Genomic DNA, 72,089 nt, shown 5'->3' on the forward strand with positions numbered 1-72,089 from the left:
CAATCATTTGCACTCGGCTCTTGGATCGTGTCATAGGTCCCAGCTGTGTGCGTTGTAATCCAAGTGTGTGTCCTGCATTAAGGTGTAGTTGTTTCTCACCCTTTCTACGTGTGCTGTTATGTGTGTCTTTCTCGCTAGTTCTAAAATTAGCTGGGGTGTTTCCCCTTTCCTTGCAGTTAGTGCATGTTTCACTAGTTTCCCGTTTGTGATTCTGTCTGTCACGGGCAGTAGTTGCTGTTTTCTGCTTCCTTCTAGTTCCTCCAACCATCCCCTCCGAGCCAAGATCCAATCCTCCTTTTCTCTCAGATCGTAGCCCCCATGTGCCATCCCGTCCTGCACCGCTCTCCCTCCTATTCCTTTCCATCACTCCCTTAGATCTATCATCACTCTCCTCCCTATATTCTTGGGAGGAGTCGTTCTGGAGTGTGTGCCTGTCAGTAAGGTATTGCCTAGTTCGTAACCGGTCAATCCATTGCTCACTCCATTTGGGGCTTCTGTCCTCATCCCTCATCGGAGAATCTCCCAGGCATGCTCCGTTCGTAGTCTTCTGTCCTCCCAAGGGATCAATCACCACAGAGCTATTCCTCTCCCTCTCACAAACCAGCCCAGCTAGCATAACGAGGGTGTCTGTTTCACTCCCCGGGGGGTAAATCATTCCCCCTGGCACGTGTGACTGTAGTCCGAGCGCTCTATCGTATGCTGTATTTCCTATTCCTCCCCCCACAGTTGTTATCTCCGTTCGTATTTCTCCTATTGGACTGATTGAGAGGGCCTCGCTCTCTCTTTCCTGCTGCAATTCAGTTGTCAAAGCACCTCCACTCGCTCCGTTCATCGGGAAGTTGTTCCATAATTGACAGTCAGGTTTGTCATTTGTGGGGGATTTTTCAAAGTTCTACCGTCTTGGTCTGAAGCCAAGGGAATGTCCATTTGGTTGTGTTGTGTGTGGGGGGATGTCCTATTCTTCTCCCACACATGTGGTCGATGCCTAGGTCTTCTCCAGCAGTTCAAGCGACAGTTCATGTGCCATGTTTGTAAGGTCCGTTGTGCCGGGCACATGTCTATATGGCGATTAATGGAATTTTCCCCCGAAAACCAGGCCTCCTTTAATAGGCGGCCCCCCTTTGTGGCATCACAGGCCAAGATTTGTGTGTGGTCAAAATCAAAGTTGTGGCCACTTTCGGCCATATGTGACCAGATCTGCGAGTATGGTGCCGGAACATGTGTGGGAGAAGAATAGGACATCCCCCCACACACAACACAACCAAATGGACATTCCCTTGGCTTCGGACCAAGACGGTAGAACTTTGCATAGCTGATATATATATATATATATATATATATATATATATATATATATATATATAAGAAACACAATAGAATTGTATTTAAATTTTTATTTCTATATGTAAGTTTTATAATTTTGAACACGTTCTATATTCTTTCATAGTCAGATTGGGTGTATTATAAAGGAAGATGAATGTAATTGCTTTAATTGCTCATTTTAATTATGGGGAACTACAAGTACAGTTCTTCAGACTTCACAGGAGAATCTATATTATCTCTATGATTTATTGCTCATCAGACCTTTCCTTGGATTTAAGTTGCAAGAAAATACTTATTCTTTTAATTCTGTATCTTTCTACAGAGACAGGCCAAATATATAGATTTTTTAAAGCAAACTCTGATTTCAGACTAAAAACATTGTTTTCATGTTTGTCTAAAGCAGGGGTGTCTAACCTTGGCAACTTTAAGACATGTAGACTTCAATTCTCAGAATTCCCCAGCCAGTCATAGTTGAAGAGAGTTGAAGTCCACAAGTCTTAAAGTCGCCAAGGTTGGACACTCCTGGTCTAAAACAACTTTTGGGTCAACTTGATTCAAACTGTGGCTGCAAGCAATCCTTTTTAGTTCAGAGCTATCCTGGTTCATTTGATTTAGAATAAATCCTCCAATAGGCCACTATTTCAGATTATATATTTAAAATATTTATATAGCTGTCTACCTTACAAAACATAACCCTGGATTGTGTTTGAAATCCTTAAATGTAAGGAAAAGTTCAGAATGCAGTGACTATTGTGAGATGGCTTTTTACGAGGCCTTAAAGGTTTGGTTTTATTGCTGAGATTGGGCCCTGATGGTGTGGGTTAGAATGTTTCTTGGTTGTGTAAACTGGGATGAGTGTTAGTGTTGCAAGTTGGTTGCTCAGATGCTATTTATATTACTTATAATTTTGTTTATAGTTTTTATTCTATATTTAATTGCTAGCTGCCCAGAGTCATGTACTGGAAATGAGTGCCTATATGAATGTAACAAATAAATAAGAACTTTAGTTTTGATTTTTTTTTCTCCACCTCACCCTCTCCCTTCCACACACACATATTAAAAAACATATTTTAACCTCTAAAACAGGTATAAACAACTTTTGAGAGGCTAGGGATGCTTTTGGCTTTTTGGTAGGGTGGGGAGTAGAACAAAACAATGGGGAAATTCATCTGTTATCCATCTCCTAAAGCAGTGATGGCGAACCTTTTAGACACCGAGTGGCCAAACTGCAACCCAAAACCCACTTATTTATTGCCAGGTGCCAGGTGGGTGTGGCCCACTGAGTGGGCATGGCCCACTGGGTGGCGTGACTGTGGTAGTCATGGCAGACTGGGTGGGTGTGGCCAAGGTGGGTGTGTTCACCTCAGGCATGTTGCTCATGGGGAGGGATGCCTGTGGGGCAGAGTTTGGTGAGATCCAGGGGGTCTCTGGCAGGTAGGGTGGTGGGTAGGAGACTTGTACTGCGAGGTGAGGTGAGGTAGGGTGGGAGTGCCATTATCTCAGGGCAAGGCAAGGCAGGGACTGAGGCAACTGCTGCCTGATACCATCGGCCCCCGCACACAGAGGCCAGCGAGCGCCTGGGGCCGATAGTGTCCTTCAGCAGACACAGCCTGCCGGCCCCTCGACCGGCGCACTCTGGGGCTCCGCAGCCCACCACCAGCAGTTCAGAGAAGTGCCCAGAGAGAGGGCTCTGGCACGCATGCCATAGATTCGCCACCACTGTCCTAAAGTCCACTGACTTCAGTTACAATTGTGTATAAGTTCTGGCTATTTAAAGAGCCACCTATCTCTGACTGTTTCTGTCCATCCAGAGATGATGCAGAATGGGAGCATCCAAGTCTCTTCTATAAAAGAATGTAATGAATGTATCAGGACTTTTTCTGCTAGGGTGGCTACCTTCTGGAACAGCCCCCCTCCCAGATCCATTGTGCTCCCACCATAAGGATGATCAAAAAGGCTTTGAAAATTTGGCTGTTTTCCTAGGCTTCAGGGCGAAGTGGCCATTGAGCCCCCATAAGTTATTTTATTCTTATACAGTATTTGACTTCTGGATGCTTATTATCCGTTTCCTTTTAAAATTATACTTATTTTTTTTTGTAAAATGCAAGCTGCCTAGAATCATCTGGATTTCTGTGGCCTCAAAATTGTATTAAATAAATATAAATAATGATGATGGTTAGAAAACAATGACAAATGTTAATATAAAACAAATAGGCACTGATTTACGTTTAATATATTATGCTAGTGAAAGATTGCAGAAGTGCAACAGTTGTTACAAATAAATTCTATCTTGAATGTTGATTAGATGCCATTATGTACTCATGTCCAAAAATTCATGAAAATTCCCTAGTCAATGTCTGTAAAACCGAGTTCCAGTTTTTTGAGAGAATAACAGTGTTCATGCAAACATATAACTTGTAAAAATATACCTTGTCTACCTGAAATGACAGGACATTGAGAGTTGGGCCAACCATTTCAATCAGCCAATTCCCAGAGTTTTCAACATCAGAATAATAAGTCAAGGCTAGTCAGCATATATACTATATAGTGTTACTTTCAGACATGGTCCATTTGTATTATATGTCTACTCTATAACTTAAACTTTTATAAATAAAATGCTTTTCTTTTTAAATGCATTAAAAACATTATATTCACATTATGGAAATAAGAAACACTGTTAATCCTCCATATATATATATATCTGTGTGTGTCTGTTTGTCTATGTGTCGTGTGTGGTGTGTGTGTGTATCTCTCTCTCTGTTATCTTTTATTATTTTCTCAGCAGTATATTGGCCCCTGTTTCAATGTTTAGTCTGCTGCAGGTTTGATGGGATTTTGATCAAACAGCAAACACATATTAAGTATAAAAACAATATTTCAGAACCCAGAATGGTTATTTTCTCTATATCTATTCAGGCTGAGAATAGAGAAGAATTTGAACAGAGAAAGGCCATTTACTAATAGCGTCTAAAGTCAGGCCAAATAAAACCAAGAAAATCTGTTCCTGGAACTTTTTTGATATTACTATATTCCACAATGTTTATAAAACCTTAGCATTAAATTAAAAAATGAATTTTTCTCCACAAATTCACCTGTGGAGAAACCTGGAATTATCAAATTAATTCTGTCTCAATTTTTATCTTGTATCTCATAATTTACTCCTTGGGCCAGTATTTACAAATTAAAAAGAATACTATCACTATCCTCAATTCATAACAGCTTTGTGTAACTTGGGTTAAACCTATTTATGTTCAGGTCTGCAAGGTATTTTTTCTGGTTGTTTATAACATTGCCACTGACTGCCTTCCTTATTGCATACATGAACTTTAAATAATTCATACTAAAGAAACCTCTGATTTCATCACTATTAAGTGATTAAAAACATGTTGGAACTGTAATATCTGGAGATCTATAAAATAAGGTATTCTAACCAAAAATCTGGATTTCTAATAACAGATTCTGTAGATAATCTCTAAAGTAAATCATACAGTCCAATGCAGTAATGCCAACAATAAAGTAGTCCTTGACTTACAATTATTCATTTAGCAACTGTTTGAAGTTATGGCACTGAAAAAAATGACTTATGACCAGTCTTCACTCTTATGATCATCATAGCATCATCCTGATGATGTAATCAGAATTTGGATGCTTAGCAACTGGCATGCATTTATGACTGTTGCAACCTCCCACAGTCATGTGATTACCATTTATGACCTTTCCAGCCAGTTTCTGACAAGCAAAGTCCATAGGAGAAGTGGAATTCATTTAACAACCATGTGATTCACTTAATAACTACAGTGATTTGCTTAATAGCCGTGACAAAAAAAACAGGAATGACTACTTAATAATTGTTTTGCCTAGCAATGGAAATTCTGGTACCAGTTATGATCATAAATTGAGGATTACCTATAGTTGATTAAAACTGGGTGGATCAAGATTTTATTCACTGCTCATAATTCAAAAATGAACTTAAGTAACTGTATGTTAATAATTAGAACAACAGAATTGTGCCAGTGTGCAGATGTTAGGAAATTTAAAGAAGCAAAACACATTGGGCTTTTATGTCCTTTTGATTGGAATGTCTCTATGAAAGCTGACCAGCAACAAGTCCGCCTAGAAAATGCCAAATTAGTGAATGGTCTGCTGGATGGAGGCCAGATCTGCTCAGTGGCCTATGTTGTGATTTTCATAGCTTTTTCATCTCCATTCTGTAATCTGCTTAGTCAGAAGTCTGGTAAAGTCTGGTTAAATGTCAAATTCGCCATAAGCAGCAGCAAGGTCTGTCTATCTAGCCATTTATACAATGTTTTTAATTTATGGCTTTTATTTGGTGTTTTTCAAAAATCAAACATTAACATGAATGATAGTTTGGCAAATATTTCCCAAGATGGTTGGAAAGCACAGAAGCAGTCAGTTTTTCAATTTCACAGTTCCTTGGCTTATTAAATTTTGAATAACTAATCAATTTGGAATACAATGTAAAGGGTTTATATTTCATAAACACAACATACTTATGCAAATTTTTAGGCTTGGAAGAGGCTGCCAGATGGTAAAAGCAAGAGTCGTGGATTTCTTCCTGGCACTTTTAATGGAATGTACAATGCTGAATAGTTTTATGCTAATGTTTTGCACTAGAATTCATAGTTTATTGCTACTTTGAAATGTAAATTGTGATAGTCAGAAAACTTTATTACTAGGAAATAAACTAGTATGTAAAGGGGTAGTTAACAATCTTACTTACAAAATTGTTGGCAGTTTAGGGTAATTAAGTCTATTATATCTCATGTCTTCAAATGCTACCTGAATGCAGAGATTAGCCTAGCATTGCAAACTGTGCTAGAGTTCAATTGTTCCTGTATAAAATTATTGGCAAAATTGTAGCCAACAAGTTTGAATATTCCTATGTAACAGGAGAATCTTACAATTTCTTTTACCAGTATAATAATTCTATACAAATGTAGGATCCTTGGCCATGCTTCTTCAGTGGAAAAGTTTCTCTTCTTTGAGGCAGTGTTTTACTTGAGTTGGATCTGACTCAGCTGATAGCATAATAATTAAGACATTCCAAGTTATAGACTAAGGAACAACTGGCAAAAGCCTTTCTAAATCTCTGGAAATGTGGGGAAGAGCCCCGAAAATGCTTTTAGATAGCATTACAAGGGTCATCATATTGCCCCCAACAATCTTGGTTTTCATTTTACCAACCTTGGAAGGATGGAAGGCTGAGTCAATCTTGAGCTGATCAGAATCAAATTCAAACTACTGACAGTGAAGAGTCAGTAGTTTCTAACCACTGGGCCACCATGGCTCAATAGATATATCACATGGACGGAGTATCCATCATAGATAGCAATTTATTGCCTATTCCTTCATTCTTTTTAATTTATGAAACTACTAAATGAGGTTATGCAGTGTTTGGGGACTAAGTATATCAATCTGCAGATGATACACAAGTTTACATCTATACCCCCACCCCACCCTCCAACTTACCCCACTATCACATGAATAATATAGAGCAGCAGTCCCCAACCTTTCCAGTTCCACAGACCCATGGTGGGTGGGGATGGTTTCTGCCACTTGCCTGGTTTGGTTCCCAATGGGCTGCAGCTCAGTTCCCAAGTGGGCCACAGACTGGATATTTGGGACCTCCAATATAGGGGACTAAATGGAATAGAAGATTCAGACGAAATTCCTTCAAGGCATCAAGGCCTCTTCCTTCCTGGAGCCATCTTGCAAATGAGCACCATAGCCAGGAAGGTTCAGAGCCAGTAGGAATCTAACTGCCTGAATGGAGCACCAATGTGTTTCCCCACTGAAGTGGCACCTATTTATCTATCCACATAGAACATGCTTTCAAACTGTTAGGTGAACAGAAGTTGAGGTGAGTGATAGGAGCTCACCCCAACATGTAGTGCTAGGACTCAAACCGCTGGAGCAAAGACCATCTCCAGCATCATTAAGCTACTGATCCACTGCACCTCTGGGTTTAAGGATCAAGACTTAGAAGGATGACCAGCACCATTTGCTTGCATTGCTGGAAGTTACTAGATGCTTTAAAGAAGCTAAATTAATTGAATCAGTCAAGAGAAGAATCCAAAGAAAAAAATTTGTCTTAGCAAAGATTAAGCCTGTTCCTAATGCTGCTGCTAATGTAATACAGTACTCACCATTAAGAGGAAAGAGTGGGAACAGTTGTACATAATTGCAGTGCAAAGAAGTTTCCACCCCAAGTTCTCAGATTTCTGATATCTGCTGTGGGAAGATGATGCATGCCTGATACACGTGATATGGGGGTCACTATAGAGAACCCCTTCTTCTTTCCTTGCTACCCAGATACTTCTTTCATTTAAAAGGAATAATTTGTCAAATCATTTTCTGTAACAAATGTAAAACAATGTATTTCTAATAAACCTAATATAATCAGAAAAGAATCATGTTGCATCTATCACACTGGAATAAATTAGAATTACCATCTGGCAGAAAGAGTTTTCCTGTTTTAATTGAAATATGTTTTAATTAAAAACAAGCATGTTAAGAAGCTCTGGGGTTTTTTGTTTTGTTTTGGTCTATTTTCCCCCTATTTTACTGGAGGGGAAATTATAATGGGTTTCTCTTGGGCAATACTACCAATTAATCATGAATAAAAAGGTGACACATATATACTCATTTTAAAGCCCACTTAAGTTATTTCAACCTTGACCAGCTTTCACAGAAACAACAAGCTTATGCTTGTTCATTCATGAATAATTTCCCCATGTACAATGGACCTGACTGCTTCCTAGATTGGAGCATCATGCTGTATTAATTCACTTTGACTCTTCCCTTGTTAGTACCAAACATGAACATAATGTCTAAACAGAACTTACCAAAAGTTTCTTTATTTCATCTTTCTACAAATTAGATACATGGACAATAGAATGACAAATGAATTCAGAGTATACGATTGTGTTGATCTGAATTAATATACTCTATATTCACAGGATCTGGGTTGGTGGCGACTATCAAAGAAATAGTTCTAGATGTTTTGGCAAATAATTTCATGAAGATTGAGATACTTTGTATTGGAAATTTGCTAATACATTTGGGAACAAAACTCACTACTACAGGAATTTGTCTATATGTATGAACATGTATGTGTGAGTGATGCAGTACATTTGACATACTTTTTCAACTTTTCAGCGCAACCCTTTCAATAATCTCATTAATCCTAAAGGCAATTTTTAAAAAAGCAAGTGGGTAATATTAAAATGCCAAGTATTATATAATGATATCTAAGTGATCCAGCCCAATTGTGGCAATCTTTTTTTAGAAGATTACTTAGATTTGCTAAGTCTGGGGACTGCCATTTTAGGCCAATCATCTCTGTAGCTAGGATATGCTAAAAATGTTGGATTCTTTTACATATATATTATATGGTTATTTATTTCACACATCAAATAATTTTTAAGGGAAAGTGGCATTCCTTTTTTCTCAGATTTGGAAAGAACCAATTCTTATTTTAATAATGCATCTGTAAAAACATATGACCAAATCTTTTAGAATAGATCAATATCACAGCAGCAAAGTAAATATTTGCAAAACATTTGTTAGTTCATTTGTTTCTTTGTTCATTTTACATAGCCTCCCAACTCAACCAAGTGATTCTGGCAAGTTTATAATTCTAAAAATATAAAACAGAACAATATAAAAAAACACTAAAACAATAACAACATTCATAAAATAAATATCAGCAGCAGCCATGATGATTAAACAGGTAATAGTAAAGCCAGGTAACATGTTCCTTAACACATTCCAAGACCTAGATGCCGTAGCCATGGTTGGGACCATTCTGATCTTCGAGGGGAGAATATTCCATAAGGCAGGGGCTATAGCAGTAAAAGCCATGTCCTACTTCCAGTAAGTTGACAATCTCTGTCTGATGGGATCTGCAGCATGCTCAGCCTGTTGGACAGGATTGATGGGTAGAAACACTTGAAAAAAGACAGTTCCTCAGCTAACTTGATCATACATCATGTAGTGCTTTGAAGGTGACAACTAGCGGGTCTATGACAACTTGCAGTAGCCAACTCAATACTGCCAACTCACCGCAGACAACTCACTGTGGGAGAACTTGTTATGGCCAACTTGCAGCAGGACAACTCACTGTGGAACAAGTTACACTAATATTGAAAAAATAGTGAAATAGAATCATTAAAGAAAGGCTGCCAAAGGACGGACAAAATGAAATGTGAATGACAAAAAAATTAAAAACAATGTTTTAATTATTTCAAGTAATTAAATTGAATTATTGAATTATCCCATGGCAAATTGGCTGGGGTGAGTTGTCTCATTCCGACAACTAGCATTTTAAATTGCATCTGGACACACACTGGCAGCCAGTGGAGCTCACAGAGTAATGGTATGACTTATGCCTATGGCTTAGTTACCTGTATTTAGAGTTGGTAAATATGTTTAAATATTGAATTTACTAAAGAAATCCAGACAAAAACAACGCAGTGAAAGTTGACTACATTTTTTTAAAAATGTGATGAAGAGATATTAAGCATTTTTCAATTATTTTTAGTGTATAGATGCACAGATGTAATTGAGCAACAGATTGTGATACTTCATATTTCCATTAAAAATTTTTTTAAAATCCACAGTATTCCATCTATTTGATGTGGGATAACATTTTCAGAACTGAGTTTTAAAATGAAGTTCTGCAGTTTGTTCTTTTCTAAAATAAGCATTTTAGGACATTTTAGCCTGTTTCAGGTAAAAACAATTGTAAAAATAGTTGTTTTGATTCTTTTGTACTTAGGTATTAACTTCTTCAATACTACATAAATTAGTTGTTCATTTGACTGAAATATGATTTGCTTAATATTTTATTTATTTCTTGTTTAGTAAACTCTTTAAAGGTAATATGTAGAAACACCCAATGAATAATATTTTATGGTGCTGTAAAAAGCTTCAATTTTGTGATTAGATTGAATTACCTCCTTAAAATAAATATTTTGAACTTCATTATCACATGTTTTGATAAGTTGAACTGAATCCAAATATCTTTAATCAAAAACTTATTGAAGAAGCATCTTGATCTCATTTCACTTGGATTATATATAAGTGTTATAACTGGAACAATAACCTATGATCATGCTCAGTATCATTTGTTTCATTTAAACATTTATCTACTACTTTGTATTAAAACTGAAGCATCTTGGGCAGCTATATAATGTTTTGACTAGATAGATAAATCTCACAATAGATTAGATCAATATAATTCAAATGTCTTCATCTCATTTTAACCTTAAATAGTACTTAAGTTCCTGGTTATTACAAAAGACTTTGATCATGGACAATATTGCTAAGTACAAAATTACTTTGAAATAAATAAATTGAATTTAAATCTTACTTTCTAATCAAAAATATTCTCTATATGTTTATTATTATGGATCATCGCACAGTCAGCCAGATGTTCAGACTGGATTTGGCATTTTGTCTACCTATCGAGTCCTTACCCAGGACCTGGGATAGGCAGATGTGGATGTTTGATGGTATTACAGATATCGTCGCAGGATGGAAGCAGTTCCTAGTAAGGCCGCCTTTTGCAATTGACTAATAGCGAATTTATCAATGCCAATGGTGTTCAAGTGGTGCTCCAGTTGTTTTGGGATTGCACCCAAGGAGCCTATTACTATTGGTACTACCCTTGCTTGCTTTTGCCACAGTCTTTCTATTTCTATTTGTAGGTCTTTGTATTTTGTTATCTTCTCCAGTTCTTTCTCTTCTATTCTGCTATCTCCAGGCACTGCCACGTCCACTATCCAGACTTTTTTGTCTTTCTTATCGACAATTGTTAAGTCTGGGGTGTTATGTTGCAAGTGCTTGTCTGTTTGAATTCTGAAGTCCCAGAGTATTATTATTATTATCGATCATCGCACAGTCAGCCAGATGTTCAGACTGGATTTGGCATTTTGTCTACCTATCGAGTCCTTACCCAGGACCTGGGATAGGCAGATGTGGATGTTTGATGGTATTACAGATATCGTCGCAGGATGGAAGCAGTTCCTAATAAGGCTGCCTTTTGCAATTGACTAATAGCGAATTTGTCATTATTATTATTATTATTATTATTATTATTATTATTATTATTATTATTATTATTATCTTTTATTCATTAAACATGAACCTCAATCAACTGAACATTCAAATTGGCTGGTGCTGATGGTTGACACGGGTTGCTACCAGCATCCTAGATGTCAACCAGATATCTCCTTAAAATATAAGATGTTCCAAGTAGCACAGTTTTTTTGTAACATTGCTGGAGTTATTGCAGGAAGCTGCAGTTTCTTGATGTGTTTTGCAAAGTTTTGGGACATAGTTCTCAGTGCCCCGATGACAATGGTACCACTGTTACACGTTTCATCCATAATCACGCAGTTTCGGTGGCCAGGTTGCAATATTTCGTAATTTTTTTCAGTTCTTTTTCTTCGACTCTGGCATCTCCTGGTATAGCGATATCAATCAGCTGTACACTTTGGTTCTCTACAACTGTGATATCCGGCATATTGTGTTCCGAATGGCGATCTGTCTTTATTCGAAAGTCCCACTAGATCTTCACCCTCTCATTCTCAACAACTTTTTCCACTCTATATTCCCAGACTTTTCGGACACAGGCAAGTCGTATTTTTTACACAATGCCCAGTGGATTAATTTAGCAACTCAGTCATGTCTAGATTTGTAATCAGAAATCTTCAGATTTGGGGGGGGGGCAGAAATTTACACCTTTCAAAAACAGTCACTAAGGGCACTGTCCTTATCAGCCTATCACAACTGCAGGAATAATTCTTTATTATAGAACTTTGATCAGGGTAAGGACTCAATTTCATTTTATTTCATTTCAGTCCTTTCAGGCTTCTTAGGACTGACCACATTGAAATATAATGTTGTCTCATATCCAGGATGCTGGATTTAAGTGCATTCGGTATTAATATTTGTTTTGTCCTGTTTCAGCATCCATTAAATGACATATATTGCAAATTTAATTTAAATTTGTCTAAAGAAACTTTCTACATCTGAAAATATAAATATGTTATTCCCACTGTTTAGTGGCAAATAGGCTAATCAAGTTTATGATTAATTACATGACCCCTGAACAGTCTATAATTATGCCAAATGTAAGTGAACTCAGTATAAATAATATGCTAAACACATTAAAAGACCACTGGGGGCTTTTCTTGTCTATGTAATTTAACTAATTATTCCTGACATATTTTCTATCTCCTATATAATCCTATAATGAATTATTGTCAGGGATCTCAGCCAGTTTAGCTGGGAAGCAATGATCATCAATATAGGGCATTTTAACAAAGAATATTTTTTTAGCATTTTGATTGCTATGGTTCATGTTTTAGTAGATCACTATATTTTCCAAGACAATTGGCATAACTATTTATTAACAGCGACAGAAGAAATGCAGACAATTTTCAGATACATGGACACTGTTTTTCTCATTTTGTTTATTCTCATTATAAACATATTAGTACAAAATTTTGGGGTTAATAAGATTATTCAAAATCTTAATATAAAAACAAAACATACCGTGATAAAATCATTTGTAAATTATGTGCTTCTTTTTTTTTAATATCCTGACAGATATATAGCAGTTACAATTTGAACTGTATACATTTCATAGAATAGAAGGACCAGGAATCTGATGAATTGTCTGCAGTGTTAATCATCATTAATAAAGAATAATGAAATGCCCTTAAGAATTTTCTGTATTTTATATTAACTCAGACATTTAGTAGTAATTATCATAAAGAATGACATTAATTAAAAAATACAATAACAATTCTTTCTTGTAAAAGTTTACAATACAACTTAATATTTGTCTTTGCTTGATCAGATACTCATAATTAAAACAACTCTTCTTCAAACAATGTTTTATTCTTGTTTCAAATCCTATTTGTTTTCCTTTATACATTATTAGAATCGGGCAGTATAAACAAGTTGTAAAGTTCATTTATACCAAACATTATTTTTATAATTTTCTATTCAAAAAGGTCTCACATTATTTGAAATTCAAAATATATTTAATGGGTATAAATCATCAGTGCTACTTCTTTCCTGATGTTCTGATATTTCCTGATATTACGACATGAATATATGGACTTATAAAGTTTGCCAACTAGAAAAAATCCACAAAACTATCAACAACAACTTCAAAGGAATAAAATTCATAAGGGTTGAGGAAAACAACCACACATTACCAGTCCTGGATATCCTCATCAGCAGATGGCAAATAACAAAACTGTAAAAAAATTAATTATGAAACTATTGTAAAAGTACCCACATCCACCAGGTGCTCCACTATCAAAGTAACAACTCAACCTCCAAAAAGAGAAGCTGCATATGAACATGATTTAGATTGGCACAAACACACTGTAGCACTTATGAATCTCAGAAAAAAGGAAACAGATCATCTTTACAACATCTTCCAACAAAATGGATAAACACACAACTTTATCAAAGAATGCCTGACCACTCAATTAACCATAGCACAACCCACACAAGCTGTGAAAAGGATAACTTTGTCATACATCAGAAACTTGTCAGAAACCACCCACAGACTATTACAACCACATGGCATCACCATAGCACAAAAACCAACTTAAGTCCTCCAAAACAACTTCAGTAAACCAAAGGACCCAGCAGCCCCAGAAGAAAAAGCAGGAGTCATCTACAAATGCAGTGAAAGGACTGTAGCAGCTACTATGTAGGACAAAGAGAAGACTAGCCTGGCATTCAGACAAATTGGCCATCAACAGGAACATAAAGATAAACATGTACAAGTTATTCAAAAGAGACAATTAAAAAGCCAAAAAAAAAAAAAAAGACAACTGGTCTTTTTTTTTTTTTGGCTTTTTAATTGTCTCTTTTGAATCAAGCAGCAATCAACACTCAGATGAGCAGAGATTAAGACCAAGATTAACACTGGACCAACAGTCAAGAAGTAAACAATACCCCAATCAAGGAATTATTAATTGAGATAAACGCACAATGTTCGTTGATGTTGTTCTAATCACATGGAGAACCTCTTTTATAATAAAAATAAAATATAATGCATGGCAGCAATTTCCTTTGCTTCTGCTATAGTTTGTTTATTTGTTTACTTACTTACTTACTGCCTCTTATGCCTACTTCTGCTAACTGTTCGTCTCCATCAGTTTTTATTCTCAATTCCAGCCAATTGAGCCAGCCATTAAAGTTGTGTAAGAAATTAAATATTTCCAGCAGTGAGCCATACTTGGTAAGGTTACACAAATCATAAGCAACAATTGTTGTAGATAAACATCAGATTAAAAAAGAACTGTTATTTGTTTTTGGTTTTTTGCTTGGAAGAGTCTGTGGACTCTTTTATATCAGTAATACCACATGATTGCTTTTTCTCTATAACGTACTGTATGCACAAATCTTTATTTTTGACAAAAGCAGCAATGTTGACTGTATCGAGACACACCAATCAAAAATATTGACATGCTCTATTACAGTGTTCATTTATCAATATTTCCTGTTTTCATAACAGCTTTAATTTGTCTTTGTAAAATAATAATTTCCTATCTAATTCACAAAAAAAATTCTAGAATAGGATACATTCACAAAAAGATAAGAATGTATATGGAATTACTGCAATAATTGGAGTACTACAGTATTTGAGACATGGAGCTAAAAGATTTATTTCCAGTATGTCAGACTGAAAAATGCAAAATGTCTTTGATTCCTTACATGGAGAAAATTAATTGGCAAACATGTTCTAATGTCAAGTTTCAAAGCTGGTTTTGCTGGTGCAACAAATATTGCTTCTCAGCTTGCTAACAAATTTGGGGGGAGGAGAGAGATTTGGAATACAGACTTCAAAGATTAAGAAGCCAGACCATGACATTACACTAGGTCAGACCTAGAGATGCTTTCTCATAATAATATTTTTCCACTTGATTGGGCAATGTGACCTGTACCAGAGGGAGGTGGGAGAATTCAATGTTTTTACTATATGGGGGGTTTGGGAGAGGTCTTGCCAGAGCTGGTTTTGTTTTCATCAGTGCTGAAATGATGTACTCAATAAAGTTTTACATTAAGAGATCGGAATGTATCGAAGGTGTTTGCTTGGTTGGATTGATCAGTCGTACCTTGACAGATGTTAAATTTCTATTTTGGTCATTGAAGATAATTGTATAGAAAATTATTTTTCTTTCTTGTCTGTTTTAAAATGTCCTTTCTGAGTTATTAGCTGTGGTTTTATTTGTATTATTTTATTGTTGAATTACAGTTTTGATAATCTTACAAGCCACCCAGAGAACACTGCTTATAAGACATTTATATGAATGATTTTTAAATTGTTCTTTATTCATCTTATTTTTTCTTACTAATATTGTTGGGTATCTCCTAAACCAATTAAATTAAATTAAATTTATAAATTGTATGTGTGTATTTATGTATCCATAAAGGAATAAATATGACTATTCACAAAATACATGAAATTCCATGAAATTCTTCTGTATTTGTTGTGGCTCAGGAACAAGTTGAATTCTAGCAGCTGGAGGACAAGGAAATGTCTCCTCTAGCTGGAAAATTCAAATAACCTGAACTGAAATTTGAGAATAATTGCTTAGGCTTGACCTAGAAACTGGCAAAGTAACGGGATGAAGTGTTGTAGAACCTGACCAACACGCCAAGCAAATTTTCCTTTCCTTTCCTTTCTTTTCCTTTCCTTTCCTTTCCTTTCCTTTCCTCTCCTTTCCTCTCCTCTCCTCTCCTACCCTACCCTACCCTACCCTTCCGAATTAGAACAATCAGAACTTGGTAATCTGATGGAACAAGAAGAAGAAAAAGCAACTACTTCATATGACAATAACAAACCAATGCAGAAGTGAACAGAAGACCAGAAGATCAAAGATTCACTCACCACAGGGAAGCTAGCAGATAGCAAGCTACCACTATTCCCTTCAAGCCCTTTCTTAACTCTAGAATTAAGAGCTAATAAGGCTAAGATTGAGTACTGCATAGCTATTCTGTTTGCATCATTCCATTTATATTATATGCATAGAGCTTATAAGGCTGAAAGTTGAAATTCAGACAACAAGGTTAAAATATTTCTGCAGCATCCAATCCATAAAACAGAAGGGAGGAAGAACAGTATAAACCACGGATGGTAAGGGAATTATCTGGCTGTAAACCACTACTTTTCTTATCTTGATCAGACATTTGAATTTTTCTTTTAATCAAACTGGGGTGCTATTTGTACTCTATCATTCAATCAAATACTCTGAAATTATATACATTCTCTGACAGTCAGCACATAGAACAACAATCAAACCTCCCAATACCACCAGCCCCCCAAAAATGCAAAAAAAAGCAAAGCTGGAAAATTTTTAGACAATTTAAATAAAAGTAGATTAGAATACCTAAGTTTTTCATTCCTATTTAAAGTCCCAAAGAAAGAACTTTGCATGGAAGGCATGGAAGATCCATGAAATGGCCCTATGTTAATCACTGGTAACTTTGCAGAGCCAAATCTGGCCAATCTCAGGGCTTAGTCAGTTTCATGGATATTGGCTAATCTTCAGCTAATTAGTCTTTTAAGGTTTTAAAAGATATTGATTCCCCACTCCTAAAACTGATAACCATTTTAGCCAGTATTGAACAGCTAATATTCTTGGTGTCTACAAACTACATCCAGACAATTTGATGTTTCTGAACCATCAATATACCTCTGTTGTTCCTTAGAAGAGATGGAAATAATATATAAGCTCCATGGAAATCATCCAGGCCCTGGTGCCTGCTTTTACTACATGTTAGGTAGGTCTGTGGCTATTAATAGTTAATGATTAAGTCTTGTACTGAAAGAATATATAGTAATCCAGATTCCAAGAAGAGAAATACCACACAAATACACACACATTGATATTTTTAGGAGTTGTTGACAGATGCAGCACAGACGTCATATGTACTCTGAATCACTTTTTTCTTTTCAAATCCAGATTAATGTACCAGATTATTATATCTCTGGAATCCGTGTAATAGATCATTCTGATCACATATGATTAAGGAAGGTAGGCTGACTCTGACTCTATCAGTGGTTATAGTTTTCCTTGATTCTGCTATGGCTAAAAATACATGTTAAGATTCCTGGGATAACAAAAGAACAAACCTATATTCATTTTCTATCAGATCTGATGAATAAATATGAATTCTCTCCTAGAGACCAAGAGATTTAAATGTAACATTTGAACAAAACACTGTACAGAATTGAAAATGAATACATAATCCTGGAATGATAATACTGAATAGGTATTCCTAAGGAATAGCACATGTTAACTGCAAAATATTTTTCTTGCACTGTATATCTTTTTATTTCAGAATGGAATATTTTCTATATGCCCCAATATGACAAAAATGTTGATAATAATGCAATTGATTGTAAGAGCATACTAAGGAGCCATAGAGATGTTATATGCATATTGTCCATGGGGATACTAGTTCACAAATATGCTCAAAATGCATTGCTATAATTCAGCCCACTGAGGGAATAAACTGAAGAACAAAAGAGAATCTATACTGGGGCTCTACAGGGATAATGATGTATCTTGTATTTCCTCAGATTTCTGTCTGCCATGTTATTTTGTTCTGTGATCCAAATTAAATGTATACATCTGTGTGAATAAAGGTCAATGAAAACTGAACTAGTAAATAAGATTCTTATTCAGGTCACTTATTTAGGAAGATGAATAATAGGATGACATAATTATTGCTTTGTAGATTCTTGTATTCCACCTAGTGAACAGAATGATTGGCTATATAATGACCTCATTACAAACAGATGGATCCTTTATAATTTCAAATAGCATATTATAAAGGCCATACACAATTTAGTATGAACTGTGAATCATCTGGGGATATAATTGATAAATGAAAAGGATGTGCTGGTCACAGAATGTTACAACACAGCATCTGTTTTAATATAGTAAGGAATCGGAGCTTGAATTGAAGTTTAAATATTTTTAAAGTAAACCTATTAAAATCAGCAGCACTTAATCCAATCACCAATGATTAAATATATTTATTCTAATGCATCTTGACTTGAGCTATTTTAAGCCTATTCTCTTATAGATTCTTATGTGGTGTTAGTCATATTAAGAATATAGTAAGTAAAAACGCTACATAAGGATCCACATTCAGGAGCATAATAATATTTATAATGTGCATGGATACCTATCATTGAAATCAATTGCATTGTTTTTCCAGGAAATGATTCTTAGAAAAAGTGCTGCTGCTTGAAAGTGTTATCAAAAATGCTACATGCACACCTACAAATGACTCAAAACTATTGCCCATGGAACTAAGTCCCTGTACAGACCAAGTAAATAATACTCATAGTCATATATTCTAATGCTTATATCTTTGTCTAGGTATAAAGTCTTTAAAAATAATTATGTTTTTATAAAATATGAATTAATTATGTATAAATCCCTGAGATAATCCTCTAGCCGAAAAAGCAACAAGACATTTTACTTGTGCATACAATTTTACATTACACAAAATATTCCATTCATTTTTTAAAAAACAACATTTCTTTGGAATAAGTGGGAATTAGCCAGCAATTAAAAGAACAATTAAACTGGTAATTTAAATTCTTAATAAAATAGATGATAGATAGATAGATAGATAGATAGATAGATAGATAGATAGATAGACAGACAGACAGACAGACAGACAGACAGACAGTCACAGTGGAATATTCCTTTTCACACATTTCATTTCTCAAGGTTATAATTTTTCCCCTAAGATGCTTATAAATACCAAAATAGATATCTGACTCTTTTGATAGGAAATTTGAACAGACTGGATTTAGGGATATGCAATGTCCTTTGCATAAGAGGCAACACAAAAATGATGCAATCTCCTTGCAATGTTGATATGGCAACTAATATAATTAGAAGGAAGCTTTTTTAAAAAAAATTAAAATAGAACTGTGTGCTAATAAACATTCAGTCTCAATTATGAAAACTCAGTGATGGAAACAGTATTTTTTTATTGGGAAAAATACATCAGGAGAACATTTTAACTTTTTTATTGGCGAGTTCACTCTTCTGATTTGTTTTCACTGCCAGACAATCATTAATACATTTGGGTAAGATTACTTAATTAAAAAAGAGGTCTAAAAGCTGTTGTTTTACTTGGACTTGCATATAGTCCTTTGCATATCTTGATTTCTTCAGTACAATGGTTTCAAAAATAAACAAGACAGCAGTCAAAAATGTAAATATGAGCCACTTACATATGACCTAACACTGTGCAGCAGCAGCCAAAAAAGCCAATCATAGACTACATTAATAGAATCAATATAACATGAAATTCTAATATCGCTTTACAAAACCTTAGTAAGGCCACACTTGGAATACTGCATCCAGTTTTGGTCATCACAATATAAAAAAGATGTAGAGACTCTGAAAAGAGTGCAGAGAAGAACAACAAGAATTATTAGAAGGCTGGGAACTAAAACGTATGAATACCGTATATGCCGCCGTATTAGGCGACCCGGCATATAAGACGACCCCCGTCTTTATAGCCGGGCCGCATTCCTAGAACGTCGTCTTATACGCCAGAAACTACCAGTATTTCTGGCGTATAAGACGACTCGGCGTATAAGACGACCCCCATCTTTGGCGCCGATTTCAGCGCTCGCGGAAGTCGTCTTATACGCCGGCATTTACGGTAACTGTTACAGGAATTGGGTAGGTCTAATTTAATGAAAAGAAGGACTAAGAGAGCCATGATAGCAATATTCCAATATTTGAGGGGTTCCTACAAAGACAAGGGGCTCAAATTATTTTCCAAAGCACTGAAGGCAAGACAAGAAACAATGGACAGAAGGCGAAAAGCAACCTAGAACTAAGGAGAAATTTTCTACTGGTGAGAGCAATCAACCAATGGAATAGCTTGCATTCAGAAGTTGTAAATGCTCCATCACTGGAGGCTTTCAAAAGAGACTGGACAACCATTTATCTGTAATGGTATAGGGTTTTTTGCTTGAGCAGGGAGTTAGACTCCAAGGTCCCTTCCAACTCTATTATTCTATGCTCTCTGTCCTATGATACTTATAGCAGATGTCTTTGCACTCTTTAGTAGCATACAGGAGAGGTTTCTTTTTCTAATCTTAATCTAGCATTCCTGTTGAATAAAGAAGGTAAAAGCAGAAGTAACTTTTATTTGTGCAAAGATTTTATGTCCCTGCTAAAAAGAATTTAAGAAAAAAGGGGGATATCAATTTGCATGTCCTAGCTTAGGCACAAAATTGCAGTACTGTTTGTTGATCTGTGCAAATTGCCTACATTAATTAGTGCTCTATCCCAAGTCTTATAGTCTTATCTCAGACTATTTCAGATGCAATCAAAGTTATAAAACAAATAATTAAAAGAGCATAGGATGCATTCATTAAATATCTGCCAAACCATCTCATAAAAAAAGCAAACAATCAATACACCACAGATCAAGGATAAGCTCAGTAACATTTTGAAGCATTCCAACCTTTGACTTGCTGAACTTTGAAAAAGTTCAATGAGCAATAAAAAAAAAACAAAGCTGGATTAAATAAAAGGCATTATTAAAATTCAATCAGCAGATTATTATTACTATAGTTATGAATCAAGTATATGAAAGCTGATATGAAATAGCATTTTTTCTGCAATTCTTATTGTGTTTGGGACTATTCCTAGGTGGCATGCTCTCTTTCAGAAGACCATTATGTGCAAGAAACCTAAACCAGTGTCCTATCTTTGGCTACTCTTTTTCACATGGCCTCACATTCCATGATACTATTTATCACATCAGGTTCTCAAAGTTTTTCTATTTCCATTTATCCTAAATTCATATGGGGGGAGAGCAGTTTTGTTACAAAGCTATTTGTTATTAACTTTAGTGATGATGTATCTACTTATGAAAATATCATGTCTGTAAATCCTGTGGTCAGGTATTGTATAAAGTGGATGTTAGAATAATTAATAATATAGAAATATTAGTCATAATTATACTACATACCTGCAAGCCACACATAAACCTCAGAAAGCATGTGATTCTATTAATAAGATCTTCTATTCCAGCTGAGATGAATCATTTAAAGTATGCAGTTGTTAATTCATGCTTTATTCAACATATAAAAATGTAAAACTGAAACAAATTGGAAATTCCCAGGGATTAATATAAGTTCTAGTATTGAAAAAGAAAGTCACTAATAACTACCTTGCCCAAGATTTCTTCTACCTTTAACAAGACTTTAAAACTCTGCCTCAACAACCAGATTGGTAAACCAATATCTGTCAGTTTTACCATGTGTGAAATTGAATTCAGTTTCTTCACCTTCATTTGGACACAGACCATGAAGTCAAAAGAGTTTGGGATATGTGAATATAATTAGAAAGGGTCCGTAAGAGACATCATCATATGCTATTTTCTTGCAGGCTTCACCTCCCCACCCCAACTACAATTCTTTTCTTCATCTCAAAAGGTCCAGAAGTGAAATAAATTCCAAATAGTTCTGTTATCTTCTGATAACATGAAAAATCTACTAACAAGACAGATGGTTCTTCAGTATTGTATCAAATTTTATCTCCACCTGTCTGTAAAAGGAAGATAAATTCAATGTATAAACTTAATGTCAAAAATTCAGCTTCAAATAGCAAACCCCATTTCCAGTAATCTTTGGGCAAGGGATTTTTGCCCATAGTGCTACATATTCTGTGCTGCATAGGAGAGTTGGTCACCAAATCAAAATAATGTGAAAGATGGTTTAAGACAGGGATAATCAATATTTTAATGGCCAGAACTGCACTTAATATTTGGGGGGGGGGGAGACAAGGAAACACACTGGCTGAATCATATACAAGGAATATGTATTTTAATTTAACCTAATTAAGTATGTAGCTATACTTTTTTCATGCTTCCCATCTCAAAATGATGAAAAATCATGCAACTTATTTTATAAGGATGTGATTGGAAGGGATCCTGGGAGCCAGGCTTCAATGGCCACCTAATTATCATATCAATAACATATGCACAGGAGAACCAGGACAAACACTTAACACCAGGTTAGCAGAATATTGGAAGACCCTGAAATACCAAAATATTGACAAAAGTGGATCCTCTAAAGCAGTGGTTCTCAACCTGTGGGTCATGACCCCATTTGGGGTCGAATGACCATTTCACGGGGGTCGCCAAACAACGCAGTCCACCATTTTTTTCCCCTTTTCTTTAGCTGTGCTACTCCCTTTTATTCTATTGGCTTTTGAAAGCCAATAGAATAGACTCTCTTGAATAGAGTCTAATTCTATTGGCTTTCAAAAGCCAATAGGAATTGTCCAGGCTGTCTCTGCCCTGCTGAGCCCGCCAAAAGTCCCATTCTGCAAACGGTGCTGCAAGTTGTCTGCAGCGAAGGCGAGCTGTCTGGAAGTTTCCACCCCTCCCTGCTGAGCAACTACTAAAAATGTAAGTAAAAGAGGGCCAGGGGTGGGAGGTGGGAGGCTGGCGGGTGCAGGGAGGGTTGCTGGCGTGCATGGGGCCCAGCGGGTGGTCGGCCTGCACCGTCTCTGCTGCTTGCCAGCTACGCCTCGGCCAGTGCAGGGGGCGGCACCATGCATGCGTGGTGCTCCTGGGCAGGAAAAGTCCTCGACTTACGACCGGTTGGGTAGTCCTTGACTTACGACTGGTTGGGGGTCACGGCATTAAAAAGGTTGAGAACCACTGCTCTAAAGAATCTATGAAATGTGGCAGATCACACAAAAATGCCAAATTTTTAATTCAATGTATACAAAAGGAAAATCCAACAAGAAGTAGAATAAAAATAGCCAACTAGTTAGTGTATAAAAGCACTAAACCTGGAAGGACAAGAAATACAGAATTGCTGAGATGACTTTAAAAAAAAAAACAAACACTGTATCCTGCAACACCTCAAAGAATGATCAATCATGTGACCTGTTTAATTAAATAGCCACTAGTTTTTCAATCTGATTACACTAATCATATTATTATGGAAACATTATATTTTGTAAATTATTTACAATTATGTTGTATACCAAAAAATTGTACTGAAAATAGCAAACAAAGCAGATTCAAGGAAGATTAACCCAAAGTCACAAACATTCTGTTGATTATTATAAATTGTGTGGATAAGCATCAGATTCTAAATTATATACACATTGTGAAGAAAGTTTTTAAATAATGAAATATTACAGCACCAAAGTGTTTGTAAAGGTTATCTTCCCATGTAAAACTGTATTGTCTGGTACTATCCATGGTACTGAAAGGATCTAAAAATTCCCATTTGGAAGTTTTGCTGTATTCCAAATTTACAGCTTTATAAGACACATTAAGAGCACCCAATTTATTGCTTTAATACATTCCATCATATACCTTTATGAAATTCAGGAGAATCTATCTATCAACATATTTCTTCTATAGAAAATATTTTATCTGTGACCAACAGCAACAGCAATACACTAGATTATCTACAAATTTTATCAACCTGTCACATTTCAGCCTGGTCTGAAGAGCTCCAGTGTCATAATCTACTACTGGCAATCTAATCTACTGTTCAGTTCTAAGAAAGAAAAGCTATGCTTTGTTGCTTTTCCATAGCAAGACATATAAGTGTGTGTCATCTGAAGCCATGGCAAACACAAAGAATGATTATTCCATTTGAACAGGCATGCTTATTCAACATCATGAAATTAAATGAAATCTGGCTACTTTCTGATTATCCTTACAAAAACAATTATCCCTAATTTTACAAAATATTTTCTATAGCATGCAGTAATCAAGATACATAAGGGGAATATTCCTCTTTTTTCATATTATTTTGCAAATGCTGACATGATTTGTCCTAATTTTTGACAAGAATACTCATTTTTTTAAATACCTGAATAGAGCTTATAAAGCAAACAGGAATTATCTTCATATTCAGGTGTGCATCATTGTTGGCCCAAGGGTTATATTTGGTTTTTAAATGGAATATCAAGGGTGGTTGTATTACAAAAAATAAAGTGGAGCCATCTAAAGTTATAATTGCATTGAATGATTGTATGCATTTTTGCTAGCTCTAAAACTAAAGATATTGTACATAGTGTGCACACTCTATTAAGTCTCCTTTTTTGGTATTGAAATGTAGATAACTTCTTCCAATCTGTTGGTCACTATGTCATCCTGCAGTTTTGTTGGCATAGCTTAGTTAGAATCTTTATTGTTTCTTCTTCTTTTGCATGCCATATACAATATGTGTTGATAATCCAACAGATCCTGTAGCCTCCCAACTAAGTAATTACCAGAGTGCTGATCTAATTTAATCTTTTAGTACAGAGGTTCTAGTAAGTAGGAAAATCTCTATTTTGGATCTTAATATTTCTATTGTACAGTTTTGCAGTTTCATTATGGTTTCCTAAGCCATACAATCCAATTATATTTTCTCTTTCATCACTCCCACATTGAGAATCCAATCTCCAAACACAAGCAGCACATCTTGTTTGCAAGTTCACTTTATTTCAAATTGAACTTGATTTTAAAAACCTCCTCTTCTATTGCATCAGTGGTTGGAGTATAAACGTGAATGACTGTCATATTAATGAGATGTCCATGAAGTCTAATTGCTAAAACATATGATGAATGGCTGCAGGAACAGAGTATGTGTCTAATGAAGAGAAGGACTAAGTCTTCCGATATTTGAGAGGCTGTTACAGAGAAGATGGGGCCAACCTATTCTCCAAAGCACATGCGGGCAAGACAAGAAGTGACAGATGAAAACTTATTAAGGAGATATCCAACCTAGATCTATGGAGAAATTTCCTGACAACTAGAGAACAATTAACCAGTGGAATGGCTTTCCTACAGAAGTTGTGGGTGTTACATTACTGGGATTGGACAGCTATTTGCCAGAATGGTATAGAGTCTCTTGCTTAAGCTGGGAATTGGACTAGAAGACCTCCAAGATCCTTTCCAACTCTGTCATTCTGTATTCTATTCTGCATTATGATATTATTTGGTCATAGATTGCATTGTAGCCAAATACTGTTCTTGCTATATTTTCCTAACTATAAAACCAACATGGTTCTTTTTTTTTCATATCCTGAGTGATAAACTGTTTGATCATCTGATTGAAAATGTCCAGTTCTCAAGTCAATGATGTTGACTTGATATCAATTTGTAATTGTTTCATTTCAATTTTATGTATTGAGCTTTCCTCTATTCATGCTTCTTACATTCTATGTATCTACTATAATTCTATCTTTGCAGCTTTAGATTTTCTTTTCCTGTGTGACAACATCAGCAACTATACATCCCAAAGATTTTAATGTAGCCATGTCATAAACAATGAACAATCCTCCGCTCTCCCTCTCTGGCTTGTTGAGTGCCATCTGACCATCATCTGGCACTATATGTCAATCATTTTATATTTTCTATCCATATGGTTTTCTCAGTAAAAATACAGGAGTGGTTTACCATTGCCTTCTGCTGCACAGTTTGAGTCTGTGCCTTTATTATTGTCAGTAAAGTGATCATCTGCCTCTGATATCTTCCTATATCGCTACTGCCCAAGATAGGTTTCTGCTTACTTTAATCAGTGTTTCTCAACCTTGACAATTTTAAGGCATGTGGACTTCAACTCCCAGAATTCCACAGCCAGCATTGCTGGCTGTGGAATTCTGGGAGTTGCAGTCCACATGCCTTAAAATTGTCAAGGTTGAGAAACACTGCGCCAGTCAGTTGAAATGACCTTCATGCATGGGTATCCCTGCTGGGAATATATATTTTTGGTATACAATACCTGACATTCTTCATTCACCCCTCCTAGGACCATACCCCCACCACAAAGAGGCAGCACAGCGGGACTTGGGGGAATTTATGGAATAAACCTATCAATATATAATAAAATGTTGACAAGAACTCCCACTTACCACAGGATTTGTGATCCTAGTTAACAAGTGAAACTTTTTGTCTTTTCATTTTGCCGTAACAGAGCTTGGTGAGAAGAAATATTTTAAATGAGGGGAATTTTCTGAGTTTCTCAACAATGACATGAATCCCCAGGTTTAAAGCTAGTTGTTGTTACTTTATACAGCAAAGATGATGTTAATTTTCTCTGAATGTAGGTAGACGCTCCAAAGCATGTTTTAACTCCCTACTGTGTCACAGTATCAATGATTTATCAGGCAGGAGAGGTTTGTGGGAGAAAAACAACAGTAACAGCAGCAGCAGCAGCACAGTATTTTTTGTAGTCTCTCAACAGGAATAGGGTTAGATCAACTTTTCTCTATAAAGCTGCTTACCTTCAAACAGACAGTAAATCACCTGTTGCTTGCTTGTTTGCTTTTTTTTTCTTTTTGTGCAAAGAGCACACCAAAAGGAACATCCCTATCACTCTAGATAATGCATCAGTGAGCAAATGAATGATTACATGTCAGCCCATCATTTTGGCTAGGGGGAAATTCAATTTTAGTAGCTCTCCCCAGCTCATGAATTCCTAATAGCCTTTAAAAATCCGACATAAAACCACCCAAATGAAAATGGTGATATGGCTGACTAACACAAAAGTCAACACTCTGAATAATGGCTCAAATCACCAGTTTCAAGGGAGTAAAAGGAAAAAGGTGATCCACATGTTCCCTGACTATTTTGGAGAAGTGATTTCTTTTTTAAATTTGGCATTATGTGACCAGGGCCAGATTCGAAACAAGCTATCTGGTGAGCTTGAAGGTTTTAAAGAAACCACTAAACATTCTTTTTGCTGATGTTTTCCACAGTGGTACTCAACTGTAAATATGCATACTTACATTAATTATAAAGCACAGAGGCACAGGCAGTGCATTACAACAGAGTGTTAAGAAGCACATCACAGAAAGCTAGGATCAAATCTCCCTGAGCTGTATGGGTTTATACTAATCATAAAATCCATTTTTAAAAAATTAATAATAACAAACACAGAAAACTTTCCTAATGCACTAATACATAAATAGGTGGAGAGATATATTTGCTTATACAGTATTACTGTCAGGACAAGTCCAAGAATGACATAAAATAATCCAGCAAAAGTTCTGTTCCTTATATACTACTACTATTACTATTACTACTACTACTACTACTACTACTACTACTACTACTACTACTAATAATAATAATAATAATAATAAAGTTGGAAGGGACCTTGGAGGTCATCTAGTCCAACCCCCTGCTGAGGCAGGAAACCCTACACCATTTCAGACAAATGGCTTTCCAGTCTCTACTTAAAGACTTCCAGTGTTGGAGCATTCACTGCTTCTGGAGGCAGGTTGTTCCGCTGATTAATTGTTCTCACTGTCAGGAAGTTTCTCCTTAATTCTAGGTTGCTTCTCTCCTTGGTTAGTTTCCATCCGTTGCTTCTTGTCCTGCCTTCAGGGGCTTTGGAGAATAGCTTGACTCCCTCTTCTTTGGAGCAGCCCCTGAGATATTGGAAGACGGCTATCATGTCCCCCCTCGTCCTTCTCTTCTTTAAACTAGACATACCCAATTCCAGCAGCCGTTCCTTATATGCTTTAGCCTCCAGTCCCCTAATCATCTTTGTTGCTTTCTCTGTACTCTTTCTAGAGTCTCAGCATCTTTTTTTACATCGTGGATGTAAAAACTGGATACAGTATTCCAAGTGTTGCCTTACCAAGGCATTGAAGAGTGGTATTAATACTTCACGTGATCTTGATTCTATCCCTCTGTTAATGCAGCCTAGCACTGTATTGGCTTTTTTGGCAGCTGCAGCACACTGCTGGCTCATATTTAAGTGATTGTCCACTGGGACTCCGAGATCCCTCTCACAGTTACTACTATTGCTTACATCTAATAGACAGAATCTTGCCACATCTTCTCAGCCTAACAGATATATCCTGGGAAATTCTAGGGAGTACCTATCCTAACTTCCTTCTTCTGTTTCCTGGCACATTATAAAGATGCCGAAGAGCAGAATGATCATAGTTGAAATTTTGCTCTAGAGTGGCCAGCATAACAGTAGTTTTTATTAGTGTAAATCTGCTGCTTGTGTTTTGCTCCATTACGTTCAACCAGAAGAAATAGAGACTTAAAATGACAAAGGGGAAGGCAATACTAACCAACAGGTAAAAGTTGGAAAGACATTTAGCAAAACTCTAGCTTTCCTTCAATAAAATTGTTAGACAGTATGAAATCTGGAACTGCAAGTACCTCCAAATTCTCCACATTCAAGAAGGGGAAAATGTGCAGAATATTCTTTGATATAATGAAATTTTCCAAGCATTTACATTTTTTTTTAAATAATGCTGCTCTAGAAAATGATTAGTCATAAATAATTTAAAATTTCCAAATGTATTTCTAAAACTGCAAACAGACACTCCATTCCTATTTAGAAGAAACTTGAATCACCAAGCAATCAACATCACACAATACATTTATCAACCAGGGCATTCAGATATGTTTCAAATTCTGTATTAATGTCTGACATAGGTATGGATTCTATGAAAGTATGGGATGAACAAGAAGAAAACTTGGAAGTCTTAATAATGACTTGTATGGCCATTGATCTCTAGCTCATTAGTATCAGATACTTTATCCTCATAAAAATAATATGCAGGAATCCACTGCAAAATGTAAGATAATGATGTGCAAAACTATACTTTATATTACTAAAGTCACTGGTAATACTCTAGTTGATACAGCTCCGAGATGAAACTTTCTTCACCATCAGTACAGCAAACTGAAAAGTTTTCCTTAACTCCAGCAGGTCTCTTTTCTTGGAAACAAATGTAGAAGTGAACTTTGGAAAATATTTTTGGGGCTCCAGGATAGCTTATTGCCCTGGGATTCCTGGGCTCCCAGGTCTAACTGTGCTTTGCTTCCAACCTATACACAATTCGCCAGGCCTTTACCAAATGGAAACTTATTTTTTTATTTTATAGTCTATCTATTTCTATGGTGGAAAAAGAGAGACCTCTTGTGGAATTATATATATATATATATATATATATATATATATATATATATATATATATATATATATATTTCAAAACTTCGATCTCTGGGAGAGGCATAAACCAGTTGTTTATTGCTAAAAAGATATTTAAAAACAATAAAAACAACTATTTACAATGTTAAAAGAAACAACTTAGCTTTCACTGGTCCCCTGCCAGCATCCTCAGAGTGAGGCTCAGGGGGTAGGGAGATTCTTTTTATACACCTTGCTAGTCTAACTGCTTACTCATTGCCCGTGTGATAGGGCCATCCTTCCTGATTAACTGTAATTGCCTTGGTTGCCCTGCCTTCTCTTTTTTGCACTCCAATTCCACACTTTTCCTCTCTCTCATCCTTGTCAATCTCCTCCCTCCCAGCAACGTTGCTGCCGGTGTGCTCTCTAACCGCTCCCTCCTACTCATTCCAGGCTGCGCATTCAAACCCAGTGTTCCAAAAGGTTATATATATATATATATATATATATATAGATATATATATATATATATATATATATATATATATATATATATATGTTTTCTGAGGTTTTCGCGGGTATTTGTATGTAGGTCTTTGGTTGTTCGGGTTTTCTCCCACGTAAAATTGGAAGTGTCTTGGCGACGTTTCGACGAAGTCCCATTCGTCATCTTCAGGCTGGTGCTTTCAGCTTCGTGCCTCGAGCAGCAGTGTGTGGTCTTGGCTGTTTCTTCCTTTTAACTGCCAGTGGGGGTATGAACTGATTGGGTGGGAGCTTGGCTGTGTTCTGATTGGGTGGAGGTGTGTTCTGATTGGTTAGGGGCTTGGCTGTGCTCTGATTGGCTGGGGGGTTGGCTGTGCTCTGATTGGCTGGGGGGTTGGCTGTGCTCTGATTGGCTGGGGGGTTCTGTTCTTTGGTTGTGCTCAGGTTAGTCTGAGTTGCAGAGGGATTCAAGATTTTGGGCTGCCCTGCCATTCCTTGGCTTCGCGTTCGTGGTCGTGCTTCCTCTTCATGGAGGGTGTCAGTTTGCTTCATGTATGGATTGGGGGGGTTTAAAGTGGCTAATGATGCAGCTGTGGTCTGGCTTCTGGTTTGTGGTCGTGCCTCATAGTCAGTGTGGCTTTGGGTTTGTTTTTTGCGTGGATGTTTGGTGGTGACATCCTGTGTGGTTTTTGTGAGTGTGGGTCTGGTATCATTTTTTGTGTTAGGGAGTCGTTTGTCAATGAGGGCGGGTTTCCAAATGGCTGGTAGGCGGGAGGTATCATCTCGCTTGTTCATGCTGTGTGGGCGTTTTTCTATCTCGATGGCTTCTCTGATTATTCTGTTATTAAAATGTTCACTTTTGGCAATGGTTCTGGTATTTTTAAAGTCAATTTCATGTCCTGTGGCTTTAAGGTGTTGGACCAGGGAAGATGTTGGTTCCTCTTTTTTGACTGAGTTCTTATGTTCTTCAATGCGTGCACTTATTCTTCTGTTGGTTTGTCCGATGTATGTGGTGGGACAAGTGGTGCATGGGATTTCGTATACTCCTTGATTTTCTAATTCAATTTTATCTTTGGGGTTTCTAAGGATGGTGGATATTTTTCTGTTTGTGCAGAATGCTGTTTTGATGTTGTGTTTATGGAGGATCTTACTGATTCTGTCTGTGATGCCTTTTATGTATGGGAGGATGGCTTTGCCGTTTTCTTGTTCTTTGTCTTGGATTTTAGTGGGGGTTTCTTTTTGGATTAGGTTTGTAATCTTATTTCTATGGAATCCATTGGATGTTAGTACATTGGTGAGAGTGTGTAGTTCGGGTTTTAGGTGTTGTTCGTCAGCTAAGCGTTTTGTTCTGGAGATGAGTGTCTTGGCTACAGAGTTGATCTGTGCTGGGTGGTGGTGTGAGAGAGCGTGCAGATAGCGGTTTGTGTGTGTTTTCTTCTGGTAGATGGTGTGTCCTAGGGAGCCATTGGATTTCTTGTAGACTAAGACATCCAGGAAGGGAAGTTGGTTGTTAGCTTCTGTTTCCATGGTGAACTGTATTTTGGGGTGTAGGCTGTTGAGGTGTGTGAGGAAGTTGTCCAGTTTTTCTTTCCCATGTGGCCAGATTATGAAGGTGTCGTCTACGTATCTGAGCCAGAGTTTGGGTTTGTGATCCGATTTTTCTAGAGCTTGGGTTTCAAAGTGTTCCATGTAGAGGTTGGCAATGACAGGTGAGAGGGGTGATCCCATGGGTGCTCCTTCTGTTTGTTTGTATTTTTGTCCATTATAGATGAAGTATGTGTTGGATAGGCAGTGGTTGGTCAGATCTAAGATGTGTTTGGGGGGGTTATATTTGTTTTGAATAGCTGTCAAGGCTTCTTTGATAGGCACTTGGGTGAAGAGGGATATGACATCGAAGCTCACTAGTAGGTCGCTGGGCTGTAAGTTTTGTTTCTTTATGATCTCTATAAACTGGAATGAGTTTTTTACGTGTGAGGTGATGGATTCTGCATAGGGCTTTAGTTGTTTGGCGAGAAATTTGGCTAGGTAAATACCAGAACCATTGCCAAAAGTGAACATTTTAATAACAGAATAATCAGAGAAGCCATCGAGATAGAAAAAGCCCACACAGCATGAACAAGCGAGATGATACCTCCCGCCTACCAGCCATTTGGAAACCCACCCTTATTGACAAACGACTCCCTAACCCCAAAATCTTAAACCCCTCTGCAACTCAGACTAACCTGAGCACAACCAAACAGAACACTCCCCCAGCCAATCAGAGCACAGCCAAGCCCCTAACAATTCAGAACACACCTCCACCCAATCAGAACACAGCCAAGCTCCCACCCAATCAGTTCATACCCCCACTGGCAGTTAAAAGAAAGAAACAGCTAAGACCACACATTGCTGCTCAAAGCAAGAAGCTGAAAACACCAGCCTGAAGATTTTACGTGGGAGAAAACCCGAACAACCAAAGACCTACATATATATATATATATATATATATATATATATATATATATATATATATATGTTACTGCCTTTGTCTCATTATTTATCTCAATTTATATATTTATTCAATATATATCTCAGTTACTACCTTTCTCTCATTATTTCTTTATATATATATATATAAAGAAATAATGAGAGAAAGGCAGTAACTGAGATTAACAAGACATAATTTTATTAAACGATTAAACAAGAGTAAAGCAAAGCAGACTGTTTAATAACTATAGATGGAATCAACACATGCAGCTAACATGTCTAAGGGAAACTAGCATGGATAAACGCTTAAGATTATTCTTCATAGCAGTAGGGCCAATGCTAACATTTTCTCCTGTGGGAAGGTAAATATGAGATGCTTATTAAACATATTACATATTTACTATTTCATATACAAGTGTCCTGCTTACATTTCATCCAGTTTTGTGAATATATTGACATTCCCATTTCAGCTTAGATGGAATTCCCAGATATTTGTCAAATATGTCCTAGAGCTTTTATGTAACAAAATTGCATTCTCTGTCCCAATTTCGGCACATGTGAAGTTAAGATGGATTTAAAGCTCTGAATATAAGAAACTCAGAAGAGGAGGCATGGTGGATTTCCAGAAAAAAAAAATCCAGAAATAGCAAAATACACTTGCCAAATTCTACAATCCAGTAAATTCTAAATTCTTTGATCTGAAACTGGATGAATATCAGATAGTAATTTACTTGTAGCAGAGGAAGAAATGAGATATCTCCATTAACATAACCAGGACCAGTGAGTGAGTGAGTGTTTTGGGTGTGTGTTTGTGTGTAAGTGTGTGTGTGTGTGTGTGTGACAGAGAGAGAGAGAGAGAGAGAGAGAGAGAAAGAGAGAGAGAGAATGTTTACTATGCAGTGTCATCAGATGTGAGTACATAACATCATCATGCCAAATAAGAATGACCAGTTAATATTGTCTTCACTCTCAATATTTTTTAGATATTGGCTGAAAATCAATGCAATTTATCATAGCTAAATATCTATGGAGATTCTCAGTCATCCAGATCACTGCTGGTTTGAAAGAAGGTCAAAGAGGCCATCTATGTCAAAACTGAACAGCTCTCTCTCAATAGAGGGGGAGGCATACAACATTATCTATCTCTAGTCTACAACACAGTCTTTTCAGCAGTTCCAACAAGGCTCCACACCCATTTGCACTACTCAGGTGACCCTGAGGGCACAGATAAACCTCCAAGTGGCGTCAACAATTCTCTAAAAGAATCAAATGACCATCTGTCTGCAAGGAATATAAATTCTTCCATTCCCCACCATCCAGTCAGACCTGAAGAAGTTTCTTGGATGAGAAATGAACCATCTTCAAATAAAAACAAAAAAGTCTAGTTGCCTCTTGAAAAACCATATATGGGACATGCAATCTATTAATGCAATAAAGTCACAAACCCAAATCAAATCAAAAGTATTGTTTCCTTTCCTCTTTCTGAACTGTTTAAAAGTTTTGTTCTTTTTTTTAAAAACACCCTGAATAATCCCTAAAAAAGGAGCATGCTTTGGAGAGAGGATCAAATTACTGTTAGCATTCACAAGTAGCAGACCCTAAAAAGATATGAAATAACTCAGCTAGTTTCAACTGCAGCTAAATCCATTCACAAAATGTTTTTATACTTTAATAAATGCTAGACCACACTAAAAGTAGATACTGTACCCCCTATGAAATGTATATCACTGGGTATTTTTCAGAAATAAATCTCACATATAGGATTTGCTTGAAAATTCAGTGCTTTCCCTTACTTTCTGTTTATTAACAGGATCCAATCATTGACTTAATTATACCATCAGCTTAATATTTACATTTATATCTTCAATATTACATAGCAATTAAATTCATTTTGGGACAACATATAGATATAAGGATCCTTTAAAACAGGGGTGTCAAACTGCCGGCCCGCAGGCCAGATGCATCATGGCAAAAACACACCCACCCCATTGCTGGCAATGGAAAAAAATCACGATACATCGCGACACATCACCTGACATTGCGAGTTTGACCTCCCCTGCGTTAAAACAATAGTTTTAACTGATGCGCTATTAATACTAATTTATGTATGGATTTTATGTAGTTTCTAATGTAGTGTGATTTGCTTCTGAAATATGTCTATTTCACTGAAATGTGAAACATCAGCAAGTTTGTCAAGCATAAAATCATTAGGACAGTTTGGAGTATAAATACAGGATCAGATCTGGCCATGAATGTAAAGAAAGCAGTTTTCTCCATTATGTATGTCTCCATTATGTATGTCTGTAACCTACAGTATGCATGCATTGTAGGCTTCATTTTGATAGGTTGATCCAACAGCATCAGTGAAATGTTACTTCTATTCACAAGCCCCAATCAGTCTATTTGATTTCTGTTCTATCCATGCAAGCCATTATTTGACATTGCAGTTGCTTAGGGATACTGTAAATGCATTTGTGGAAAAAAATGCAATCTATTTTAAGAAAGCAATAGTTATGTCAGGCTGATTGCCATCTTGTAATTTGGGCAGACAGTTTTAAACATGAAAAGCACAGTAAGGGACATGCCATACTGTTTGTTCCAATTTCTACTTAAGGTTTCATTCATATTTGTTTTTTAATTTCCATAACAGATGTTTTACTTCTTTGATATATGGTGAAAGTAAAATATGGACAGAGCAGTTGATCACTGAAGAAAACAAATTGCATGTTCTGTGAATTGACTTTCTTAAACAATTGACCTAGTTTGTAAAAATGTTGATAGTCACAATACAAATAGGGCTATTACCCCTCCCCCCCCAGAATATGAAGCATCAGCAGAAATATTGCATTGATATTTGCAAGATTTCTGCTTTTGCATGACCGCAGTCACTAATGTAAAGTGTGAATATGAAAGTCAAGTGTGCAAAATCTGCAGATATAGCAAATAACCGAAGCATAATAAAAAAGCTACTGTGAAGGTGAGTCCAAACTGGACATTTAAAAAGTTTAAAACTGGGAGGGACAAATGTACTCACAGGTGTACTGTCATCCGAAAAGATGTTCATACTGATAGAGCTGCTCATTTTGCCAGATGACAAGGAAGGTGGTGAAGGACTGCGCTTTTCTAAATGGTTCTGACTCTGTGTATCTTGACGTTGGAGATATTCACGCCATGCTCTTTGAATGCTATATGAAATTTGAAAGATGGATGAATACGAGCATATATTTTATATTCCTGCATTTCTCTAGACATCCATTCTGAAAGGCAACCCTTCTAAAACCGAAACAAGATTTTTGCACGCTATGGGAAATACATTTCTTAAAAATTTCTCTTTTGAATGCTGTATTAAAGACATATTTTCCCCTAAAAAGCTTCATCCAGTAATGATTCCTAGGTGGTGTTTCCCCCAGTGAAGGAGGAATTTATCAGAACAAGTCTCTGGGGTAAAAGTTCATGAGCCTAGCTTGTAAAATGATCAGGAGAACCTGCGGAAGGAGCAAAGTACTCTCTATACAATTTTAAATAAATGAATATATTTTAAAATCAAAGTCCAGGGTTTAAAATTATATACTTAGAGTATATCACAGTGGGAACATTAATCATATAAATTAAATATGAAGTCTTACATAGAAAGTCCCAAATGTCTTACTAAATTCACTTACAGCTAACTTCAGATAAGATATTTAATGAACATTTCCATTCACTTTTTTGATAAAGCATTAAAGAAAAAAAATCTTAATCTGAACAGATAGAAAAAACTGATGTGCTAGATTAAAGTAAAAGCCGACCTACTTCAGCATTTGGTTCCTACAGTGGCTACCAGATGCTTGTGAAAAACAAAATGTGAGTGTAGCATTTTCTCCTAACAACAGCTGGTATTCAGAGGCATATTCTATTGGTAGAACAAGAAAGATATGTGGTTGGAATGAAAAGTAGTGCTTCCATTTCTATAACTTTACTTTATAGAGATTTTTTAATAAAAGAAACCAGAAAATAATCCTTGAAATTAGCTCTTTGGTTACCTGTATTTACCTTTCCACATAAGCATTACTGTTTGCTACACACTTCTGTCCAAGATGGACAAGCTTCATAAAGTTGTTGTGAAAAAACTCTATGCTTTCTGTCACTAGTCAGGTCTTGGCAGCCCTGACCATCTCTTCAAATGGATGGGTAAGATGGTGAGATCGAAGTTCATTTTTTCCTTCTGTCTAACATGGTCCTTTGGAGAGAAAATGTCCTTCTTGTGCTTCTGAATTAAAGTTTTGTAGCACTGAGTTCATACTGATGTCATATTCAAAGAAATCCATGTGAATAGCAGCATCTGCATTCCCAAAAACTAACCATGAGTTTTCATGCTGAAGCTGGATGATGATGATGATGATAATAATGATGATGATGACAATGATGATTGCAAGGCATTGTGTTAATATTCCATGGAGTGAGGCTTTGTTTCTGGGTCATAAAGATGAACCAATGTTTTATTGGTTATCACAATTCTGTGAAGAAATTTCTCACCTTCATTGTTTTGGCATGACAAAAATTATCGGCAAATTTCAATTCTTGGAAGTTTTATCTATCATCACAGTAAAAGGCATCCAACCTACATAATCAACCAGTATTGAACAATATAAATAATGTGACCCCGTGTCTCTTTCAAATGCATTTTGAATAAATTGTGAATTGTCAGTTCATCAAGCTTTCTCATATGAAACTTATTGGTTGTTGTCATATACCTTTGAAGTTCATCATTTTTGGCCCTGTTTGTGGCCTAGTCATATCAACAGAGTCATCACCACAAACAATCTATATTTGGTGGTCATTTTCTTTACTTTGGCAGACAAAAGTTTAATCACAACAGACTGCTTGAAGTGTACTTACTTGAAGCTTTCATTTCACAAATAGCAACAGAATCTTTTATCACTACAACTTCCCATCAACTGAGGTGAAAGAACAGATGCTAAAGATGTCAACATTTTTAGTTTGTCCATAGTGCTATATCTTTGTAATCTATAATCCTGAGGGCATTACTTTTCATTCAGCCTTCATGTGTGCATTACAACTAGGAGCCATTGATATTTTTATCTTCCACAAAATAATATGGATTCATAAACTTTTCAACAAGAAACATCTGTATGTTTCAATTAGTGCACCCCCACTGTTGTTTCCAATACCTTTCTACAGTCTTGGCCGGACAAAAATCTGTTTTTTTTCCCAAACACTGCAGAACAAACTGCTTTGATTTTAGACAGAATTTCTTCATATACAGTTATATAAAATAGAAATAAAAATATATTTGTTTTCTATTTTTTCTTGTATTCTTGTTATCCTTTTTGCTGTTCTGGGAAAGAAGCTTCCATCTGCTGAGTGGGATATCTACAAACACCAGGTGGCAGTGTAATATCAAAGAAGCTTTGGATTTTGAATAGCTTTGTGAGAAGTATAGTATTTAATTCAAAACATTGCTCTTTACATTACAACTGAATACTTATCTGAAGAGAACTTCCAGAAAATAGCCTTATGATATTCTAATGCAGTTCTTTAAATTCTTATGCCGTTTCTCTGCTTCTTCTTCATTGCAAATAAAGGATAAAAAATAGAACAATTAATCAGTGGAACAACCTGCCTCCAGAAGCTGTGAATGCTCCAACATTGGAAGTTTTTAAGAAGAGACTGGACAGCAATTTGTCTGAAATGGTGTAGGGCAGGGGTAGGCAACCTTGGCTCTTTTATGACTCGTGGACTTCAACTCCCAGAATTCCTGAGCCAGCATGGCTGGGAATTCTGGGAGTTAAAGTCCACGAGTCTTAAAAGAGCCAAGGTTGCCTACCACTGGTATAGGGTTTCCTGCCTGAGCAGGAGGTTGGACTATAAGATCTCCAAGATCCCTTACAACTCTATTATTATTATTATTATTATTATTATTATTATTATTATTATTATTATTATTGATCATCGCACAATCAGCCAGATGTTCAGACTGGATTTGGCATTTTGTCTACCTATCGAGTCCTACCCAGGACCTGGGATAGGCAGATGTGGATGTTTGATGGTATTACAGATATCATCGCAGGATGGAAACAGTTCCTAGTAAGGCCGCCTTTTGCAATTGACTAATAGAGAATTTGTCAATGCCAATGGTGTTCAAGTGGTGCTCCAGTTGTTTTGGGATTGCACCCAAGGAGCCTATCACTATTGGTACTACCCTTGCTTGCTTTTGCCACAGTCTTTCTATTTCTATTTGTAGGTCTTTGTATTTTGTTATCTTCTCCAGTTCTTTCTTGTCTATTCTGCTGCCTCCAGGCACTGCCACGCCCACTATCCAGACTTTTTTGTCTTTCTTATCGACAATTGTTAAGTCTGGGGTGTTAAGTTGCAGGTGCTTGTCTGTTTGAATTCTGAAGTCCCAGAGCAGTTTAATTTTATCATTTTCTATGACTTTCTCTATTTTATGATCTCATTTTGCTTACAGGCAAATGATATTTTTTGCAGATCTTCCAATGCACCATTGCTGCTACTTTGTCATGCCGCTGCTTGTAGTCAGTCTGTGCAATTTTCTTGCAACAGCTTACCAGGTGGTCCACTGTTTCTTCAGCTTCTTTGCATAGGCGGCAGTTACTGTCTGTTGCTGTCTTCTCAATTTTGACTTTATATGCATTTGTCCTTAAGGCTTAGTCTTGTGCAGCCAGAATTAGTCCCTCGGTCTCTTTCTTCAATTTTCCTGCTCTTAGCCATTGCCAGGTCTTGTTATTATCTGCTTTCCCATTATTATTACTATTACTACTACTACTACTACTACTACTACTACTACTACTACTACTACTATTATTATTATTATTATTATTATTATTATTATTATTATTATTATTATTATCTACCCCATATATCTCTGGAACAGTGTTTGAATTGCTGACCATCATAATTTTTAAAAGTTAATAACTTGTTTTCCCATCACAAAAATCCCAAGACTTAATAATAATAATAAAGTTGGAAGGGACCTTGGAGGTCATCTAGTCCAACCCCCTGCTCAGGCAGGAAACCCTATACCATTTCAGACAAATGGCTGTCCAATCTCTTCTTAAAAACCTCCAGTGTTGGAGCATTCACAACTTCCGGAGGCAGGCTGTTCCACTGATTAATTGTTCTAACTGTCAAGAAGTTTCTCCTTAGTTCTAGGTTGCTTCTCTCCTTGATTAGTTTCCATCCATTGCTTCTTGTCCTGCCTTCAGGTGATTTGGAAAATAGCTTGACTCCCTCTTCTTTGTGGCAGCCCCTGAGATATTGGAATACTGCTATCATGTCCCCCCTCGTCCTTCTCTTCATTAAATTAGATATACCCAATTCCAGCAGCCTTTCCTTATATGCTTTAGCCTCCAGTCCCCTAATCATCTTTGTTGTTCTTCTCTGTACTCTTTCTAGAGTCTCAACATCTTTTTTACATTGTGGTGACCAAAACTGGATGCATATTCCAAGTGTGGCCTTACCAAGGCATTGTAAAGTGGTATTAATACTTCATGTGATCTTGATTCTATCCCTCTGTTAATGCAGCTCAGCATTGTGTTGGCCTTTTTGGCAGCTGCAGCACACTGCTGGCTCATATTTAAGTGATTGTCCACTAGGACTCTGAGATCCTTCTCACAGTTACTACTATTGAGCAAAGTACCCCCTATACTATACCTGTACATTTGGTTTTTCTTGCCTAAATGTAATCTTACTTTTTTCACCATTGAATTTCATTTTGTTAGATAGCACCAGTGTTCAAGTCTGTCCAGATCCTCCTGTATCCTAAGCCTGTCTTCTGGAGTGTTGGCTATTCCTACCAGCTTGGTGTCGTCTGCAAATTTGATGATTTCCCCATCTATCCCCTCATCCAAATCGTTGATGAAGATGTTGAAGAGCACTTGGCCCAGAACAGAACCTTGGGGCACCCCACTACACATTTCTCTCCATGTAGATGCGGTTCCATTGAGGACCACATGCTGAGTACGGCCGGTCAGCCAGCTATGGATCCATCTTACAGAAGTTCTTATTTTCAATGACATAACAGTGACTTTCAGACACACAAAAATCAAACCATAACCAAAAATATTATAAAGACTAAAATATATTCAAAGAAGCAAATAAATTCCATGGAAGTGGTGGAAGCATATGATACCTATATTTGGTTGTGAAGTTGTCAAAGCATTTATTTATTTCTGGCTTTACCTATTGCCTTAAAGCAAGACCAAATGAAATCAAAACAAGAGCAAGGTAGAAATGGCCAGGTACATACTACTGTTCTGTATGACAACATACTTGTTGTAATTGAGAGAACATTTTCAAAGAAGCAACAGCTGCTCGTAACTCTCTGAAAACTGCGCCAATGATGCATTGTTGTTTTTCTGCAACAGACTGATGTGATTAGCCTTTGGCCCCTCTCCAACTCAGCTGAAAGGTATTGAGACATGCCTCCAAAAATATCTGGGGGGATTGAATCGAAGAGAGGGAAATCCTATTCTGCTCCTTGGATATTGTGAACTAACTCCACAATGTCAAAAAAATGAAACGATTCTCTTTCCTTCACAGTTTATCTTTTGTGCAAAGCTACATCACAAAAATATTTTGATATTATATGATCAGCATCCCTGTGATTAAAATGCAAGATGAGGGCTATATCATACTGCCACGTCTTAGACAGGCCCATCCTGACTCTTTCAATATTTTTTCTTTGTTCTGAAATCAATGAGCCACACTAAAATCTCTTCCTAAGTTGCACATTGCATTATCGTGCAGAACTGTTAGTTTTTGGAATCTGAATGGGCCCTGATCTGCTCTCCTTGTCATTTTTTTGTTTACCTGATATTTAAATAACAATGAAGGCACTGATATGCTGAAGTCAGTCGGCCAGGCCTACAGGATCCCCTGAAGTCAAGTAATATTGTAACTGTCAAATTATTTTAGGTCACTTACACTTTCACTTTTGATTCCAAGGGCTGTAAATTGATATGATATTTCTCAATATTATTCTCCATGTCCATGTCCATAGCAAGCTGATGGCTGTTAAAAAAAGAATAATCTATTAATAATCAGTATAATCTATTCCTTCTTATCCACTTTGAAACAAAACATATTGAACCTGCTTACTTTAAAATAGCTTTCCTCAGCACAAAATATTAGTCTCCCCCCCCCCAAAATCACAAATAAGAGCAAACTAATTTGCCAGTCTTCCAATGACATGGACCTTTTGTTTTGACTTATTTAACACTACTGTTTTAATAAGGATGGCTTGGACTATGTATAACGTATAATTGCTAAACTGATGATGTCTATATATGAAGTGCCTCCAGCACTGCCATTAAAGTGACATACTTAGCAAACAGTGCTCTAGGGATTCTGGGGACTATATAAAGACCTCTAGCAATAGGGCACCCTTAATTTAATTTGTGAATCACTTGCAAACTGGTGATGTTCCTAAATCCTTACTTTGACTCCCTGTTCCCTAATTGAGTTGTCTCTATCATGAAAGCTTTGCACCTTCTCACAATTTTTAGGCTTTTTATATTCGCCTGTTCATCTATTACCGATGTTCGTTTTATGATTTACCATCATCTAAAGATCTTCAATTCCTTCAAAAAAATAAATAAATACCTTTTCATTTTTATTTTCCCTTATGCCATCCACAGCGGATGCAGGATACCTTTCCCCTTAAAATTCAACAAATCCTTCCCTAAGACCCTTTTTCCCCTGAAGCCACTGGCACAAGCACCTTTTTTGTTCCTTATTGGTATTATTGAAATAGCCACAAATGCTTCTCCTCTTCCTCCCAAGCTCTCATTTTCTTAATTTTTAGATTGCATTGCAACAGGGATCTATCTACAGTATACACTTCTGTCATAGACAAGTAGATTGATTGATTGATTCATTCATTCGTTTATTCATTCATTAATTCATTGATGGAGGGATTTACAGTTCTTGTTTTGCATGGGAGTAAATGTGTGACATCAAGGAAGTAAGTTTACATCATAATCTGAATAGAGCTGAAAGCGACCTTGGAGGTCTTCTTCTGTTCACGGAGATTGGACTAGAAATTAAACTTACAAGAAATTAAATGAAATTCTATCTTATTCTACAAATTAGATGTTGACACTTATTCAGACTGTAGTTGATTAAACTCTTCCTTAATCTAAGCAAAAGTTAATTAAAACTTGTGCAGGACTTTAATACGGAAATCTAAAAATGTACTTACTTTTCAAGTAAATATTTTCCATCACTAACTTGCTCCAAGGTATGCTGTAGTCTTTTGAGTTCTTCCTGTAGAGAAACAAACAGCAGATATTAAAATATTAGCTTAATTTAGTAAATATTACTCTCCAATTGACTAAATTAGCTTGAACTCATAATCATTATTTTCAGATAGATGGAAGACTCTAACCATCTGGGTTAGTATTTTGTATAATATTTGAATACAAAACTAATAGAGAGGGTTGAAGGACAATATTCCCTCAAACATTTTATTAAACTTTGAAACTTTCTTCCCAAAAATAATTATGAAAATAAGTCCTGTATTTTAGTATATTTTAGTTTTCTTACTCAATATTTTAAAAACCGGCAATAACTTTGCAGTCCATTACAGTAGTATTAATAATGCCACGTTTGTTCTACAATTGTTCCAGAGAGATGATCAGTATTATAACAATAACCTTTGTGTAGGTCAGTCAGAATGTGTAGAATTTTTTCCAACCTTTTCTTATTTTCTGAACTCATGCCCATTTTACTCATTTTGCAGTAAAACAATGAAAATGTTATATTTTAAATACATAGCATTCTCAATCCATTTAACAGCAACTTGAAATAAGATCCTGTAATCGCATTCATCTTTCATTCCAACCTTCTTCAAAAATCTATTCCTCCTTTTTTTCTTGCATGTGTAAACTGAGATAACTCCCCACATTTTCCTGAAAAAATTCTTCCAATAGGATGCTCGAATCTAAAAGTAACACTTTCTATTTTCCAAAGTACTCTAGGGGTCAATTTTGTTTTCAGTATATCCCAAAGCAACATAAGGTAATTTAGAATGTGGAAACAATTTACAATTGCCTTTTTATATGGCTAAGGGTAACAAAACTTGCAAGACTCCCATAAATCATTTTGTTTATGTGTTTGACATTATTTTATATAAACCTAAGGCTAAATACTTAACAAAAAGTTTTTTTTCTTTTAAAAAAGTAGTCTGTAACATTCAATCATTCATTTAAATATTATTGGCTTGTTATTTATGGAAAATGGTAATAGAGCAACTACAGAAAGTGCTACTAAAGTTTGTAATAATTTGGAAGAGCAGAAGGCATAAAATCTATACTAATTTCAGTTTTGCATCATTAAACATGAAGTATTGATTATTGCTCTCTGCAACAAAATTTATGAAGCTAGCTATGTTGCTGTGTCCACATAAAGTGATTCTGATGTTTTGCCCTCAGACCTTAAACCGCTTAAATTATGCTTTCTGATGAAAAAGTATAGCCAAAATGTTGTTCCTCCAATTCACAGCTTTAGGAGATGCATCTAACACATTATGCTGGAAGTTACCAGCTGCAAACTTTAACTTCAGAACGTTAAACTGGAAGTGATCCAAACTTCTGTTTAAATTCATGAATTATGACACCTACATAAATGTGTTACAATGTTATAAAGCAGTGCTCTTTATTTCCATCCTGATTGTTATGAATGGATATTAGTAGTTGGAAGAAATTGAAGTTTGAAAATGCAAGTTTGCTTTTTGGAGTGCAAGAATTTTACTCTCTCTTGTGGATGTGTATACAATATTGATGGAAATATTGGTAAATCTACAGTATTCAGATAAGGAGTAATATTAGGATGTGGTACTTGAATGGTTTAAAAGGTTATTAACATTTTATCAAAGCTACTTAGACATAGTTTTAATATGATAGGTTTGAACCACGTTTCTTTTATACAATTCAGCCCATCTATACATAGTTTGAATACCGTTAGAGTTACATTCCCATGACTTTATACTTATGCTGATATTTCATCGCTCTTGCTCATTTTTATTTTTGACTTTTATAATTTATTAATTTGGTTGTAATTTCTTTAATTGTTGAAAGTTGGGTGGCATACAAGTTAAAATGATAACAATGATAAAGATTGTGTTTTTCCATATATCTTCAGAATTGAGCCAATATAACTTCAGCCAAGATGTTGTGATGGAGTTTGGACTGGACAAATGTGCCATCCTCACCATCAACAGGGGAAAAATTGTGAAAATTGAAAGAATCAAAATGACCTATGGAAATAACATTAAGAGTCTGGATTAAGATCATTACAAATACCCGGGTATCCCTCAGGATGACAACATGAAGCAGATTGAAGTTAAGAAGAGGGTTAGAAGTACATACATCATGAGACTGAAGATCTTAAAATCCACACTCAATGGAGGAAATGCCATTAAGGCAATTAACACCTGGAAAGTTCCAGTCATTAGATACACAGATGGAATACCGGTCTGGACTCAAGCAGAACTAAAAGCCCTGGATAGGAAGAACAGAAAAATAATTAATCAATGCAATGATGTTGACAGACTCTACTTACCAAGGAAAATAGGTGGCTGTGGTATGTTCAAATACACCAGACAGTTGAAGAAGAAGAAAGGTCATTGGAAGACTATCTCAGAACAATAAAGAAGGCTTACTGGGTACTAGAAGCACCCACAAGAAAGACTAAATGAAGAATAGAAAACAGACATGGCAAGGCAAAATATGATGTGGCCAGTACATTAAAAAAAATAGCAGGCAAAACAGATAACAACAAGACCTGGCAATGGCTAAAAAGCAGGAAAGCTGAAGAAAAGGACAGGGGCACTAATTCTGGCTGCGGAAAATTAAACCTTAAGAACAATATATACAAAGTCAGAACAGCAAATACTGCCTCTTCAAAGAAACTGAAGAAGCAGTGGATCACTTAGTTAGCTACTGTAAGAAGACTGCACAGGCTTACAAATAATGGCATGACAATAGTGCATTGGAAGTTGTGCAAGAAATACCATTTGCCTAAAAGCAAGAACTGGTGGGACCATAAAATAGACAAAGTAATGGAAAATGAAGATGCTAAAGTGCCCTGGCATTTTAAAAATTCAAACAGACGACCACCTGCCGTATAACACTCAAAACTTAACAATTGTTGATAAGAAAGACAAATAAGTCTGAATAATAGATGTTGCAGAAACATCTGGAGAAAACAGTATAGAAGAGAAAGAACTGGGGGGGGGGGGGGGGGAATCACACAATACAAAGACCTGAAAATAGTAGTAGAATGATTGTGGCAAAAGAAGGCAAAATTTGTACTAATAGTAATAGGGGCTTAGGAGGCAATTCTAAAGGAACTGGAAGCCCCCCCCCATGAACACCATTGGCGTTGACAAAACCACCATCAGTTAATAGTAAAAGACAGCTTTACTTGGAACAGCTTATATTATGTGACAACAACACCTTTAACACTTTTAACAAAAATATCTGCCTATCTTGGATCCTTGAGAAGGTCTTGTTAGGTGGACAAAAATGCTACAGCCAGTCTAAACATTTGGCTAATTTATTTTTCACCTATTTTCTAACTTTTTTTCTTCCTAATTTTCCAAACTGCTATTTTGTCTCTATCTTAGACATTCAGTACTTCCTTTAACCATGGTTTTAGGACTATAGTTTTTATCTTTATACATATTATAGAATATCTTTCTTTGTCTTCATTTTTGTATGGTTTTTTTATGGGTATTTTTCCTCCTCATCCACAATCTATTTCACCTCACTAATCCAGCAAGAGTCTTTTTTATATATATACAGTGGTACCTTGGTATTCAATGGGTTCAAAACTTGTTGAATTTGGTACTCAACGCATTTTGATGTGAAAATATTTGTACTTTCTTTGGTATTTGGCGCACTACAAAAGGAAGAGGGAGATAGCCGCAGAGGGATGACAGGAAAGTTGCCATGCTGGGAAGGACACTAACAGGAAAAACAGCAGTCAAAAAATTTTCCCAGCCAAAACAAAGGATCACATGGTAAGTCACCTAGTTTGTTTGGCACTCATTGTTTTTAGTACCCATCATGCTTCCCAGAACCAATTAATATTGAATACCGAGATAGCACTTTATTTCTTATTAGCAGAACTCGACATACTACTCTGATACTTATAATTATTTTTACTCTGTATTATCTTTCCTCTCTGTCCACATTCCATTCATTCTGCTGGGAGATTTCCTGTATCTTCTCTTTTTTATTATCCCTCCCCCCACTTTTTGTTTTAATGTTACTTTTAGTCATGTTTCTTTCAGTACTTTTCTTTCCTGCCTATTGTTTTCAGACCTCTATTCTTGATACTAACAAATAATATGATTTCACATATTGAAAAACTCTGATACCCTCATATTCCAAGCAAGGAGAACCTTGCAGCAATTAGCATAAACCCATCCTTACCTTTTTGTCTCCCCTCCCTTTAGGATTTCAACACAGCTAAATTAGTTGAACCACACCAGCACTCCCTCTATATAAAGACCATGTTTTCTGCACCTTAAGTAGTATTTGTGTGTTTGAAACAAATATATCTTTTCATAGGCAGATACTTACATACCAATCATGATTCTCATTTATTTTGGCTCTCTAAATGACTGATTTATTTTTTCTATACTTTCACATCTTACTCCATTCATATTATGTCACCTACTCATGACCAGTCCATTATTGGTGGAATATATATATATATTTAAAAATAACGGTAAAAATAAAAGAGTGATTCCTGGGTGTATGCATACTAAGAAATAAAATGTGAGCACCAGGAAAAGTTAAATCATTAAAAGTTTTATAAAACGTTAAAAGTTTAAATATAAAACATTTAAAAGTTTTTTAAAAAGCAGACCCAGCTTTCGTTGGCTCCTGCCAACATCATCAGGGTGCAAATGAATCAGTGGGAGAGACATTTATAAACAAGCCAGTGCCTGCGCTCGACTCCTGGACCGCGTAACAGCTCCCAACCGGCCAATCGTTGCACCTGTGTCAATTGCTCAGTTTGTCCTCATTCTCCCCATCTACATGCGTACTAGCTTTCACTTTCCCACCTCTCTGCATCTGTGATTTAAGAGGGCACATAGCCTTTCTACAATCCAGTGTGTGATCATTATCACCAAGTTGCTTCTCCCCGTCTTCTCCCTTAAAACCTTCTACACAGATGGGTCTCTCTCCCCCTCCACCCTTTCGACATCCATCACCATCATGTTCCTGCTCTCTATTCCGAGATCCTATTACAAACACCCTGCAAGCACTCGTACTATCTAAGGTTGTTGGGTTGCCTCATACACGGAAAGTACGTCTCCATCCTGTTGAGGCAACCCAACAACCTTAGAGACCTCACCCCCATTGGCCTGAATACTCCCCCCACTTGTATGGAAGCCCCTGTTACTGTGGACTTATTCCTTTAAAGGAATAAACAGCCAAGACCACACATTGCTGCTCAAAGCATGAAGCTGAAAGCACCAGCCTGAAGATGACGAATGAGACTTCGTCGAAACGTCGCCAAGACACTTCCAATTTTACGTGGGAGAAAACCCGAACAACCAAAGACCTATATACAAATACCCGTGAAAACCTCAGAAAACAAATATATATATATATATATATATATATATATATATATATATATATATATATATATATCTTTGAATCTTTGGTTTTGCCAGATGTTGTTTGTGAGATGGATTCTGAATAGCATCTCTCAGCAAAGATGCCACATAGGAATACTGCTTCAAGCTTTTTCCATTCATTATGACCATCCTCCTTATTTTAGCTCACCGTTCCTAGAATGGTTTCTGTTTGTATCTGCACTAAACAGCTGTTAGATATTACATTTTAGAGTCTTCTCTGTAGAGAAGGATAATTCATGTGTATAAGAAAAAGCAGGGAAAATAAAACACTAAAGGATAAAGAATAAAAATAGAAACACTTGATTCAGTCCTACAGAGCTTCAGTTAACAATAATTAATGTAGGGTTGGTTCTCTAGGTTTCGCTCAGCTAAAGTAATCCAAAAGACAGAATGATCTCATTATTTTCATGATGGAGGGCAGGTTAGCTTTCCATGGCAGCACTTCAGAATAAGATTATACAATGTAAATTACCTTACATATAAAGATTAAAGTTGGAGTAATACTATCTGGATTCTCATTTACCTAATAACACTAGAATTATAGCTATATACAACCTCATATCAATTCTAAGGCTATAGTCTTGTACACAATACTGTGCTCAAAATATGATTGATTTCCATGACAATATTGCACATCAAACAGAGATTACAGTCTAAAAATACATATATTTGCACCTAGGCTCATTTAATGCCATATTGAAGGATGATAAGCTTATACTGTTTACTACAAAGCTCTGAACATGGTTTTTGAAGGGCAGTTTATAATTATCAATCATGTTTTGCATTGATGATAATCATACATAGGATCAAATTTCAACAACTTTATTATGATATGAATGGAATTAATATATCCGGTTATAGGATCTTTTAGAGCAAAGAACACCTTTGTCCTTCAAATCTTGAAACTTGTCAAATGAATTAACCTAGGAGGCAATAAACCAAATTTAATTTAATCTGTTTATATAACCAATTACAAGGTTGGTTAACTGACCAACCAATTATATTTTTATTTTAATTAAAGATCCATTTAATGTATATATTCAAAATTAGAATATAGTTCAGCAATAAAGAAGCAAAAGGACAAGGCAGAGAATGAGATGGTTAGCTAGTCATTGACACAATGAAAATAATAATAATAATAATAATAATAATAATAATAATAATAATAATAATAATAATAATAATAATAATACGCCACCCCCAGTGAGGCACTACCTTGACGTGGTTGTGGGGCTTGTGTACTCTGAGGAAGATGAGAGCTATGCCAGAGGTTCAACCATACTGGACAGGTCTCATCAGAGGAGTCAGACAAAGAGTGTCTCTCCCATAAAAAATATGGTGAGACGTAAATTTCAGAATGCCATACCGGCTCGGACGTCGCCCGGGTTAACAAGGTCCGCGCTAGATATTGGAGTTCCTGGATATCTGGTGAAAAATGGGTTACAGGACTCAGGACTGTTGGCTGAGCAACCAGGGCCAGCAGCTGCAGAACTACTGGAAGAAAAGGTGTTTACCCGTCGCAGATACACAGTGATGGAAAACAAAGAAATAATGATCTGTTACTACAGATCAAGTCCAACAAGAAGAGGATATCTAAAACGAATGCACCAGTTCTGGAAAGAACAACATCCAGAATCAGAAATAACAGAACAGAGACTAGCAGATCAACGCCGATTTATAACACGAAATAAATATTCACAGAAACAGAATTGGACGAACTGCAAAGGTTTACCCAGGGCAAAGAAATCAAAGCCTTACCAGAAGTAATTCAGAATGTAGAGGCAAACCAGGGGGAGTTGGCAGTGAAGGAATCTAGCAGAGATATACAACTGTTCTCATTTGGAAACCAGGCACCTCTACCTCAGGAAGAACAAAACCCTCTAACTAAAGAAATACCAAACTGGCCTACAAGAAAGACCAAATGAAGAACAGAATAGAGGCATGGGAAGACAAAGCACTACATGGCCAATACATGAAAAAAATAGCTGGGAAAGCAGATAATAATAAAACCTGGCAATGGCTAAGAGCAGGAAAATTGAAGAAAGAGACCGAGGGACTAATTCTGGCTGCACAAGACCAAGCCTTAAGGACAAATGCATACAAAGTCAAAATTGAGAAGACAGCAACAGACAGTAAGTGCCGCCTATGCAAAGAAGCTGAAGAAACAGTGGACCACTTGGTAAGCTGTTGCAAGAAGATTGCACAAACTGATTACAAGCAGCGGCATGACAAAGTAGCAACAATGGTGCATTGGAAGATCTGCAAAAAATATCATTTGCCTGTAAGCAAAAACTGGTGGGATCATAAAATAGAGAAAGTCATAGAAAATGATAAAATTAAACTGCTCTGGGACTTCAGAATTCAAACAGACAAGCACCTGCAACATAACACCCCAGACTTAACAATTGTCGATAAGAAAGACAAAAAAGTCTGGATAGTGGATGTGGCAGTGCCTGGAGATAGCAGAATAGAAGAGAAAGAACTGGAGAAGATAACAAAATACAAAGACCTACAAATAGAAATAGAAAGACTGTGGCAAAAGCAAGCAAGGGTAGTACCAATAGTCATAGGCTCCTTGGGTGCAATCCCAAAACAACTGGAGCACCACTTGAACACCATTGGCATTGACAAATTCGCTATTAGTCAATTGCAAAAGGCAGCCTTATTAGGAACTGCTTCCATCCTGCGACGATATCTGTAATACCATCAAACATCCACATCTGCCTATCCCAGGTCCTGGGTAAGGACTCGATAGGTAGACAAAATGCCAAATCCAGTCTGAACATCTGGCTGACTGTGCGATGATCGATAATAATGTTGGAAGGGATCTTGGAGGTCATCTAGTCCAACCCCCTGCTCAGGCAGGAAACCCTATAACATTTCAGACAAATGGCTGTCCAGTTTCTTCTTAAAAATTTGCAGTGTTGGAGCATTCACCACTTCTGGAGGCAGGTTGTTCCACTGGTTAATTGTTCTGAAGACCAAGTAAATTATATCCACAGCATTCCTCTGATCCACTAATTTTGTCACTTGGTTAAAGAATGCAATAAGATTTGTCCGGCATGATCTGTTTTTGACAAACCCATGTTGGCTTTTAGTAATGACTTTGTTTGTCTCTAGGATTTTCCAGAATCTTCCCAGGTATTGAGGTCAGGCTGATAAGTCTGTAATTTTCTGTGTCCATTTTTTTTCCTTTCTTGAAGATGGGAACTACATCAGCTCTTTTCCAGTCTTCCGGTAGTTCCCCAGTGCTCCAAGATCTTTGAAAAATATAGTTCAATGATTCTGAGATCACATCTGCCAGTTTCTTGAGAACCCTGGGGTGTAATCCATCTGGTCCTGGTGATTTGAACTTATCTAGGCTGACAGGTGCTCACTTACCATTTTCTTGCCTATCTTAACTTGCGTTTCTATTCTGTTTTTTATGGCATTATTTTTGGTAGGTTGGTCTGTATTTTCCCTTTGTGTAAAGACAGATGCAAAAAATGAGTTAAATAGTCCTGCTTTCTCCCTGTTGCTTGTCACCTTCTTGCCACTTTTCCCCACTAATGGACCAATCATTTCCTTCACTTTTTTCTTGGTTTTTACATGTTGAAAGAAGCTTTTTTTGTTATTTTTGACTTTGGTCATAAGCCTTAGTTCATTTTGAGCCTTAGCTTTCCTCACTTCATCTTTGCAGGCTCAAAGATATTATTTGCTGATTTGCTGATATTCTGACATGAATTTGGATAAATTCCAGGAGACAATTGACGACAGGGGGCCCTGGCTGCTATGGTCCATGGAGTCTCATAGTTGGACACAACTTAGTGACTGAACAACAACAGCAATAAAGAAGCTGTTGTCTTCTATTTAGCATTTATTCTATACCATAGCTTCAACAAGGATAATGGCATATTTAAAATTATTGAAAGAATTGGGAAATTTTATTTGCCAGATGAATATAAGGAATAGTAACCACTACTAAATCTTCCATTATCAAATCAAAGTAAAAATAACAAAATTTAAAAAAAAAGTATTCTAGGAGAGTTAAGTCAGGCCTAGCCCAAGAATGACATATAGAACAATCCAGCCAAAATTCAGTTCTTTATTTGCTTATTCCTTATAGACAAAATCTTTTTCATGAAAACAGCAAGCTCCTATCTCACTCATTTTGGAACACAGGACACAGAATAATTTAAGCTACAGAAAACCAGATTTCTATTGAATTTTAAAGAAAAATTTCCTAATAATAAAGACAATTCAAAAATGAAATCAATTCCTGAGAGACAGTTGGCTTCTTTCATTGGAGATATTCGAGCACGAACTGCACAGCCATCTGGCTGTGCTGCCTGTATTTGGATTCCTGTAGCAGGGACAGGATCAGACTTACTGGCGTAAATGGCCCTTTTCAGTTTTATGATTCTGAGTATTAAATTATACAATAAGAAAAAATATGGGAATAATAATATAATTTCTATTGAAAAGCTACAGTATTTGTATATCATTACATCAGCAGGATCAAATGACCATTGATGGTCTTGAAAATAATGAAATACTGATGCTGGGAATTCTACCATGTATAATATTGCCTAGGATTATGGTAACTGCTTTGGCACTAGACCTGTGATATTTCAACTGTTTTCTTCCTCTTTGAGTGTCACTCCTGCTATATTTTAAAATGTCCCTGAAACTCCTTTCCCTTTCAAAGTTATATAGCATAAGAAATTGAATTATCTTTGGTCATCCTTCTTCATCCTGTATCCTCTCTATACCATCAGACAACATCAAGTTGGGTAAGATTACAATGACAGCTCATGATAGGATTTGATTCACTGTATAGCTCTAGAAACCATTAATCTATTTCCAAGTTTTCTACTCATCTACTCAAACTTCAGGATAGTTTCACTGCAATAGTTAGATTTATGACTGTCTATATAATAACAAGACAGATGTATGTTAAAAAAATGAAAAGAGAGATTAGGATCTGCATTCTTTCATGCTAAGTTTGTGATGCAATGACCTCTTTCCCCTTCTTCTATTGTAAGGAAGCTTTCAAAGTTTTAATATTCCACCTAATAAATAGAGCTTGTTATGCTCTTGATAGTTAAATCAGTGTTAAATACGTGTTTTGAACTATGCTGCTGTTATTGTGAATAAAATATAACAGAAGATAGATCGAATTGTTGCATCTATTAGAATCAAGAAAAATGGATAGGTATTTAGATATCTTGTGTGTTGTGTCATCACTGAACCATTTACACTAAGCATCCACAAAGCTTTATGTTTGTCCCGGTTGTGTTCTAATTAGTAGTTATATTTCTGTACTTCAAAAAATTCCAATTATTCCTGCCCTCTAGCTGCTGCTCTTGGCATAATGTCTGTACAACATGACACCTTCTTTTGTTCTGACTTTCATTGGCATTGGCCTGAAGTACATTGTTTAGCAAAATAAATGCATATAAGAATAGACTCAAACATGGTAAATTATATATTAAATGTATATTTAAAAATGCAGCAACAACAATATTGCCAGACTGCCACTCAAAGAATAAACAAGCTTTAAATATTCATGGAAAAAAAGATTCTGCCTTTCATTTCCTTCCCTGGTCCTTTTGTTTGGTTCTAATGCATTAATAGTAGGAAAGTCTAGATCACACTAACAGTGTCAGTGCATTAGCATTTTGGCAGGGTTTTTGGACCACTGGGTATATTTAAAATTTTGAGAATGTGTGGCAGCTTTGGAAGAAGACCTCATGATGAGGGCAATAACTCACAAAACATCAATTACCAAAAGGCATACTATATGAAGACCTCCCCCCTGCCATCTCTCATAGCTTCAGAGAATTCAATCATCCCAGTTTAACTTTGGGAAGGTGGGGTTAACTCACATGCAAAGCATTGAATATTAATTCTAGATCAGTGGATCTTTATTAATTTTACTGAATTATCACTGGTGATAATAAGAAAAGACTTATTACACCATTTTCTGTTGTTGAAGTCTTATCTGAAATTTATCAGATTTTACCATACCCTAAGGTATCAAATTTGCTGCTATTTTAGTCCAAATAAATTACTTTGTGTGAGAATGAGAGGAACCTCACTTTATAATATAATTTATTATATTGTCCTAATAAAATGGAGTCTTGACCAGTCTGGTACCTTTTAGTTGTGCTTTATACAGTCAATCTGAGAATTCCATACAATTGGAATACATCATTCTGGAAAAGACTCTACTCTGCTGAGGAGACTTTAACAAATCCTATATGTGTTCAGCTTCTCCTTGATTTTTATTAGATTTCTCCTTCTATAGTCCACGGAAAGGTTGGCAAACATTTAACAAGCATGTCATCATTTTTCCTGAGACCTCTGAAGATCTCAACTGTCTCTTCCTCTGAGTCCCACCATATGTCATGGATAATACCACAAACAGCACAATATTGCTAGTTTCCTAGCTTCTTGAAGATTTTCTTCATTTCCAGAGAGTGGGTTGTTCATTATCATCATTGTGACAAAGGGGGTTATAGCTCATCCTGACATTACGTGTAGCTTTAAGGAAATATCAGCATCCTTAAAGGATAATTTACAGTATGAACTCCTGCTATACTATGGGTGATTGACTTCAATCACTACTGTAGGTTTGGAAAGCTTCTTTTGGAATAAGAATTCTGCACTCCAGATGAAACTAACACATTTCTCTAAACCATTGTTGCATAACCATGATTTTTTTTTAAAAAAATGCCACAACTGGCAGAATTCCTGTATCATATTTTGATTTGCAAACCACAGCTGATTGGATATATCCAGAATTTGACAAGATACAGCTTGTGCTTACTAGCTGATTGGACACAGGCATCAGTACATTGCTTTTAGAGATCCTAGATTAAATTGAATCTCATGTATATATTGGGGGTAAAGTTTGGTATTGGCTATTCTTGTAGCATACTGTCCAAAAGGAGCCTAAATAGTATTCTGTCATTATTATTTTTAAGGAATGCTGTCTATAGTTTAACTATGGTGATTATAAAAGAAACAGGAAGGATATAATAAGTCTGAATGAGAGTTGTCTGATTTGGTAGAGTGGACATGATGTATATATACAGAGAAGTCAAGGTGTAGGTTGCCTATGCAAGGTTACCTATGCAAGAGTTTAAAACTATGTTAGAAAGTAAAAATCTGCTTAGTATAGGTTAATATGGATATATATGAAAATTGGAATTCCTAGTTTGATCATAGTTTCAAGTTACTCTCCAATGAGTGGTGATACAGAATGAGAACAACTGCAATGTTCTGAATGAATTAAATCCAGGCGTAACTATTATGTAAAATGTTGTCAATGGATATCAGGAATTGGGGATGGGAGTACTACCACTGAAAATCCAATACTACTAGTTACAGAAACAGAATCCTGCAAGTGTGAAAGCACTTTCTCCCTCCCAGCCTTTATCTTTGGGAGATAAAGAGAGATCACTCTTCTGCCCCAGATTCTCATTTCTTTTATCTGTCCATTGTCCTGCTAGTAGCTTTTTCTCCTGCCCCTCAAGATCGTTCCTTCTTCCCATTGTATGACAACAAGACTCACATCTTCTCCATTCTTGGCAATTAAAGGAAATACACTGCAGATTGTCCTGCTCTGTATCTGAATTTTGTTTTAGGTTTATTATAGAAAAAGGAGAGGGGGGTAGGAATCAAAGGAATCTAGAATAATCAGCACCTAGGATAATGCTCACTTCTAAGCCTCTCCTCTATCATCTATCACTAGATTCTGTTGCTCTTTAATCAGTCTGGCAATATATGGAGGAGTCATGAATCCATCAGAGTCTATGAATACCATATAATATAACTTGTTCTTGATTCTTTAAACCAGTGGTTTTCAACCTGTGGGTCGGGACCCCATTTGGGATCGAACAACCATTTCACGGGGGTTGCCAAACAACGCAGTCCGCCATTTTTTCCCCCTTTTCCTTAGCTATGCTACTCCCTTTTATTCTATTGGCTTTTGAAAGCCAATAGAATAGACTCTCTTGAATAGAGTCTAATTCTATTGGCTTTCAAAAGCCAATAGGAATTGTCCAGGCTGTCTCTGCCCTGCTGAGCCCGCCAAAAGTCCCATTCTGCAAATGGTGCTGCACCAGTTGAGTAGTCCTCGACTTATGACCGGTTGAGTAATCCTCGGCTTATGACCAGTTGGGGGTTGCGGCATTAAAAAGGTTGAGAACCACTGCTTTAAACCAACACTAGGTTAGCTTACTGTATATTTATGCAATTAACATTTATTCCGGAAGAGCTTTCATAAGAAAAAGGTATATTCTAACTTCACAATGATCAACAAACAGACTATCCTGAGAAGTTAACCATAGTAACTTTATGGAGTAGAGTATAATATAGAACCATACTAATTAGGCATGCCATAAAGAGACAGAACACAGCAATCTCACTTGTTATAATCTAATCTTCCGTACACTCCAACTAGATGTTAATCACTTAATAACAGTTGTTAACATGATTGTTCAATCCGCTGTGGTCTCTTTACAACCTGAATATAATTTTACGGTACCATTTAAATAGATAGCCAGAGCTTAGACTTAGAGGCAAATTAATGCACCCTTCAATTTCATCTTTTAACATCTCAGCTGCAGTGAAAATGGGTTTAAGAAACAGCACATGGAGTAATAGGTTGAGGAGAAAGCATCCTACTGAAAGGAGCCATCAAACTTCCAATTTATTTTTATTTATTTATTTGTAATATAGTAAGGCACACTGTTCTGTTTAAGGAAACTGAAAGTACTGTTCCTTTTCCATGAATAGCAACAAATTACAAGCATTCAGATATACAAAATTTTTTGATTAAGAATAGGGTGAGCTGCAGCAACTTAATTGCTTGGGTTATATTTCCACTGTAATTAAGTAGAAAAATATTTTCCATTGTTCAAGTATGTCCACTGATCATTGTTAAAGTATTCAGTCTTTTCACAAACATAGAAAAGATATTTCTGAATACTCTACAGATGTGATGAAGTGAGAGATTGGCAAAAACCACAGGTAAATACAAAGATGCCTCAGGATACTCTCTAACCTCTAGCTTGCTTGAGAATTTTTTTTATAGAAATCTTGCTAGAAGTGGCCAGATTAACATCTAGCAATACCATATTATTTACTTCAATTTTCAATGCCCATTATATAAAGCATTTAAGCCCGAGTGAGTGGATGGTCCTGAAGTTCATTTGTAGGCAAGTTTTTTAAAAAAAAAAAAAAAAAACACCCACCAAGATTAGAAACTTGTACTGAACTGTGGATGAGTATCAATAATGAAAAGTGTTGCAGTTTATGATCTGGAGAGCAGGCACAGTTGACTTTAAGATAATCCAAAATGCAAGTCTCATGATGTGCTTATGAATATCAACATCAAGATGCCCACACTGTCGCCAACTCTCCTACCATGGTCTGCCAAATATATCCTTACAAATGAAGTAATGAAAATGTAACTGGGTTTGTTCTTTTCCTGGGTATCCAAGGAGGATATTAAGGGGCAATGGGAATGATGAAGCATGAATGGTGACATTGCAATTTAAACCACATGTCTTATCTATTTGTATCCAATGTCAGGCTTACAATTACTAAAGGATGGATTTGCACTGTGATGTAGCAGCATGTTTCATCGCCGCAATTTGTACAGACACCTACATTTGTTTTTCATGCCACATCACCTGTATTTAAAATTCACCTGCCGTATAGGAGGTAGAGCAAAGAATTCTAAGTTTCAGGTGATTGCCTTTAGGCTTAAATGACACTTGAGTCTGGTTCAAAGGCTGTTGCCTGGAGTGCAATTTGACAGAAACTAAGCTAACATGGAGGCTGCGAGCAGCAAGTAGAACAATTTCTGTCAAGGAAGAAAGAACAATGCTTGGACAGACATGAATTTTGATACTTACAGGACAAGAGGGAGCATTTTAATAGTGTTACCGATTACTTTTGCTGTCAGGATAAAAGAACACCAACTCCCCTCTAGCAGAAAAGATCGGATTCCAGCTTTTGTGTGTCCCAATGGAAAGTTCACTTTCACTTTTGCAAAGTAACTAAGGTTTAAAAATGACAGATACATAAAATACATTACTTCTACCCTGCCCCCCCCAACCCACCTCCAATTCCTTAAATAGGATTTTACAGCATCCCCGTGTAACAGTATTGGTAGTAAAGTTTAGTCACTCAATGACCATTAAAATTTAAAAAGATATAACATGAAAGTAAAATCAAATAGGCAAGATAAAATACCAACATAAGGGGCCTTTATGATAAAAGTATAACGTAACTAATCTTTGAGGCTTCTGGAGACATTTGAGATTTTGACAAAATGTTATGGGTGCTCACAAAACCAGGGTGGGCAGAATCAGCTATGAAACACCCATTGGCTGCAAAGTACATTGCTAGTTGGTGAGAAGGCTTAGGGAGGGGGAGTCTGTCTCCTTTCCAACTTTTAGGAATGTGTTTTGTCCCCACTTATAAGGTGTGGGAGGGGACAAAAGTGGGACCTGATTGGTCTTTCTCTGCAGACATTTTTCCCTGCAAGGCAGATAAGTGATTAGGCAAGCACAGGTTTAATTCTGGATACAGTGGGACAGGTTGATAGGGTATTGGACTATGTGTTTGGTGATGGTGGGCAACTATGTATCCCTTGGCCTAGGGGGGGGAGGCAGAGTGGGAAATAAGGAGCTGAGCGGCAGGCAGGACCATCATGATGGTGGTATAGTAGGAATTCAGGAGTGGTTGCACTTGGGGACACTGCTTGAAAGTGGTTCCACTGTCCAGCCCTCCATTTCTACCCTCAGTTTCTGGCTGTAGGACCCTCAGTGGTCCTGGTCTCCAGCTCCTACTTTTGAATGCCAGGATAGTATGTAATAAGTTTGCCCTAATTCATGATCATATTATAGGTGAGGTCACTGACATGGCTTGTTTAATTGAGAACTGTTTGGGATTGGAAGGTAGTGGGTATTCTCCTCTCAGAATCATGCCCATCTGGTTTGCCCCATTTGAAATGCCAAGGGAGAGGTGGCTGCTATCATCCACAGCCTGCAGATAACCAGATGTGAAGTGTTCTAGTTAAAAGTGGGCTTAAGGGAATATTTGGGGCTGTTGTTAATAACTGTCCTCCTTGCTTTCATGTTGACTATGTGGTCACTTTTTCAATTTATGCTATTAATGACCCAGGATAGGCTCATGGCCACCATGAGCTTAGGGTAGCCCAAGGCACAATATATGAAAGTCCCACAAATCCATAAATTCAGACAACTCTACAGGCAACTTTGAAGCAGCCTCTAGTAGATCAGGCAGGGAGGTTGCTATGCAGCAGGCTAGTAGAGTAGTAACAATTCCAACTGATTCTGTAAGCCTATCTTTAAAATAGGATCTCACAAGCAGCAAATTGGGGAGCTTGAAGATCAACAGAGATTCCCAGAGGACAATTGCTACCCCACCTCCCCTGCCTTGACATCTTGGCTGGTGCCATACCCTAAATCCAGCTGAGCACATTTCAGAAAGGGGAACCTTTTAGGCCCAGCCAGGTTTCAGTAATATGTCCCAAGTTGGCTTGCTCCTCTCTGATGAGATCACAAATAAGGGGAAATTTATTATTGACTGACTTGGCATTAAGCAGCCAAAAGCCTGGCAATTATCATCTGTAAATCTTGACCCACCCTAAGCCCCCCAGTATCCACTTTCTCCCAGTTCCAGCCATTCAGTTCCCCTAGCTAAGGCTCTCTCTATCCATTCCTGCAGTCCAAATAACATCAACGAATTAAAGGAAAATTAAAGGACAACTGTTTCTCTCTCAGTTCCCCAAGAGTTAATCTAATCTGTCTCTCACTGTTAATATCTAACTGAAAAAAGAAATTATATGGTTGCATAGCAACTTTGTTCTGCATTACTCTTTATAAGCAGCTAAAATTTTTCACCTGCATGAGATAAATAAATACCAATTAAAATATTCTATAGACCTGAATAGCATCATAGAATATCAAATATCATATCGGAGGCTGAGTGAAAGCTACCCTTCTTCACTACTCTATAAAGATTTAGCAAAAAGTTTCATTAAGTAGAATTCCTACTGTGGAGGCGTCTGCATCTCCCTCTATGTTAGATGAATATTATGTTTTTGAAGTGGGCAAAAGCTTCTAATGAGATCGCAAAGGGGGCATCTGGGGTAGGAATTGTGGCATTCTACAATATTCTGTAAAATGTGCTGGCCTCCAGGTAGCAACTTTTCTAGCTGTCCGTCCCCATTTTATTGGTTCCTGAGAACATTGTCCAATTGCTTTCCTTTTCTCTAGGCTCATCTGAATGCAAAACACATTATTTGGAGGTAGAAGGAGAGATGATCGTTATACCAGATCCATTATTATTTCAGAATGCTAAAATAAAAGTTGGATAAAAGCCAACTTTATGAAATTCTGAAAGAGGAAGGGGAAAAAATCAGCCAACTGGGTTCTCATGCTTAGGGATGATGGAATGCTGACTCTTAGGATAAAGAAAAATGGGGTGAAATGAATAGGGGTGAATTAAATGCAATGCATTAGGGAGAACAGAATGGCTAGCTGATTAAGCAGAAAGCGAAATGCTTCACACAGTGTAACATTTTGTTAATACTCCCACCTGAAGTAGTAAAAAAAAAAAAAAAGCCCTTAGAAGGCCCAGAAGCAACTTCAGATCCTAACACAGATATGAAAGCTTTCAGAGCAAGAGATTCCTTAGATGCTACATTACAGCACCCAGTGTTCCTTCTGTTTTTGAAATTAAGGAATAAATATTTCTCTTATTTTTGATACCAATCCACCATGATAACATTGATACTCAAACAGGAAATAAATAGTCTGATTTGGGCAAACCCAAGGAAAGCAGAAATGCCAAGGTGAAAAGCCTAAAAGAAAATCCCCCAGTAAGGTCTCCAAATGTTCAGTATTGACTGAACACAGGGAGTGTTTGACTTACAATCACAATGGAGTCTGGAATTTCTGTCATGATAGTCATACAATGAGGCACCCACATGACTGGACTCTATTTTATAACTTTTTTGCAGCAATTATTTCCATGTCGTTATTTGCCAGAACCTGACCAAAAAGGCTGGTAGCAAAAAACATAATTAATTGCAGTCATGTGACCATGAAACACTGCAACCATAAGCCTGTTGCTAAATGCCAAAAGTGTTGGGTCATAAATAGCTTTTGAGAAGTTTACTGTAATCGTCGTTAAGCAAGGACTACCAGGAATGGGAAGGGAACAGGACACCCTTCTGGGAAAATATCATAGAAGAGATCATGGCTGATTGATAAGAAGGATGAATAGGAGCCTATCAAATGTTCTGTTCATAGTATTGAATGGCAGACGAATTGAATTTTGTGGCAGCTGTGTAGCTGAACAAGAGATACATACTATTAGAAAGCTGTAAATGCAAATAAAAAGAAGGCATATGATCGAAGCTGATAGTATTCAACCTCTAAAAGCCAAGAGCAGATATGAATAATTCAAAACTGCCTTCAACAAATTATCCTGGGTCTATCTGGAAACAAAATCAACCCTCTGCAGTCTCCTACTCTTCTTATGACAGCCCAGTTCACGGTGCACATTCTTTCCTCTGGGTTTTTAGAAATGTTTTTATAATAAATGAGTGTTCAGGCATGATGTGCAGATGATAACATTCACAACTAGGCCTTACAAGAGTAAGAGTTTGATTTGAAATTCATTTCTTAGTTGTTAATTATTCACCATCCTGGTTCATGCAACTGGATAAAAATTAAAAACTAGCAAATTAATTTTCATTTGTTCACATAAATTATTTAGCATTCCCCCCTTTTTAAAGACACATAGGGATAATTTGAAGCATGCTTTACATTTTGAATGCTTCATGGTGCAAATTATTACTGCAAGATGGTGAAAGAAAATTAAAAAGATTAGAATACCCTAACCTGACATGTGGATTTTTTTTTACTTTTTACAGCAAGAAAGGGAAGATGCAACTATGTCAGAAAAAGGCACTATATCCTAAATATGTTCAGCTTGGTAGAGGAAGGGTATTTTCCCCCAAAAGTACAAATGATCCATTTATAATAGAAATACTACTGAATGAAACCAATGAGGAATTGTTTTGGAATACTTCTAACACATAATGTCAATAAAGAAAGGATAATTCTTTCTTATATCACCATGCTCAAAGAATATACCACAGGGCCATATGGGTACCTACCATTGTTGTATCATAATATACTGCGTATCACGATATTTATCTTTAGAATCACCAGTATAATAAGTCATCCCTCCAGAAAATTTTAAAGTCAGTACATTTTGAATATAAGTTATATTCTATTTTTTTTTTAAAAAGTGCTGTCAGTCATCTCTTAGATGAATTATGTAAAAGTCCATTTGCAAAGAAAGAGAGAAATTAATTCCTTTCATAAATTAACTATTGATGCATTCTTTCAAAATCTATTTCTCTTCAGTTTTAATATAAAAGCTTTGTGCTACCTTTCATGCTGAGAAATTTCACCAGAAAATTTGGACTTCAAGTTAAGATGGTTTCATTGTCACTTCCGGTGAAAAGATGGCTAACTGACTACATGGTCAGATAAGGATCTCTGAGGATTTTGCTTTTGCCTTTGGTATTGAATTCCTTTTCTTGATTTTTTTTTTTTTTTGGTTTTTTCTCTCTGGATTTCTAAGGATTATAGTGCTTTTGCTGTCTCTTTTAAAAGAAGAAAAAAACTTTTTTTCTCTCTCCCCCTCCTTTCTTTTTTCTTGGGGGAAAGGGAAGTGAGAACTGGGTTATTTAAAATGGCTTCAAAGAGACAGCCGCCTTCTACAACATCCAAGGTGGTTTCTTCTCCTATAACCTCTAGTGCACAACCACAACAACAATCTAAACATGCACCACCGGCTCAGCCACCACCCTCCCCTCCTTTGCCAGGATTTTCAGCACAAGAGGCTAGAGGCATAATGGGAGATGCTGTAGCTCAAATGAGAGAGGAAATGAAGCAATTTGCTATACAGATTAAATCAGACATTAAATCTGACTTTAAAGAAGAGATAAGTAGGATAAAGGATCAAATGGAAGATAATAACAACATTTTGCGACAAGATATACTTGCAGCAGTCTCAGGCCTGGCTACGGTGGTGGTGAAGCTGGATGCAAGACTGGAGGAAGTCGAAGATAAAGTTGATTCTTTTGATGATAAAATCCAAGATGTGGAAAGGAAGGTGGAGACTTCACAAGAAGATATTTTGATGTTTCAGTACAGACAGATGGAGTATGCCTTGAGGATCAGAGGCCTCAAGGAAGATATGAATCAAGATTTGATGGAGGTGGTCCTTACTGATTTAGCTGTGGTTCTGAATATGGATAAAGGAGAATTGCGCAGAGAAGTGGAAAAAATTTATAGACTTAACTCTTGGATTGCTAAGCAGAAGAATTTGCCTAGAGATGTGGTGATTTATTTTACAAAGAAGTCTCTGCGTAATGAGATTATACAAGCCTTTTATAATAAAAGATTCCAGATTGCTGCCCAAGATGTCATCATCTTAAAGGAAATCCCATCAAAAATTTTAAGAAGCAGGAAAGATTTTGCCTTCCTAGCTAATGAGCTTAAAGCTAGATTGATGCCATTTAGATGGGAAATTCCGATGGGTATTGTTTTGAGCCATGCGGGGACACGTTACAGATTGAATACGGTTGATAAAGCTAGAGAGTTTTATAATACGGTCCTGGGTGCAGGCTCAATTCTACCTGTTCAGAAATCTTTGAGTGGTAAAGAGGCGGACCAGCAATCTGAGGCATTAGGTTTGGTTTCTGCTGGGATGCTGCAAGCTGAATGGCAACGCCAAACAGAGGTTAAAGAGCAGAGAATGACTCGTGCAGCTTATAGACGTAAAGAGAAGGAGCAACGTAAGAAAGAGGCTAAAGAAACTTCTTCTGAAACTACATCATCGCCGGTGGGAGGAGCAAGACCCAAAAGTTATGCAACACATGCAGCAATGGCAGATCTCGAAGGTGTCTTCTCCAGGCTGCGGACCAAGAGTGATGGCAAAGTTTCTGACCTGGAGTGTTATCTCCTCAGAAAAGGAAAAAAATCTTTTACTATTTGAAGCAACACAACAATGATGTTATTTGCCTACAGGAAACTCATATTTTACTTAAGGATCAGAAATATTTAGTTAATGCTCGTTTGGGATCTCACTTTGTATCTTCTGCTCCTGGGAAAAAGGGGGGAGTTGTTATTTATGTTAAACAAAATCTACCAGCTTGTCTGGTGGAATCAGATCCCCAGGGAAGATATGTGATGATTGAACTTGGTTTATATGGTAAGAAAGTACTTATAGTGGGTCTCTATGCACCAAATCAGCAACAGGAACAATTTTATAAGTTGTTACATCAAAAAATAACATTGCTGGACTATAGATCTGTGGTATTAATGGGTGATTGGAATGGTGTCCTAGATATACAAAGGGATAAGAAAGGTTCTTCTCCTTTTTTTAAACAAGCAAAATTACCTAAAGCCTTTTTTGATATGAAGGAGGACTGGGAATTAAGGGACTATTGGCGGGAATGTAATCAAGAGGAGAGAGATTTCACTTTTTTTTCTGATAGACACCAATCCTTTTCAAGAATTGATTTTTTTTTATTACAACGGACTTGTACAATAGAGTAAAGAATGTAAAGATTTTTCCTAGATCGTTGACGGATCATAGTCCAGTTTGGTTGGAGTTGACTCAAGAAAAAGAGGAGAGAAGATCCTGGAGAGTGAATGAAAATTTGTTTAGACAAGAGAAGAATGTTCAAAAGTTAAAGGAGTGTTTAAAGGATTATTTTGTTTTGAATATGTATAAGGGGACTTCAATCTCAATGGTATGGGATGCAGGTAAAGCATTTATGCGTGGTGTTTTGATAAAAATGAATAATTGTTATAAGCGAAAGCAGACTCAGAAACGTAAAGAATTGGAAGATGAAATTAAATTAAAAGAAAAGTCCTTGATTTTAAATCCTTCTGATGAAAGTATTAAAGAATCTTTAAAGTTACTAAGGTCACAATTTAATATGTTGTTAGCAGATCAAGCTGCAACTAACTTGTTGTTTATGAAACAAAATACATTTTGTAATGCCAATAAGCCAGGGAGATGGTTGGCTTATCAATTAAGAAAGAAACAGAGACAGAGAATAATAGAGAAAATAAACTATAAGGGTAAATTAGTTTCTCAGAAGGATTGGATTAAGAAATCTTTTTTGGACTATTATCAAAAGTTATATAAATCTACTAATGTGCAAATTTTAGATATAAATAAATATCTAAGTGAGGTTAATTTCCCTAGATTGACAGAGGACCAGAAACATGAAATTAATGGGATAATTACTAAGGAGGAAATTGCGTCTGCAATTCAACAACTGAAATCAGGGAAAGCACCGGGTACGGATGGGTTAACAGCTGTTTATTATAAAGCTTTAATGGAGGAGATGATCCAACCATTAGGTGATCTTTTTAATGGTATTTTACAGGGTTCAGAGATCCCTCCTTCATGGCGTAGTGCCTTTATATCACTGATTCCAAAGGAGGATCAAGATCTTACTTTACCAAAGAATTACAGGCCCATATCTCTTTTAAATGTGGATTATAAGATATTTGTTAAAATTTTGGTAAACAGGTTGATGAGGGTTGTGCCTTACCTTGTGCATAAAGATCAATCTGGGTTTATAACTGGAAGGTACATGAAAAATAATGTTAGACAAATCATTAATGTATTAGAATATTTAGATAAGAACAACCAAGTCTCTGCAGGGCTGATATTTTTAGATGCCGAAAAAGCATTCGATCAATTGAGTTGGCATTTTATGTTAAGAGTAATGGAAGAGATGAATTTTGGTGAAAAGATATTACAAGCTCTTACGGTAATCTATCAAAAACAAACGGCACAACTTATTGTTAATGGAGGTTTGTCAGAGGTTTTTACAATAGAGAAAGGTACTAGGCAGGGATGTCCATTATCACCATTGTTGTTTGTTTTAACATCGGAAATATTGTTGATTAAAATTCGAGAGTCGCAGGAAATTAAAGGAATAGAAGTTAACAAAAAAGAATATAAGTTAAGAGCCTTTGCGGATGACTTGGTTGTTACTTTGTCGCAACCTGTTCATTCTGCAGTAAAGTTATTACAGTTGATTCATTATTATGGTTTGGTCTCGGGTTTCAAGTTTAATGTTAATAAGACTAAAATTCTACCTAAAAATATGACTAGTCAGGAGAAGCAGACTTTGGCTAACTCGACGGGTTTTGAAATTGTTAATAAGGTAAAATATTTGGGGGTGATGTTATATCATATTTGGTGGTCGTGTAGAGAGATAAAAGCATTTTGGATTAAGATATGGTGGAATATCCAGAGAATTTTTAAAAGGAGGGTAAAATTTACTTCGCAATTATTTTTGTTGGGTATAGTTATTGATTGTGATACAAAGGAGGTTATATTGATGTTAAATTTGATTACAGCCGCGAGGCTGTTAGTTGGACAATATTGGAAGAAGGAATCTTTGCCTACACTGCAGGAATGGTTTCTTAAAGTGTCCTATTTGGCGGAAATGGCAAAGATTTCGGCTTTCTTAAAGCAACAAACGCAAGAGAAATTTCTTGCTGTTTGGGATAAATGGATAAAATTTATACAGTTTAAAATGGATATTAAAAAATATTATATAGTTTTTTCTTAATTTTTATTTTTATATATATACATATATATTTTAAAAATAATTTTTCTGATTGTTTTTTAATTAAGCCTATATTCTGCTCTGGGAAGCTCGGGGGGGGGAGAAGGGGGGTGTTTGGGGGAGGTTGGGGAAGGGAGGGTTTGTTGTGTAATGTTTAGTTTTTTCTTTGTATATGTTTTTTGTCTTTGTATTGTTTTGTTTTTTTCCTTTTTTTTGTAAAACTTATAAAACTTTTAATTAAAAAAAAAAAAGGATCTCTGAGAGGTTTTCCCTGGAATGTAGCTTCTTCAACTATAACAGAAGGAACTGGCATTAATTTATATGACTCTCCTGGGTTAGGGAAGGTCCTAGAATTATCCCTCAAGATCCTCTGATACAGTAAAGGACTACAAATAGCTTCAGGAGCTGTGTCGAAAGCTGGAGCTGGGTGGGGGATGTAATCAGTTTGCTGTTGAAGAAGCAGCTGTTTTGAAATTATTGTTCAGATGGACAGTAAGTTGTGCCTTTTATTTCTTAATCATTTTTAAGGACTATTAATCTTTATTAAGCTGAAAGAGGCTCTTTTTAGCTACAGTTTGTTACTCCTTTTTGAAGATTTGTGCCATTTGGGGAATTTCTTTAATGTTAAACAACAAGGAAGAAGGCTGCTAAGGAAAGCCAAAATAAGGAAGTTGGAGTATTTTTTTTTAAAAAGAAGTTGATGGAGAAATATAAAGGTAAATAGTTGTGATTTTAGTTTATTATTTTTAGTAATCCATAGCTTGGTCTGCTTTGCTGTGGGTGGCTAAAATTTTCTGATTTTTATGATTACTGATTGGCCAGCAATTCTTAAGTGACTTACAAAAAAGCTGCTCTTTGACTAAGGAGGGAGTTAAGAAGATGAAGGGACAAATTATTAGAGATGTATTTTGAAAAATCTTTAAATAAAATCCATCAGTTCATAGATCAGCTATGCTCCAAGGATGTTAAAAAAACCTTCTCAAACTACTTTAGAGATGTAAATATGTGTAGAAAGTTACCAAACCACTGAGGCAATTTCACAAGTAGCCGAGAGTGCAGAGGAGTCAATTGCAATTTTGGAATATAAACCTGATGCCAATTCTTATTATGATGGTTTAAATATAAACCTCCCAACACAATTGAAAGAAGAGCTCCAAGAAAATCTGCAACTTTTAAAAGGACGTTTGGAACTTTTTCCTCATGGTTGAAAAATTCTTGAGAAAAAGAAAAGCTTATAACTACTTGACAAACATTCCAGAGGGGAAAAAAAGATTTTATTCCATGAAGACAAGCTAGAAAGAGTGACTTAAACTTAATGAATTTTATCAGTTTGATATTTGTAATTGAAAGAAAGTCTTAATCTAAAGTTTGAAAATGTATTTTTCCTTTATTTATAATACTTAAGTAATTCCTAAAGTTTGTAAAATATTATTGAAAGTGTATTTGAGAGTATCTGTGTTGAATATTTTGCTCAGGATAAGGCCATTAGAACCACGAGTTTTAAAAATTATAAATCCCAATTTGTTTATGGTAAAAATACAAGAATAACTTTCTTCTATGCAGAAACATTCTATTTTACTATTCATTCTGAAGCAAAGCTGTGTATAATTTAGTATTACTCTTTTTATATGATATGCACTTAAACCTAAGTAGCAAAGCAATAAAAATCACAATAGAGTAGAAATTAGTGTCAACTATATAACACTACAATTATTTTTGCCTAGGCAAAAGGCTCTTCCCTCTTAGCATATATATGTGCACATGTGTGTATGCTACATGTTGCAAATTTCTTCCACTCTGCTATGTCACTGGTTTCTTTGCTGTGGCTATCAATTTCTGACTTCTTTCTGTATACATCAATGTGGTGTAAGGTGTATCACTTCTTGATCTTTGCCAAATTTCCTATCACACCATGAAATCTTCATTTCACTGAGTTGAATTTATGTACTTTATGTACAACTTTCTCCCATTGAATTGAACAACATGAAACATTCTCATGAAGTATCAACTCCACGAGTATTAACTTCTTATTTGATTGCCCTGAATATCATTAATCTAAAATAACATTTTAATAACTGATTTTGATTTGTTAGCAATTAGAATTTTATTACTGGACTTCCAAAATGCATAAACCTATTTAATAACTGATGGTGTTAAGCTACCAACTGAATTTGCCCAGTGAAAGGCTCCTCTGATACTGCAGTCATTAAAACTAGAAGCATATTTAGGTTCTCAATAAATAACTTTTAAAATCATCTTTCTAGTTTAACATTCATAACCATGAATGCATGGTTCTTGAAACTGATATACCGTACTAATTGTAGGAACTTTCACAAGTCAGGGTGGTAACTTTTCAAAATATTCAAAAAGTCTCTAGTATGCAAATAGAAATAGAAATAGAAATAGAAGCTTAAAATAGTTAAAATCAATTCTGGTCTTAGAGAAGACTTCAAGTGGTACTTAAGAACTGAACAGATTATCTATTTTGCCTTGGCCTGCTGTGTATGTTGGAATATCCTAGATTAGATCTTCATGCTGAGAAGTCTCATCTAATTTATACCGCAGGATAGGAAGAAATTTCAAATCACAGCCAGCACAGGGACCATGAAAATCCAAGGGAAGAATGAAAGATAAGTCCTTTAGAGAAGGACATGCTATTACTGATGAATCGGTGAAGCTGAAGCATAAGGAGTCCTAATTTGCAAAATGATTATATTCATATAATAGTCACCAGAGGTTGAAGCATTGCAGGAAATTGTATATAGACAAGTAAGCATCAAGTATCCTGCCCTACAGGATAAAATCATTCAATTTGCAACAATATCAGATGTTGTCAAGAAGGAAGCATTATATCTATTAAGGCTTAAATGAAAAGATATATTACCAAAATGTACTGATACATTCTAGTGGAACAATTTTACAATGGAGTTTCCTTTAGCAGTTCTTTGGTTGAAGAATGATGGCTTTCAAATCAACTGAAGAATATTTCTTGAACAACTGCAAAGCTTTCTTACTGAATATTATCACTTTTTATGTTAGATTTCTATTTATGAATTCAACCATTTTGGGTAATCTACTCCTCCCATGTAGACCTCAGAAAATAATTGTTGGTATATTCATATGAATATTTATAACCTTATCAAAATTAATAATTTTCTTCATATATAAGAGAGTGCCTAGAACACAGCAGATAAAAGATAAAGAGCAAATTAGTAGGAGCTTGTATTTGAGATTATGCTATCTTGTTAAGAGTGATGAAAGATCAATATATTTTCATTCTTCTTACATCCAAAGAATGCTAACTAATACCTCTTTTTAATATCCTTTCATGGAAAGAAGAACATCTCCAGGGCCTCTGTGAAGAGTTCTCTAGGCCCCTGGAAGGTAAAATCACTCTTGACATACCCAGGATGTAGAGGGGGGGGGGAATTTCTGAGAAGGCAAAATGGTTGCAGTTTCAAAGAGTCCTGGAGGAAGCAGATTATTTGACTCATTTAAGTGAGACTGCTTGGATTGCCCATGTGGAGGGCATCTTCTTTTGAGACTGGACAGGAAGAGTGCAGACCTCCTGGCAATGTCTGATGTCTCGGCTTTCTCTGAGAGTTTGTACCTTCAGGTGCATCTACAACTATAGTGTGTTCTTTATGTCTAGTGAGACTATTGAAAGCATGGGCACCATGATGGAAAAGCTCCTCTTCCTCATTTTTGACCACACAAATAATTGTGGTTAGGGCAACTTTGACACTGGAAGTAATGATTAGGCCCAGAAATTTATATGTTCGATGCCCTGCTCTTAAGTTGTTAGAGCAGAGTTTCTCAGCCTTGGCAACCTTAAGATGTGTGGACTTCAACAGAAAACTGGGAGTTAAAGTTTACACTCTTAAGCTGCCCAGGTTAGGAAACACTATGTTATAAGTTAATAACAAAACATTAATTCCTGCCCAGTGTAGATCTTTCAATAATGTTACACCAGCATCACTAAGCATATTTCAAAGCAGCTTCTTGTTACATTTTGCATTAAAAACAAAGAAAAATCTAACAGATTCATCTATCTTTGGGAAGGAATAAGAATAACTGGTCCTCTATATATTTCCTATCTTTCTTGACTATGTGGACAGAATTGACACCTATTAATAAAGAGATTTCTTCCATTCCTCATATTTAAATAGAGGTTCCTACAAGTTCTGATTCTTTTACTTTTTGTCATTTACTCTCTAATTTTGTCATGTATTCTCTGGGGAAGTTTTCAAAATTCTTAACAAAAAGCTATATTTAATTTGCGCTACCTGTCAAATAGTGAGTATAAGTAGTCATGAACTTAGCAAAACAATATTCTCATTTTCCAGGTACATGTGCCAAGAAAGCCCAATTGACTACATTTTCTTCCATATATTATTTTTCCAGGGAGTAAAGTTCATTTTAGAGCCAATTTGTTTAAGGCATCAGGATAGAAAATGGGAGACCTAGTTTCGTTTTAGGTACAATACCATCTGGGTGACCTTCAGCCCATCACCTTTCTCAGCAGGATGCAATGGCAAACTACTTCTGAAAAACCTTGCCAAGAAAATTGCCCAGACTTGCCCAGACAGTGTCCAAGAATCAGACATGATTAAAAAAAAATAACTTTGGTAAGCAAACAGTGTATTTATTGTTACTGACAAATGGAGGCTAGTTTCTCTTTATTGGGACAATAAACCTTTCCGTCATCAATGGCTTACTAAATCAGCATTCATGGTTTGGTACCCTTCAAATATTTTGGACTTCAGCTATCATCATTCTCAGTCATTTTCTTAGTCATACTGACTGGGAATACTAAACAAATGCCTATAATATATAACTATGCTCAGGAAATACAAAATAATTAATAATTTTAAGAGAAAAATCAACCTGTGCATAGTTACTGTGTTGCTATTTTTAAATTCAGTCAGACATAGTGGTTCACCTCATTGCAAAAGAGTATTTTTCTTTCCTCCTCTTCTTATTCTACTACAAATACTACTGCAATCACTACTACTGTTGAATAAGGGAGCTGAAATATTACTTAAATGTATTTTCCTTTGAATGTGGCAATATATCACTAAGGGGAAAATCAAAATGGCCCTGTGTTTTGTTTGAAGCAATAGGACACCTCACAGATCTTTCGCTAAACCTTTCATGAAGGAGAACTTACAAAGAAAACTATAGCCTGATTTTTCAAACAAATTTTAATGCAAAGCATTATAATGCTTAGCATTCAATTACTTCACTGGAAATATTTGTTGCTCCTGCGATAAACCTTGTTATTTCAATATCACAAGAAAGTCAATGTCAGCAAAGACTGGTGATTTAAAGGAAAGTGGACTTGTGTAAGCAAATCATTTGCTACTCAAACAGCATATTAGTTCACCTTCCAGAGTTCTGCAACTTATAAAATTGGGGCTTAAAGAGAT

At 36.2% G+C, this 72,089-nt stretch overlaps 1 protein-coding gene across 1 annotated transcript; it reads right to left on the bottom strand.

Moving 5' to 3' along the window:
* Positions 1-8,679: 8,679 nt before the first annotated feature.
* IQCJ (IQ motif containing J) lies at positions 8,680-43,904 on the bottom strand. Its single transcript, XM_039358705.1, has 5 exons — positions 43,800-43,904; positions 42,501-42,565; positions 41,225-41,311; positions 35,313-35,463; positions 8,680-9,264 (listed from the first exon to the last, which is right to left on the bottom strand). The coding sequence occupies exons 1-5, from the start codon at positions 43,902-43,904 to the stop codon at positions 9,211-9,213; spliced, it is 462 nt and encodes a 153-aa protein (XP_039214639.1). The 3' UTR covers positions 8,680-9,210.
* Between the last annotated feature and the right edge of the window lie 28,185 nt (positions 43,905-72,089).

The sequence above is a fragment of the Crotalus tigris genome, unplaced genomic scaffold, assembly GCF_016545835.1.
Source record: "Crotalus tigris isolate CLP2741 ecotype Arizona unplaced genomic scaffold, ASM1654583v1 scf7180000019064.365789, whole genome shotgun sequence".
NCBI classification, from domain to species: domain Eukaryota; kingdom Metazoa; phylum Chordata; class Lepidosauria; order Squamata; family Viperidae; genus Crotalus; species Crotalus tigris.

Coding starts and splice junctions, on each gene's coding strand:
- IQCJ (XM_039358705.1), bottom strand. CDS start 43,904: ATGAATTTAAACAGAAGTTTGGATCACTTCCAGTTTAACGTTCTGAAG. Junction 42,566..43,799: donor TAGATGCATCTCCTAAAGCT/GTGAATTGGAGG, acceptor GTTTCTCTACAG/GAAGAACTCAAAAGACTACA. Junction 35,464..41,224: donor TTGGAATCAAAAGTGAAAGT/GTAAGTGACCTA, acceptor AATTTCATATAG/CATTCAAAGAGCATGGCGTG.